The sequence below is a fragment of the Pongo abelii genome, chromosome 2, assembly GCF_028885655.2.
Source record: "Pongo abelii isolate AG06213 chromosome 2, NHGRI_mPonAbe1-v2.0_pri, whole genome shotgun sequence".
NCBI lineage: Eukaryota > Metazoa > Chordata > Mammalia > Primates > Hominidae > Pongo > Pongo abelii.
Genome location: NC_085928.1, coordinates 104,186,215 through 104,248,414, shown reverse-complemented (window position 1 = coordinate 104,248,414; position 62,200 = coordinate 104,186,215). Strand labels below are relative to the sequence as shown.

The following is a 62,200-nucleotide window of genomic DNA, read 5'->3' as shown; positions in this document are numbered from 1 at the left end:
ATCTCAGCCACTTGCCAGTGTATAGTTTGGTGGTGTTAAGTACATTCATAATGTTGTACAACCACCACAACTGTTCATCTCCAGATCTCCTTTCCTCTTGTAAAACTGAAACTCTGTACCCATGAAAAAATAACCCCCCATTCCTGCCTTCCCCCGCCTCCTGGCATCCACCATTCTACTTTCCGTCTCTATGAATGTGACAGCTCTAAGTGCCTCAGATGTGTGGGTCCATGGAGTCTTTGTCTTTTTGCGACTGGCTTATTTCACATAGCATCATGTCTTCAAGGTCTATCCATGTGTAGCATGTGGCAGAATCTCCTTCCTTTTGAAGGTTGAATAATATTCCATTGTATATATTCCACACTTTGTTTATTCATTCATCTATTGATGAATGGTTACATCTGCCTTTTGGCTATTGTGAATAATGCTGCTATGAACATGGGTGTACAAATCTCTCTCCCAGCCTCTGTTTTTTATTATTTTGGGTGTATACCCAGAAATGGAACTGGCAAATCATATGGTGAATCTTTTTTTTTTTTTTTTTTTTTGAGACAGAGTCTGTCTCTGTCGCCAGCCTGGAGTGCAGCGGCACGATCTCAGCTCCCTGCAACCTCCGCCTCCCAGGTTCAAGCAATTATCCTGCCTCAGTCTCCTGAGTAGCTGAGACTACAGGCACACGCCACCACGCCCAACTAATTTTTGTGTTTTTAGTAGAGACAGGGTTTCACCGTGTTGGCCAGGATGGTTTCGATCTCTCTCTTGATCTCAGGTGATCTGCCCTCCTCGGCCTCCCAGAGTGCTGGGATTACAAGCGTGAGCCACTGCAACTGGCCTCATATGGTGAATCTATTTTTATTTTATTTATTTATTTATTTATTCATTCATTTATTCATTTATTTATTTATTTTGAGACGGACTTTGCTCTTGTTGCCCAGGCTGGAGTGGCAATGGCATGATCTCGGCTCACTGCAACCTCCTCCTCCTGGGTTCAAGCGATTCTGCCTCAGCCTCCCAAGTAGCTAGGATTACAGGCATGAGCCACCACACCTGGCTAATTTTGTATTTTTAGTAGAGACAGGGTTTCACCATGTTGGTCAGGCTGGTCTCGAAATCCCAACCTCAGGTGATCTGCCCGCCTCGGTCTCCCAAAGTGCTGGGATTACAGGCATGAACCACTGCACCTGACCCCTTTTTTTTTAAATGAAGTCTCACTCGGTCGCCCAGGCTGGAGTGCAGTGGCATGATCCCAGCTCACTGCAATCTCTGCCTCCCAGGTTCAAGTGATTCTCCTGCCTCAGTCTCCCAAGAAGATGGGAGTATAGGCACCCACCACCATGCCTGGCTAATTTTTGTATTTTTAGTAGAGATGGGGTTTCACCATGTTGGCCAGGCTGGTCTTGGACTCCTGACCTCAGGAGATCTGCCCACCTAGGCCTCCCAAAGTTCTGGGATTACAGGCGTGAGCCACTGCGCTCAGCCTACTTTTAATATTTTGAGGAACAGTTTTCCACAGCAGCTGTACCATTTTACATTCCTACCAACAGTGCACAGGTGGTCCACCTTCCTCTACATATTTGTGAACTCTTGTTATTTTCTGGGTTTTGTTTTGTTTGAGATGGGGTCTCACTCTGTCGCCCAGGCTGGAGTGCAGTAGCACAATCTCGGCTCTGCAACCTCTGCCTCCCGGGTTCAAGCAATTCTCCTGTCTCAGCCTCCCAAATAGCTGGGACTACAGCTGCACGCCAGCACGCCTGGCTAATATATATATATATATTTTTGAGGCGGAGTTTCATTCTTGTTGCCCATGCTGGAGTGCAACGGTGCAATCTCGGCTCACTGCAACCTCCACCTCCTGGGTTCAAGCGATTTCCCTGCCTCAGCCTCCCAAGTAGCTGGGATTACAGGCATGTGCCACCACATCTGGCTAATTTTGTATTTTTGGTAGAGACGGGGTTTCTCCATGTTGGTCAGGCTGGTCTCAAACTCCCAACCTCAAGTGATCCACCCACCTCGGTCTCCCAAAGTGCTGGGATTACAGGCATGAGCCACCGCACCCGGACTATTTTTCTTTTTTAATAGTAGTATCTCTTGGTAGTTTTGATTTGCATTTTCCTACTGCTTGGTGATGTTGAGAATCTTTTCCTGTGCTTATTGGCCATCTGTATATCTTCTTTGGAGAAATGCCTGTTCAAGTCCTCTGACCATTTTTGACTTGAGTTATTTTAATGTTGTTGAGTCTTAGAAGTTCTCTATATATTCTGGAGAATAATTCCTTATCAGAGATAGGATTTGCAAATTTTTTTCCCACTCTGTGGGTTGCCTTTTAAACTCATTTTATGTATTTTTAATGGTTATTTTTTTTCCAGAACATTAAATAGTTGAAAAAACTTGAAAAAGTAGGTATGTTAAAACTCACATTATTTTAAGCTTAAATATTTTATTTATAACTTAAACAGATTTTTTTTTTTTTTTTTTTTTTTTTGAGATGGAGTTTCACTCTTGTTGGCCGGGCTGGAGTGCAATGGCGTGATCTTGGCGCACCGCAACTTCTGCCTCCTGGGTTCAAGCGATTCTCCTGCCTTTGCCTCCCGAGTAGCTGGGACTACAGGCATGCGCCACCACGCCCGGCTAATTTTGTATTTTTAGTAGAGATGGGGTTTTTTCATGTTAGTCAGGCTAGTCTTGAACTCCTGACCTCAGGTGATCTGCCCGCCTCACCTCCCAAAGTGCTGAGATTGCAGGCGTGAGCCGCTGTGCCCAGCCAGAATTTCTTATAATTCTATTTTCCTGCGTTTAATGGAGACAAAAATAACCAATACTATTTTCAAAATCTGCTTCTTGAAAAAATAATTATTAAAAGTTTTCATTAAGGCTGGGTGTGGTGGCTCATGGCTGTAATCCCAGCATTTTGGGAGGCAGAGGGGGAAGAATCACCTGAGGTCTTGCGACCAGCCTGGCCAACACGGTGAAACCCCATCTCTACTGAAAACACAAAAATTAGCTGGGTGTGGTGGCACATGCCTGTAGTCCCAGCTACTAGGGAGGCTGGGGCAGGAGAATTGCTGGAGCCAGGAGGCAGAGGTTGCAGTGAAATTGTGCCACTGCACTCCAGCCTGGGTGACAGAGGGAGACTCTGTCTCAAAAAATAGATATATTTTTGGCCGGGTGCGGCGGCTCACGCCTGTAATCCTAGCACTTTGGGAGGCCGAGGCAGGCGGATCACGAGGTCAGGAGATCGAGACCATCCTGGCTAACACAGTGAAACCCTGTCTCTACTAAAAACACAAAAAATTAGCCGGGCGTGGTGGTGGGCACCTGTGGTCCCAGCTTCTCGGGAGGCTGAGGCAGGAGAATGGCATGAACCCGGGAGGTGGAGCTTGCAGTGAGCCAAGATCGTGCCACTGCACTCCAGCCTGGGCGACAGAGCAAGACCCCATCTCAAAAAAAAAAAAAAAAAAAAAGAAAAAAAAGAAAAGAAAAAAAGAATATATATATATATTTTTTTCATTAAAACATGTATATAGGGGCACATATTTTTTCTGGAACCAGTGTGAGTGTGGAGGAGGAGAGGAGTGTGGCTCGGGTCCCCATGAGGCATAGGTTATGTCTCTGTTATCTGACAAAACCAAGTGCTACAAGGCGAGGGGCTCAGTGACAGGGGTTGGGGTCTGAGCGGTTGACCAAGCACAGGCAACGCCCCCACTAAGCCAGTATTGTGGAGGGATGTTGGATGGGCTGAATTTGCAGGATCTGTAGTGCTTGGGGGAGATGCCCAGGAGGCCGACTGATACTCAGTGCTGGGCAGAAAGCTACGTGTAGGCAGCATCCTCAATGTCCAGGTGGTGGGGGGCTGTGAGCCTGTCGGAGGCTGGAAAGGGGAGCATGAGGGCACCCAGGCCTGAGAACAGGAAGAACACTGGATAGGGTTGGGAGCCCAGTGCACATGTGGGCAGTGCTATTGGTGCTGCTCAGAAGCCTGGGCATGGGGGGGATCTAGCCAGTGGTGCAAGACCCCTGCTGGGTGCTGTTGGCCTGGCTGAGCCAGGGCTGTTCATCTCTACTAAGGACCTGCTTCCCAAACAGTTTGCTAGAGTGAGGTGGGATGCGGGTAGTGACAGAGGGAGGTAGTGGGCATGGGATAGGAGGCCTTGAGGAGCTGGAAGTGTTAGGCTTGAGAGGAAGGAAGCTGTCAGGAGAGGTGACTTAGTGGGGCCTTCCGCATAGCCGTCTTGTCTTGGCAGAAAGGTAAGTGCCCCCCAGCCTTCCTGGGCAAGGGACAGAAGAGCCCCAACAACATGCAGGGGCTGGACCCTGCCCTCCAGGGGGTCCCACCCCACATATGCTTCTGACCCCGGTATCTGGGATTCAGGGTCGGTACTCCTGGATCCTGTGAGTTGGGGACGCTGCCTGGCCTCAAACTGCCTTGTCCATGGCCAGCAAGTGTGGAGGGGCTCTGAGTCTCCCAGCCTGAAACCTGCTTAGCCCTGCTCACCACACCAGTGTAATTACACCCTAAGGAGCAGGATCAATGGGTGCCTGATGCCTGATTCACAGTCCAGGGCAGAGGATCAGAGAGCACTGGCCCAGAGTCAGCACAGTGGCCACACCCCAGTCTTGTAGGTGGGGTGCATTTACTGTGGGCACCTCTAGCCACCACCATCCCTGCCTGACCTACAACCTCAAGGTGCCCCTTCAGCTCTGGCTCTGGCGGGACTAACCTGGCCCGGCCACCGACCAGAGATTAGACAAGCCTGGTGGATGGTTAATACCGCTGATGTCAGGGCCTGGCTGGGTGGCCACTAGGGGTTTGGGCCCTCCCCACAGGCAGTAGCATAGTCCATGTGACCAGGGCTCATTAAGCCGCTTCAGTGGCCAGAGAAGCTGGGGGCCAGATCTCAGGAGAGAGAGGGCAGGCATGTCAGGGCTGTGGGGGCCAGGCCTTAGCCACGAGGTCACCAGCGCTGGGGGCCCAGGCCAGGGAAGGGCTGGATAAGAGGGTTGCATATGGGTCCCCTCCATACTTCTACACTCTGTGTTGTGACACTAAAGCCCTGTTCATGCCCAAAGAGGAGCCTCCCAGGCACCAAACAGCAGGGCATAGTCAGCAGCTAGGGTGTGGCAATAGACCCTGAGGTGTGGGGGTGAGAACCACCTTCTCCTGAGGATTTCAAACCCCTGATCATGAGCCCAGAAGGAGCGTGCTGCCCTGCATGCAGCCCTCCGCCCACCAGGGCTAGCCTGACGTCCAGGCTCCTTTCCCTCTGGCCGAGCTCCTTTCTCCATCCACAGTGCCCTTCCCTCCCCACCCTGGCTTGTGCCTTTCTTCCCCTTGGCAGAGCAAGTCTGTGGGCTGCTTTGCCATCAGGCTCTCCTTGATTTGTGCCCTCCAACCTCGCAGGCACGTTCCCATCTAGACCACCTGGAGACAATGCTTGGAGACACTAGGGCTGGTGCTGTGTGGGTGGGATGACAAGAGCAGCAAGAGCAGTAAGTGTCGGACTAGCTGGCTCTTCACAGTGACTCAGGCAGGATTCTCAGAGGTGATCTATGAGGGTGATGAAGGACAAGTAGGAGTCTGCCAAGGAGGTGGAACAGGGTGGGGAACCTTCAGCCCTGGGAAGCACGAGGGCAGAGGCACAGGAGCATAAAAGCTAGCACGTTCTGCGAACAGCAGGAACGTGTACAGCGTGGCTGGCCAGGCCTGGGGGAGGTGAAGAGGCTTGCTGGGAGCAGGTGAGGGGATATGAGGGAGGCCAGCCAGGTGTGGAAGCAGGAGCTGCAGGGGGTCTGAGGAGTCAGGGGACACAGATACTGGGCTGTGTAAGGGCTGGGTTGGAGGCGAAGATGGGGCATTGCTGTTGGAGATGGTCTTGGGGCACTGTGTGGACAGCATGTTAGCAGAGGTAGTGTCATGGTGAGAAGAGGCGGCCTAGCTAGAGGCTGAGAGTTCATGACTAGAAAGGAAGAAGGACAGCCAAGGGCTAAAGGGGCCCTGGAAGGAGGATCTGAGCGGTCCTGGAGCCCTGAGCTCTGCTGCACGGGTCTGGCAGTCTTTCAGGCCTGGGTTTAAGTTTTCAGAGATGGGGCAGTGGAGGCGGAGGCTGGGCTGAAGCTTGGGATAAAGCTTCCCCCATCCTCCATCCCAAGGGGCCGCCCGCAACCCTGTGGTTGCTTGGATGGACATTCCCTCCAGCCTCTGGAAGAAGGCGACCGGCAGCTCTCAGAGCCACATCCTAGCTGTCCAGCTGTCCGGTCACCACAGGCTGGGCTGGGAGATTCGGCAGGTGGCGGGAAAGGCCTCCGAGCTGTGTTTGCCCTGGCTGGGGCCCAGGCCTAGCAACAACAAACAGTCAGCCCCTCCCCCAGCCTGGCCACAACTGGTCTGACCCAGGGACCCCACATCATACCCTCCTCCGGGCTTCCCACAGCAGCCCAGCCCAGTCAGCCCCTGCTTCCTCCAGTCTAGATTGAGGACCCCAACACCCATATCCCAGGTGACCTTGAGCCAGCCCTGGCCCCTCAGGAACTGCCAGTGGGAGCCACCAGCCCTTTGCAGATAGCTCTTGTGAGCATCCAGGGTGTCTGCAAGTGGGAGGTTGAGAGGTGGGAGGCAGGCCTGAGACCCTCATCAGTGCCTCTTCTATATGGCTGTCCCATGGCAGAACCATGCCCTTTTGGAGGGTGGGAGTCAAAGTGAGCTCTGATCTAAGGATGATATCAGCCCCAGACCAGGAGTGAAAGGCAGCCCTTTCCCATTTTCCAGCCACCAGCAAGGCTGAAGTTCGAGTGGCTTGAGGTTTTCAGGGGTTGCCACCATCCCAATGCCTTTCTCTCTAGCCCTGCCAGCCAGAGCTGAGTCCCCTGCCCCGTCTCACAGCTTCCCCTCCACCCATTCCCCTCAGGAGAAAAGACAGCCACTTCCATGTGACAGAGGGAAACTGAGGTATGCCAGGGCTTGGCTGTGGTGGTTCTGTGAGTCAGCAGGAGAGAATCCTGGAGTCCTGACTCCCAGTTCAGGGCAGGGGAGGGTCGGGTATGTCCTCTGAGGGCATTCCCCCCGCACTGGGAAGCAGGGCAGGCATGACACAGAGAAGACCAGCTTGAATAGGAACAGCAGAGGCCATGAGATTAATCGGATCAGAGCCAGTGGCTGAGAAGCAAGGGGCACAGCTGTTCTGAGAACCCCCCCAGTTCACCCCGAAGGTCAGCATCTCCCCCAGCTTCCTACTGGTGGAACCTGGGACCTTAACACCCACCACCCGCCTCTGAGCACCAAGGCCCTGTGTGGAAAGCAGGCAGGGGTGGGATAAGGAGCCCCCAGCCAAGAACGAGGCCATCCTAAAACCCCTGTCTGTCCCCAGGGCACCAAGTCCCAGCCCCCTTCTTGCGGACAGGCTGACAGCTGTCTCCTACACCTTCTAAATAAGGACAGGGGTCATGGTCGGGGGGCCCCAAGCGAGGCTCAAGCAAGCCAAGCCTTACCCCTTGCCTGACCTCACTGCCCCTGCCCTCTCTGTTCCAGCCTCAGCCTCCTTTGAATATCTGGGGTGGAGACAGAATTGACACAAGAAGCCCTCCCACCCTCGCCTCCACCCCACCCCTGGTTGGGAAGGGGGAGGCAGGTAGAAGAGGTATTTTGTTGCCTGAGTGTCGCCTGAAAGTCCCCCATTCAAGCCTCCCTCACTGAGGCTATGCGTTGCCAGTCCTCTTGGCTGAAGCTCCCCTTCTGGCTTTGGGGGGGTGTGGACAGAGCATTTCAGGGGTTAAGGTGACACCCACAGACCTCAGAGAGAATCTGCTTTGGACTGAAGCATTCCCCCCACAAGACTCAACGGAGCCCCTCCGGCAGCTCTGCTCTCCCACCTAGGGGCTCCCTAACGCTCAGGCCGCCCCTTTGCTCCCGGCCTGCCCCGGCCCCCGCCATTCCCCGGACCAGCCCCTCCTCCCGCGGGCCGCCAGGGATTGGCGGGCGGGGGGCGGGCCGGGGGCGGGGCCGGGCGCCCTTCATCCCCCGTCGCTGTTGTCGCTGTTGCAGCCCTGAGTTCAGCCGGGAGCAGAGCGAACCGCACCGGCCCGAGCGGAGCGCCGCGCGTGCCCAACCGCGAGGCCAGGTACCGCTTTGGGAGTTCATCCACCCGCACAGGGGAATCGGGTGGGCCGAGCCCTACTGTCCACCCTCCTGTCCATAGCCGGGCTCTGGGCAGCTCTCCTCTCCCGTCCTGACCCGGGCAGGCGCCCCAGCCTCCAGCGAGCCAAAGCCCCGCGCGCTCCAGGCGCTGGTCTTGGGGACCTGCCAGTCGGGACTCAGCGCCGAGCTTAAGCAGGGCCCTGGGGGTACCGGGAAGGACACGTCGTTGCCTTGGGGCCTCTCGGCGGGGCTGGGAGGTACAGCAGGAGGTCGGAGGCACCCGGGGCTGGGACCACAGGACGCCTTGTTGGGGGCTCGGGCGGCACACCACAGGCTTCCTGAGGCAGGGCCCATGGGGCAGGCTGGAGAGGGCCCGAGGGGAGGACCCAAGAGGGGCCTGGAGCAGTCCCTGGAGCGCTGCCCCGACGGGCGCCTGACAGGCAGAGCAGCCCGGCTGGCACGATGGGAATCCGGGTATATTTATCTCGGCTGCTCTGGACAAGGGCTTGAGGGCAGATCGGGCCGGGCCGCCTGAGGGGCTGCGGGGTACATGCTGGTCCCAGAGCCGGTGCCATTTGCAGAGGAGCCAGCGGGCACAGCGAGTGCAGGGCTCGAGTGGCTCCCTGACCTGAGGCCGGGGCGCCGTGGGAGCTCCTCCCCACCTGGCGCTGGGTAGGTTGTAAGTCAGAGCCCGCGCAGCGCACGGCTGAGAGAAGGAACCAAGACTTGGTTTGCAAGAGCCCGCCCCCGCCCGGTTGGCCCCTTCGATTGGCCACAGCAAATGCGTGCGTTTGTTTACACCCGGGCAGGGGGAAGCCAGGGGCGGGACCTGCGGGGACCCGCCCTTTTCCCCCCACAGGGACCTGAGTCCTGAGTCAGGTATGGGCTCTCAAACAGGTCTGAGAAAGGCTAAGTCAAAGGCTCTTGAGCCCTGAGGAACACCATGGAGGACATCCCCACTCATGCCCATCCTTCCTTCAGCCTGCCAACCCTGTCCTTTCTTCCATGACCGACTCTGGCCACAGAGCTGCCCCTGGAAAAGGCCCTTGGACCTTTCACCCCTTCCTGTTCTGTAAAAGGTCTGGGATGGGGCTCATTTCCTTCTGGAAAGGAAGCAAATCTCTCGGGGCTCTCAGTCTGGGGGATAGAAAGCTAAAGAGACCCAAGGATGTTTCCATTTTGAATGGGGGAAATTCGGCACAGCCATGGTACCGTTCCTGCAAGAAGCATCACTGACGGGAAGGATCAGGACTGGAGGAGGCCAAGCCTGGCACATCTCTGAGAGAGCTGGAATGACTGAAACCAGAAATGGAAATCTGATTTCTTGACATTAGGAGCAGGGGGCTGAATCTCTGGGGAGGGTAGGAGTCCGTACCTCAGAATTTTGTTCTGCCTGGGCCCATGGGACCCATGTCTTCGCTGGCCTCTCAAGCCACTCCTTGTTGTGTGCTGGTTCTTTTGGCCCATGTCACAAATGGTCCCCATACCAGTCCAGGGCTCCAGGTTGCCAGATCATGACAACTGGTTGCTCCTGTCCTTGTGCCACTGCCCTAGCAAGTAGCCTTGAAGCCCTGGACAGATGGAGAAACTGAGGCACAACAAGACTGGCTGGGTGGTTCATGGTCTCTGGATTGAGTCAGGGAAGGATTTTAAGCTGAACTGGACACACCCTGGAAGTCTGGGCTGGGTGTGAGGACAAGCATCTAGTTTGAGAGGGAAACATATTTGAAGGGGAGTGGTGTGGGGTGGACCACCAGGGAGGTGCAGTTTTGGCGTCTCTGTGAACAGAAAGCTGAGGTGGAATGTGCAGTCTATGCTATAGTAGAATTGGGACCCAGTGGGAGGATGTTCTAGTGTAGACATGGCCAGGGGCCAGGCCTCACTTGGAGCAGGTAAGAGGGCTTGCTGAGGGCCTCAAATGCATTCCATTCATTTTTTTTTTTTTTTTCATTTTTTGAGATGGGGTCTCACTCTGTTGCCCAAGCTGGAGTGCAGTGGCACAATCTCCCCTCACTGCAACCGCCCCTCCCAGGCCCAAGCAATTCTCCCACCTCAGCCTTCTGGGTAGCCAGGACCGCAGGTGTGCAACACCAAGCCTGGATAATTTTTTTTGTATTTTTGGTAGAGACAGGGTTTCATCATGTTGCCCAGACTGGTCTCGGACTCCTGAGCTCAAGCAGTCTGCCTGCCTTGGCCTCCCAAAGTGCTGGAATTACAAGTCTAAGCCACCGCACCTGGCCATTCCATTCATTTAACATTTGCTGAGCACCTACTGTGTGCCCGGTGTACACTCTTGTCTAGTGGGTGAAGGTAGGCCTTTGACTCTGAGTGGTAGGACAGACATAGGAGAACAGGGTGGGGCTCTAGAGGACCAGGCGGGGCTTCTGGGGGCCAAAGGGAAGGACCAGCTGCTGGGCAGGAGGGGCTTTCCGGCCAGTGGCCTGGGGTGGCTTGGTTTTGAATTTCCGCTCTGCGGGCCACGTCCTGTACACAGCCTCTCAGCCAGCACGTCTGCACACGTGCATGGCTGCTGAGAATGGGGGTCACTCCGACTGACCATCATCTCCACATGTATTTTCCATTGCTCAGGTAGACAAGTCCTGGGTGCTGGACCAGGGATCTCTGAGCTTTCCAGTTGGGCCTGGCCTTGTGGCCCTAGTGGGCTCAGCCCCACCCTCTGGGTGTCATAGCACCTGGTTGGTAGGGGCATAACCTGCTCTGTGGGGACCTGGAGGTGCAGCAGCAGCCTTTTTGTGGGGTCCTCCAGGGTTCCGCCTGGCCATCTTGGCAGTGCCCATTGGGCCTACTGCCCCCTCACCTGGGCCCCCTGGCTCCCTCTCCCCTTCTCGCTCTTTCTGGGGCTCTCTTTTTCTTCAGCTTTCTCTTTTTTTTTTTTTTTTTTTTTTGAGATAGGGTCTCGCTCTGTTACCCAGGCTGGAGTGCAGCGGCGTGATCTTGGTTCACTGCAGCCTCTGCCTCCCAGGTTCAAGCAATTCTCCTGCCTCAGCCTCCCGAGTAGCTGGGATTACAGGCACCTGCCACCATGCCAGGATAATTTTTGTATTTTTAGTAGAGATGGGGTTTCACCATGTTGGCCAGGCTGGTCTCGAACTCCTGGGCTCAGGTGATCTGCCTGCCTCGGCCTCCCAAAGTACTGGGATTACAGGTGTGAGTCACCATGCCTGGCCTTACAGCTGTCTCTTGCTGTCTCGTCTGTCTCTTCCTCCATTTGGCTGTCTCTGACTGGGTGCTCACTCTGTTTCTCACCTCTCTGGTTGTTTCTGTCACTCTCTGTCTCCCTGTCTAAATGTCTGTCCGCTATCTGCATGTGATTTTTGTCTGTGTGTTTTTCTGTCTGTGTCCCTCTGTGTGCATCTGCATTTCCCTGTCACCCTGGGCCTCTGCATCTCTGTCTGTCTCTCTGTATGGATCAGTATGCATGGACGCATGGAGCTAATGACTGTGTTTTCTCTCCCTACTCTGTCCCTGTCTATCTCTCTTCCCCCCCTCTGCCTTTTCTTCCTGATGTTGGATGTCGCCCCTCCTCCAGGCCAACCTTGACTTTAGCCCCCCATTGGACTTTCTGATGAGTCCTGAACTGCCCGAGGCCTGTGCTTCAGCTTTCTTTGGGGCCAGAAGTCCGGCTGTCTAAATATTTGGCCGCCTCCAGGGGATTCCGGGTAAGCAGGGAGGAGAATGGGCTGGCTGGCGCAGGGTCTCCCCTGCCCCTGGGGGGCCACAGTCATGTGATGTCCTGTCCTTTGCCTCAGCTGGGCCTCCGGCTGCACGTCCTTCTCAGCAGGCTGGCAATGGGGGAGGTGGGGGCTGCTGTTGCTCTAGCCCACTCATGAACCAAGAGCTTCTGGCTGCAACCTCTATGGGTGGCAGCCTGAGCAAGGAGGGTCCAGAGCTGGGTGGGAAGGGAGGCTGAGGTGCCTAAGGTTAGGCCCAGCTACAAGCATCTGTTAGAAAATGTACCCGGCCATGGCCGGGCGCAGTGGTTCAAGCCTGTAATCCCAGCACTTTGGGAGGCCAAGGTGGGTGGATCACGAGGTCAGGAGATGGAGACCATCCTGGCTAACATGGTGAAACCCCGTCTCTACTAAAAAATACAAAAAATTAGCCGGGCGTGGTGGCAGGCATCTGTAGTCCCAGCTACTTGGGAGGCTGAGGCAGGAGAAAGGTGTGAACCCAGGAGGCGGAGGTTGCAGTGAGCCGAGATCACGCCACTGCACTCCAGCCTGGGTGACAGAGCAAAATTCCGTCTCAAAAAAAAAAAAAGAAAATGTACCCGGCCACAGGAAAGTCTACCTTCCGGCCCCAGCTGGGTCTCTCAGATCCTCCTAGACACCTCCGGATGCCCAGAACACAGAACCACAGACCCTAGATCCCAAGGCCAGGGAGCTGGGGGTTGAGGATTAACGTGGCCAGTAGTTCAGTTCTCTGGGCCATCTGCCTTCCCCTGGATATGCCCCCGCCTGCATGTCACTTCTTCAGTATTAGCCCAGTGTTGGCCACACACTGGCCACTTGCATTGTTGTGTTGTTGATGAGGAGGACGTGGAAACATGGGTCTAGAGGAGGGTAAGAGCTGTCTTTTCCCTGTTCTAACACCCTCCTCCCACCTGCTTTGTCCCTAGACCCCTGACCCCAGCAATCAGGTACCACCAATTCCTGTGGCTGTGCCTTAAGAACATGCAGTCCAAATGTCTCCATTGGATCTAGTTTCCTCCCCTTACTAACACCTTGTCCTGGTAGGCGGCATCTTCCCTCTGAAGCCTGGAGGAGCAGGTGGACAGAGGGGTAGCTGTCCAGATGGGTACCAGACTTAGGAGGGGGGCACCCTGTCTCAGCCAAGGAGGGGAGTGGTAAAAATGAGCTGAGCTGGAACTGAGGGCAGCCCTCACCCCTGAGCCCCCAGGGATAATCACAATGGACCCTCAAGCCAGGAGAGCTGTCTCTCTCCTGAGGTCTTGGCGGAGGTCAGGAAGCCTGGGTCTTAGCAATAATCTCCAGAGGGTCTGTGCCTCCACTGGTGCAAGTGGCCACCAAGGTAAAAAGAGTGTTAAGGCCTCCCTGTCACCAGCTCACTACTGCAGACCCAGACCCACTTATGTTCCTGAGCATGGGGAAGGAAACAAGGCTCAGAGTCCTGGGGACTCCAAGGACCTTGATCCCTGGGCAGAGAGCTGTGCTTCCTGTAGCTGCTTGCATCAGCCGCCCTGAAGTGGCCTGGATTCCTGGGGCTCAAAATCTTTAATTAGCCAAACTCAACACCTGCCGAGGTGTGCCTGATGAATTCTCACCGGGTGATGTTCGCGTGGGCGGGCGTTACCTGCTGCGCCATCCCTGTGGCTCCTGGCTCCTCCTGGCCCTTATCTCCCAGGAAAACAAACAGGTCCCAGGGCAATGGCCTGGGCCATTGATTTACTGCCCGGGTTCACACTACATCCATGACAGATGCCATTCTGATGACCTGCCCAAGGCCACTGTGATCTCCCCACCCTAGCTCCTGGCCACTCTCTGGGCACCCATGGCCTGTCTTGGGGATGAAGGCTTTGGGGAGGCTCCTCACTCATCCCCAGCTTTGACCAAGCCTCACGGGACCCCTAGAGGACAGGGATACACTGAGGTCCTGAGCTGGGGAGTACCCTGTCCCTGGCCACACAGTGAGGCAGGGCCAAGTCCAGCCCTAGAGGGTCTACTCTGGGCTTTCACCACAGGGGATCAGGCTCTGCTGGGAGCCTTTCTTATGCAGGAGCCCTTCCCTGAGTTTACCCCAATTCCCGATTCCCGGATGCAAAGGAGCCTGGGAGGCCACAGGCCTGAGGGGTAGGAGCTGTCAAAAATGGGCTGGCAGCCTCAGGGAATGGCTGGGGGCTCCATGCCAGGCCAGTACTAATCCTCACCCTGGCCCCCAACCCCCAGCCCCCAGCCCTCCTCCCTGCCCTGGACCAAAGTCCAGACTCCTAGACCTGGCCTTTACAGCTCTATCAGGTTTGTCTGTTGCCACAGAACCTTCCTTCAATGCTCACAGCTTGCCTTGTACTGCACCTCAGGACCTCTGCCTATGCTGTGCTCTCTGCCTGGTACACTCTTTCCTGTTTGACACGCTAGGGTGCCTACTGGAATTTTAGGACTGGCTTCGCCACCTCCTCCAGGAAGTCTTCCTTGATGCCCCCATCCTCTTTTTTTTTTTTTTTGAGATGGAGTTTGGCTCTTGTTGCCCAGGCTGGAGTACAATGGCGCAATCTCAGCTCACTGCAACCTCCGCCTCCTGGGTTCAAGCAATTCTCCTGCCTCAGCCTCCCGTGTAGCTGGGATTACAGGCATGCGCCACCATGCCTGGCTAATTTTGTATTTTTAGTAGAGATGGATTTTTTTCATGTTGGTCAGGCTAGTCTCAAACTCCTGACCTCAGGTGATCCTGCTCGCCTCGGCCTCCCAAAGTGCTGGTATTACAGGCGTAAGCCACTGCGCCCAGCACCCCCGTCCTCTTTTTTGAGACCCAGCACTATGTGGCTCACACTTAGTTGCAGCAGGAGCTATAGGGTAGTGATGCGGGTGCTATTTGGGGGGATTTGTCTCTTCTAAGCTGGAGGTCACTTGAGGAGAGATATTCTAAATCCTTTCTGGGATCTCGGGCCAGCCCAAGACCCAGCAATGACTGATCACGATTGAGTAATAGCCACCAGGCCCCAAAGGTCTAGGCCCAGCTACTGCAGAGGGGATGGGGAACCTGGAGCTCAGACCTCAGACACCTCCCACGGCCCGTGCCACAGACTGTGGTCTCCCTGGAGGCAGTGCCTGGCTGCTACGGAAGGATATTAGGGCAGAGAAGGGTGTTTTGTGCAGACTGCCAGCTCAGCACACTCTGAGGGCCTGTCCCAGCCTGCCCAGGGCAGGGGGCCGAGAGAGGGCACCCCCAGCTGAGTGCAGGGAGAACTCTGGAGTAGCTCTGGACGCCAGCACCGGCACCTCCATACCCAGGTGGGACACTTGGAGGGATGCTGATGGCAAGGCTTAGGGCAGGGGCATGAGGACAGGTGGACCTAGGCAACTCTGGGGTCAGGGGAGAGGGCTCAATAAGAGATGCTAACATTGTTATAGTCCCGAGTAGGTGGGGCTGGGAGGAGAGGAGGTAAGATGCTGGCATCAGAAGGAGAGGCGGGTTTGAGGGATGCAAGAGTGCCATGTGTGGGGTCTCCAGGGTCCAGGTGCCAGAATCTGAACTCTGGCCTGGGGCTGCCTGGGGCAGTGCAGGGAGGGAGTCCTCTGATCAGAGAGGCCAGAGGCTGCTGTGACCTCTGCTGCCTCCGGAGCCACCAGGCCTGAGGCCTGAGCCCAGCCTCTCTTGTTCACCTCTAGCCCTGAGTGCTACGTTTGAGTTCCCCAGTGCTCCAGATTGAAGGGCAGACCTGAGACCATCAGGGGCCGGAGTAGGGATGGGGGGTTCAGGGCAGAATTCAGGGTTCTCCATCAGAGAGGGCACCAGGGCTTCAGGACCAGGCTCTGGCTGTCCTGCCTGGCAGGGCTGCCCCCCTCACTGGTCTCCACTCGCCTCAGCTCTCCTGCTGTCCAGGCTGGCCTTCAGGGTGTCCTTACAGAACCTGGGGGCACTATGCCCAGCCACCTCTGGGTATGAGGTAGGCAATTCCTGAACCCAGTGATGGGAGAGGGGCCAGTGAGTTGTCTGGGCAGTGGGTAGGGGTGGTGGAGGAAGGAGAGCTGGTTCCTTTGAGGCCCAGCAGGGCCAAGCCCTGAGAGCAGAGAAGGGAGACTGATATGGTGACCCAGGCTCCTCTACAGCCGGCCAAGGGCCTGAGCTCCTGGCCTGGGGCCCTAGGAAATGGGGGTCTGTTCAGAGGGTCCACTCCTGGACAGCGGGCCCCTGAGGGTTGGGGGTTCCCTGCCTGGCAGTGGAGGAGAGACTTGGAAAAAAACATGGCCCTGAGGCCAGGACTGTGTGGAGGGTGAGGCGTGTGTGGCACAGAGAACCGGCCCTGGAGCACCCGTTTCCTGGAAGGCCCCCTGAGGGCCCTTTGCTGCAGCCAGGCGGGAAGGGCCCAGGTGTCCAGCCACCCAGCACCGCCTCAGGCATCCTGGCTCCGGGGAGGGGGGACAGCCTCTGCGCCTGCCGTTCCCAGCGCCAGCTCTCAGCCCACAGAGGGCTCTTTGTTCTGGCTGCCAGCAGTGCCCGCCGGGCGGCTGGGAACAGGGCCCACAGCCCTCACCCTCTCCCGAGGCCTCCAGCCGTCGGGCAGTGCCATTCTAGGTTGGGCAGGAGGCCCCTGGACACAGGGCCAGTGCAGGAAACCATCTCCCAGTACTGATGTCAAGGAGAAGTCTGTCCTGGGTACATACCCAGAGTGAAGTCTGGGGGCCTGCGACTGAGCATCTGGGGATGCTGGTGCCACTGGGCTCTGAACTGGGGTCATCCAGATGACCCTCACTTCACAGATGGTGAAACCGAGACCCTAAGGACTCGCCTGGACGGGCGTGCATGTAAGAATTGCATTATGTACTGGCTAGGGTGTCCCATCAGAACGTCCTAGGAACTCAGGTGTCTGAGCTGGATTCACCCAACAGCAGATGCCAGGGAGGCAGTAGGCAGAGCTGCATGTGCGGGTATGCCCCGAGTGACCATCTGGGAGGTGTGCTATGGCTGCAGGCCTCAGGTAGGAGGCTGGGCCGTAGGCCCAAGTAACGGGGCTAACCAGAGGGACCGGCTGCTTTGCAGACATCTGACTGTTGGTGTGAGACCAGTGCTCCTGGTGGTGTGCCCTGAGCCATGGAGGCGCCTTTGCAGACAGAAATGGTGGAGCTGGTGCCCAATGGCAAACACTCAGAGGGGCTGCTGCCAGTCATCACCCCCATGGCAGGCAACCAGAGGTGAGTATCAGAGGGACCCAGCGGTGGCTCAAGACAGGGCAGGGCAGGGATACAGAGCAAAGGGCTGGAGCTGAGCCACCCACCCTGACCTGTGCCTACAGGGTGGAGGACCCCACACGCAGCTGTATTGAGGGCAAGAGCTTCCTACAGAAAAGTCCCAGCAAGGAGCCACACTTCACCGATGTGAGCAGGGCAGCAACGGGTTTTGGGGGACACTGTGGGGAGCTTGGATGCAGTAATGAGGTGGTCTCTGGCAGCAGTGGGAGGCTGAGGGACAGTCAGGGGAATGCTGCGATGCCCCTGTCCCTTGCTGACTCCTCCCACCCCTCCCCGTCCCATTCTGGTGCCTGCAGTTCGAGGGGAAGACATCATTCGGGATGTCAGTGTTCAACCTCAGCAATGCCATCATGGGCAGCGGCATCCTGGGACTCGCCTATGCCATGGCCAATACGGGCATTATCCTTTTCCTGTGAGTGCCCTCAGAGAACCTTCTAAAGATAGGGGCCCTAAGCAAGCCACCAATCATGACCTCCCAGGACCCACCAGTTCCCTGTCCCAGCACCCAGGCTGCAGTGGGTGGGCACTTCTTACACTAACAAACCACGGCTGAAAAAAACATCCACAGCCAAACAAATATACCTCACTGCCCAGTAAACCGACTGAGGTCACAACACAGGCTGGTCTTACAGGCCAGAGACTGTCCTTTTGCCACCTTACACGTGATGGCCAAACCCCATGGCCAGGCCTTGTGTGGGCACACGTGTCCTTTGCTTGGGGGCTCTGCCCTGAAGCCAGAATGGAAAACATGTTTGTTTCAAGGACTCAAGAGGAGGATGTGCTCAGAGGGCAGTCACAGGGACACTCTTGACCCAGAGGGCCCCTTCTGGGGTGTGTCGCACCCTGGATCAAACGGGGTGGTGTTCATCACCCCTGGGGCCTGCTGAACTTGCATCCATACCTGTTGGGAGTCCAGACACCCAGGTTACAGACCCTCCACCCCCAGGCCTCCCAGAGCCCCTCACCCTCTGCCAGCCAGGGTAGCCCCCCAGTGGCCTCTTTTTCTTCCATCTTCCCATGTGTCCCCAGGTTCCTGTTGACAGCTGTCGCCTTGCTCTCCAGCTACTCCATCCACCTGCTACTCAAGTCCTCAGGGGTCGTGGGTGAGCCTCACACCAGCCTGGAATGGGCGGGAGCTGGTGGGTAAACTGGGGCAAGCTCCTGACTTCTTGACCCTGCTCCTGCAGGCATCCGTGCCTATGAGCAGCTGGGCTACCGTGCCTTTGGGACCCCAGGAAAGCTGGCAGCAGCCCTGGCCATCACGCTCCAGAACATCGGAGGTGAGAGCAGTGGGCAGGGGCAGGCAGTAGGGAGGTGGACAGCCCCGAAAGCTGGCTGATTGGGCTGACCTCAGCGCCTGCCTGCCCGCCCCTCTCCCCACAGCCATGTCCAGCTACCTGTACATCATCAAGTCTGAGCTGCCACTTGTCATACAGACCTTCTTGAACCTGGAGAAAACCTCGTGAGCCCTGGGGTGGGGAGGGGAGGGGAGGGGATGGGTGCGGTGCAGTGGGGAGGGGTGCGGTGCAGTGAGGAGGGGTGGGGTGGGGTGGGGCTGGGTGGGGGTGGGGGGCCCAGGCTGGGCTGGTGGGAGAGACAAGACAAAGCAGACAAGAAGCTGGTGGAGTGGGGAGAGTTGCCAGCAGAGCCAGCATTCAGTTCACACTCACTTGGGAAGCACCTTGGGGACCCCCCCTCCAGAAGGGGCATGTGGGGCTAGGGGCAGGGTGCAGCTGAGGAAGCTGGGCCTCTCCTCACCCCGGACCCAGCCTGTGAGCAAGGGAGGCTCAGGCTTAGCTCTAAGCGCCTGCTATTCCTGACCATGGGGTTGCCCCCCCAACCAAGAGATTAAGCCCAGGTGTCCCAGTTGCCTATCACTTTAGCCAGCATTGACTGGGCATCAAACATGTTTTGTGGGACAGAGGGGACACAGCCAGGCCCTGCTCTTGACAGCCCAGCCCGAATAAGCAGAGGGGCGGGGAGGCTGAGAGTAGCTCCGGCAAGAGGGAGAGCCAGGATTCTGCCCCTGGGGCCCTGGGCCTTTCCCAAAGAGTTGGCCTCGGGGCTTGCCTTTGAGGACAGTCCTGGCCCTTATCCCCTTGTTTCCCTGTGCCCCATATCCATTCCTGGTGGGTAGAGGAGGGGGCCGGATGAGGCAAGGCCAAGATGCCAGAAGGAACCGCAAGGGGCACAGGTTATTGCAAGTGCCAGAAACCCCCGTGGAAAATACCACCTCCCTCTAGAATCAGGTCCCTCTTCCTCCTCCCACCCACCTCCATCCAAAGGCTGGGCCCAGACCTGTGTGTCCTGAGAAAGGCAACAGCAGTGCCTACAATAGAGAGGGTCCTGAGCATGAGCTGTGTGCCAGGCTGGAACCTTAGTTCTCATGTCACCCTGAAGGACAGTACTGAAGGCACGCCTTTTGGTTTTTTTTGTTTTGTTTTTGGGTTTTTTTGTGTGTGTGTGTGAGATGGAGTCTCGCTCTGTCGCCCAGGCTGGAGTACAGTGGCGCAATCTCGGCTCACTGCAACCTCTGCCTCCCGGGTTCATGCGATTCTCCTGCCTCAGCCTCCTGAGTAGCTGAGATTATAGGCGCTTGCCACCATGCCCAGCTAATTTTTTTTGTATTTTTAGTAGAGACAGGGTTTCACCATGTTGGTCAGGCTGGTCTCGAACTCCTGACCTGATGATCCACCCACCTCAGCCTCCCAAAGTGCTGGGATTACAGGTGTGAGCCACCACGCCAAGCTGGGCACGCCCATTTTGCAGATGGGGAAAGTGAGACTCAGAGCTGTGGACAAACATTCTTCAGATGTCACTCAGTGGCACCACTGGTGACTCCAGCAGAGGGAGGCAGGGGCCCCATCCCAGGCTGAATGGATTCTGACCCTGGCTCCCGACTCCTGTCCCTGCAGGGACTGGTACATGAACGGGAACTACCTGGTAATCCTTGTCTCTGTCACCGTTATTCTGCCCCTGGCACTGATGCGGCAGCTTGGTGAGTGTGGAAGGGTCAGAGCCTTGGAGGGGATGTTGGAGGCATACACCATGGGAGGGGCCCCAGGTCTCAGAGTGCTCCCTCCACTTTGCAGGCTACCTGGGCTACTCCAGCGGCTTCTCTCTTAGCTGCATGGTGTTCTTCCTAATCGCAGTGAGTCACCCTCCATGTTGGCTGAGAAAGCGGGCAGCGGGTCTCCTGGGGGAGTTCCCTGTCATCAGGACGGGGCAGGTGTCTCTGGGAAGCTTGGGCCAGAAGGCACCTACATCAGTCCTGATCTAGATGTGGCTTCATGGTGACTTCCCAGGCAGCCCAGCCTGTCTCTGACACCCTCATCCCTCCCCACTCCAGGTCATCTACAAAAAGTTCCACGTGCCCTGCCCACTGCCCCCCAACTTCAACAACACCACAGGCAACTTCAGCCACATGGAGATCGTGAAGGAGAAGGTGCAGCTGCAGGTTGAGCCTGAGGCTGCAGCCTTCTGCACTCCCAGCTACTTCACGCTTAACTCACAGGTTCTGACAGGTCAGGGCAGGGCGGGGGCCCAGTGACAGTGGCAGAGTGCCTTGACACAGCCCCGTGTTTCCCCAGACAGCATACACCATCCCCATCATGGCCTTCGCCTTCGTCTGCCACCCCGAGGTGCTGCCCATCTATACTGAGCTCAAGGAGTAGGTGTCTGTGCCTGGGAGCGGGGGTGGGGCTGCCCTGAGCTGGTTTGGGGAGAATGGATGTGGTCCTGAATGTGGAGAGGGGAGTGACGGGAGCCAAGTCACTTTATCTAAGATGTCTGTGGCAGCCATGAGAGGTGATTATGAGCAAGAAGGAGACTCCCTCAGATGCTGAATGGTGAAAGTATGGTGCCAGAGAGAGCTTGGGGCACATGGGGGTCTCCCAATGTTACCCAGCTTGTCACCAACACCCGCCCCGCCACTTCCCCACAGCCCCTCCAAGAAGAAGATGCAGCACATCTCCAACCTGTCCATCGCTGTCATGTACATCATGTACTTCCTGGCTGCCCTCTTCGGCTACCTCACCTTCTACAGTACGGTGGCACCGGTGGGCAGAGGCCTAGGCTAGGCTGGGGGGAAGGGGCTGGTTGTGGCCATGGTGCCCTCCATACCGAGGCGTTTGGTGCCTGGCTGTGTCTTGCCGCTGTGGAGGTGAGTCTGCATGCCAATCCCCACAGTGTTGGGGTCCCCCAGGCAGCTCAGATCCCACCTCCTTCCTGGGGCCACCTACTGACCACCCTCCCTGCCTGCCACAGACGGGGTGGAGTCGGAGCTGCTGCACACCTACAGCAAGGTGGACCCGTTTGACGTCCTGATCCTGTGTGTGCGTGTGGCCGTGCTGACAGCAGTCACGCTCACAGTGCCCATCGTTCTGTTCCCGGTGAGCTGGTGGGCAGGTGGCCAGACTAGTGGCGGGAGGGGCTGATGGGGCCAACAGGCTGATGATTCTTCTCACCTGCCCCCAGGTGCGCCGCGCCATCCAGCAGATGCTGTTTCCAAACCAGGAGTTCAGCTGGCTGCGGCATGTGCTTATTGCCGTTGGCCTGCTCACTTGTATCAACCTGCTGGTCATCTTTGCCCCCAACATCCTGGGCATCTTTGGGGTCATCGGTGAGGGTCTGGCCCTGCTGTGGAAGCAGGGTATTGCCCCAGAGGAATTCAACTCTGCAAATCCTGGCAGATTCCTGAGCTTACACCCTACATTAAGTGCAGTGGTCATGTGCACAGTTTGGCCTTCCATCTGAGCTTTTGTCCATAGGCTATTCTAATCCCTTTTCAGGGCTCAGAGCCACTGAGTCAGTCCCACTTGCTGGAGGACACGGGTGGATCCCAGGGATCAGAGGCTGCCTCAAAGGATCTCACTGGGTCTTGTCCACATTTCACATGTCAGGAAACTAAAGTTCAGAGTGATTAAAGGAGCAGCAGGGCCACACAGCTGGTGAACAGGAGCCTTGGGCTTGATTCAGTCCCAGGATCACTGGACTCCAAGTTTGGTGCTCCATCCACTGCCTCATTCCAGATGGGGCTCTCAGCTGGTAGAGCAGACAATTCTGAAATGTCTTTGGGGTGATCCAACTCAGAGGACTAACAAACTCTGCCAGGACTGACAAACAGACCTGGGGGCTGAGTATCATGGATATCACGGACAGCACTCTTCGTTCTCTATGTCCGAAATCCAACTCGAAATGAATTAAGCAGAAAGGAATCCACCAGTTCAAATAACAGAGAAGCCTTCAAGTATAGCTGTAGCCTGGAGCCCAATACCCTTAAGCCCTCATCTCTCTCCATCTCTTGATTTGCCTTTCCTCATTGCTAGCTTCATTGGCTGACATTCTTCTGACACCGACATCACCAGCCTTCTATCCTCATGGATGGAGAACAAGGGGGAGAGGCTGGTGGGCTAGAATCAGGCAGAGCTCTCCAGTGGTCTCAACATGAAACTCCCTCAACAAGGAGTGTTTGATCTCATTGAAGAGTCCACCCCCGAACCTTAGTCAGTAGGAGGATATGAGCCAGCAGTGGCCGTGTCTTGTTCTTTGCAGGTGCCACATCTGCCCCATTCCTCATCTTCATCTTCCCTGCCATCTTCTACTTCCGAATCATGCCCACAGAGAAGGAGCCTGCAAGATCCACCCCCAAAATCCTGGTGCGAGGGGCCTGGAGGCCGGTGGGCTGGTATGGGGCTTAGGGAACTGCCCTGACCTTGGACCTGACCCTGACTTCTGATTCCACAGGCCCTGTGTTTTGCTGTGCTTGGCTTCTTGCTGATGACCATGAGCTTGAGCTTCATCATCATTGACTGGGCCTCAGGGACCAGCCAGCATGGAGGAAACCACTAGGGTGACCCTCATCCTGTTCTGTCTACTCACCCTAGCAGCCCTGCCCAGACTCTTCAGCCCCTGCTCCCATCCAGTGGCCAGTCGGGGGAGGAGAAAGACGCGATTAACACTGTGGCATTCAGCCAGGCCCCATGTCCTCTCTGTGGAAGGTTTTTGTTCAAGAGCCAGGACCAAGGCCCTTGGGCCACTACCCTGCTAGGCTCCGGAGCTGTAGGGGCTTCCTGAACTGGGAGCAGGGTAGGGCAGTCGCCTTAGATCCCGCCCAAGCCCCTCATTCCCTCCTTGCACAGATGCATACACTGGGGCCCAGCAGCTGCCTCCTGAGGTGACACAGCCTGTAGGAACATACACAGCTGGGATCGGCCTGCAGCCATCCCCCGACCCTGCTGCTAGGCCACGGTCTGCGCCCTGGGGCCTCATCTCCCCCAGCCCACTTATTTTCCCCCCTTTTATTCCCTAGGCCCTTTTCAGACACCTGGGCCCTTGGATACTCTTCTCCCATCCCCCTTCACAGGATGACACCCTCCCATACCCCATAGCTGGGGCCAGCAGGTTCTGCTGAGGGTGGGGCTGGTGTAGGGACCCCCAAGAGACCCCTGTCCTGTCCCTTCACCAGTCCTGGGGAGGCTGGGACTCCCTCTGCCACAAGCCTGGGCCACAGCTCACATTCCACTGCTGGGAGAAGAAACAGGCCGAGGCCCAGAGTGGCCTGCCCCCGGGAGCCAAAGACCCCAGTGGCCACACTGGGATAGGATGGGGAGGCTGGCAGCCCTCTTTTATAAATATTATACATAAGACCAGCTGTGTTTTCTATTCTTGGTCTCCATGGTCCCTGGATTCCTGGAAAGTGAGGTAGGGGCCAGAACATGAATGGTGATGGAGGGCCCGCTTCTCCTTGTCTGGGATGAGGGTGGGGACAGGGCAAGTCCCCCACCCACCCCACCCCCTGCCTCCCAAACTAACCAGTGGCACACTCAGACCCAGCTCTGGGCCTGGGCCAGGCTCAGCACAGACCTGCTTTCTCACGGCTTGAGGTGGGGAGGAATTAATGAGGCCCCAGGAAGTGGGACAGAGAGAGGCCTCCGGAAGGAGGCAACGTGAGGTGCATCCCCAGCAGCTTCAGGGAGGGTCTGAGCTGGGGGCAGCTGAGCCCTGAGGGAGCCCCAGGAAGGGCCCCCTGCCCTCCCCTAGCTCCCAGGCTGCCATGTCAACTCTCTGTCAATGCCCTGAGTCTGGGGACAAAAGTCCAGGAATCCTGTGCCCTGTTGGGCTGATCTTTTTATTAACAGTAAAATCCACTATGAATAAAGTGGGTTAGTAGTCCCTGTGTGTGGGGCCCCAAATGGCAAAGAGAGGTGGGAGTCCAAGGTAGGGCAGGGGCTGCAAGGAAGCAGGACGGCCCCAGGTGTCCTGGCCCCGGTGGGACTGGGAAGCTGCCCACTGCCTTGGGCAGGCCTGAACCAGCTGGGACCCAGTGGGATGGAGCTGCCCAGGTCTTGGCACCAAACCCTCATTAGGAGAGACCCTGCACCAGGCTAGGCCGCCGGGGAAAGGGCTGCAGGAAAGATCCAGTTTGAATTTGCAAGGCAGCTGCCAGCTCGGGAAAACCCTGAAGAAAGAACTTCCTCAAGCCGGTGGCTGCTAGGCCCACAGCAGTGCCAGCTCAGCCGAGGGGAGCTTCCTGAGTCCTGTTCCCATCAGGCCCAGGCGCCTGACTCCAGGCTGGGGACTCACCCAGGAGCCCTGTGGCCCCAGGAAAGAGCTGGACACTGGCCTAGAGGTAGATGCAGCGCAGGGTGTTCTGATGAGAGGGGCTGCCCTCTAGAGGTCTTGATGGGGCCATAACCCTGCCTGTAACCCTTGGCTCCTGGGCAGTGGGGGGCAATGAAGGGCAAGTCCATCCTGTAGGCAGACCTGGGGGTCTTTTCTTATATTCCCTCCATCCAAAGAAGGCTGTGGGTCAGAGCAGCAGCAGGACACCAGGTCTGGCTTCAGGCCCCTCAGACCAAGGGGATGTGCTAACGGTAGCACCCCCCACGCACACACATACACACAAATGGGGTGAGGAAGGACCGTGGGCCCTGGCCCCAAGAAGCCAGCTCTGCTTGCCCAGTCAGGCCTCCTCCAGCCTGACCGTGGGCAGCAGGCTCCGGCAGGGAGGAGGCAGGTAATGTGACCACTACACTAGATTCAAGAGCCAAGTGTCCACATGACTGTTTGAAAATGAGTATCCCTTGTCCCTGGCTGTTAAATTCCAGACACTTGGCCTCCATGGTCTGCAGGCCCTCAGGCATCATTAAGCATTTGCGTATGCATTGAAAATTTTCCCAGGTTTTTTCCTTTGTTACCTTTTAAAAAATTGTTCTGGGGCCGGGCATGGTGGCTTACACCTGTAATCCCAGCACTTTGGGAAGCCGAGGTGGGCAGACTACTTGAACTCAAGATTTCAAGACCAACCTGGGCAACATGGTGAAACTTCGTCTCTAAAAAAAGAAAAAAAAAATTGAAAAATTAGCAGGGTGTGGTAGCTCATGCCTGTAGTCCCAGCTATTCGGGAGGCAGAGGCAGGAGGATCACTTGTGCCTGGGTGACCGAGGCTGCAGTGAGTTGTGATTGTGCCACTGCACTCCAGCCTGGGCAACAGAGCAAGACTCTGTCTCAAAAAATAAATAAACAAATAGATAAATAAATAGTTCTAGGCCGGGTGAGGTGGCTCACACCTGTAATCCCAGCACTTTCGGAGGCTGAGGCAGGTGGATCACCTGAGGTCAGGAGTTCGAGACCAGCCTGACCAACATGGAGAAACCCCGTCTCTACTAAAAATACAAAAAATTAGCCAGGCATAGTGGCGCATGCCTGTAATCCCAGCTACTTGGGAGGCTGAGGCAGGAGAATTGCTTGAACCCGGGAGGCGGAGGTTGAGGTGAGCCAAGATCACACCATTGCACTGCAGCCTGGGCAACAAGAGCCAAACTCCATCTCAAAGAATAATAATAATAAATAAATAAATAAATAGTTCTGGAAAAATTGTTCTGTTTGGAATATTGATAAGTTAGAGCAGCCTGAAGGTCCAGCACAAAGGTCTTCTATATTTCTTTTCACTGTTTTTCTTATGACTGCTTATTATAGAAAAATAAGAGCAGGAAAGGGGGCAAAAGCATGGGTCTCAGTCTCCCTGCCCAGCAGCTGCCCTTGCCCACACCCTTCTCACCTGTGTGCACAAGCACACATTTGCCTCTTGACTGATTCATTCATTCATTCAACAAGTATTTATTGACAGTTCCTACATGCCAGGCACTCATCTAGCACCTGCAAATAAAGCAGTGAACAAAGTGAAGACCCTGGCCTTCCTTGAACTTACTGTCCGGGTTGGGGATTAGATCCAAGAAAGCAGCATTAAACCTAACCACTGAATTCTATCATGTGGTTAGAAGATGCTCAGTACTACAGGGAGTAAAAGCAACAAGATCAGAAAAATGGGGGGTGGGGGACAGGGGTCAGAGTGGGCCTGAGAAAGGAACTTTTTTTTTTTTGAGACAGAGTCTAGCTCTGTGGTCCAGGCTGGAGTGCAAATGGCATGATCACAGCTCACTGCCGCCTCGAATTTCTAGACTCAAGGGACCCTCCTGCCTTAGCCTCCTGAGTAGCTGGGGACTATAAGCACATGTCACCACTGCCTACTTATTTGTATTTTATTTTTTGTAGAGACAGGGTCTCACTATGTTTCCCAGGCTGCTTTCAAAGTCCTGGTCTTAAGCAATTATCCCATTTTGGCCTCCCAAAATGCTGGGATTACAGGTGTGAGCCACCGTGCCAGGCATAAGTCTAAGTTTTAAATAGATTATTCCGGCTGTTGCATTAAGACTAGGCTCTGGGTGGGGAATGGGGGTCAAGGATGACACTGACACAAGGGCTCCTGTAGTTACTCCAAATAGTCATGTTGCATGGCTTAGCCCAGGTGATGGTAGAGGCAGGTTGAGGCACTAGGCTTGTTCTAAAGGTAGAGGTGGCAGGCTTCCCGGATGGTTCGAGTAGGGGAGGAGAGGCAGAAGTAAGTCAAGGGTGACTCCAAGGTTGTCTAGTGATAGAGGTGCCACTGCAGGAGGCTGGAGGAGGAGCAGGCTTGGGAGGGAGATAAATTTTGTCCATGAAGAGTTTAAAACATTGACTGGACATCGGCAGGGCATGGTGGCTCACGCCTGTAATCCCAATACTTTGGGAGGCTGAGGCGGGTGAATCACAAAGTCAGAAGTTCGAGACCAGCCTGGCCAACATAGTGAAACCCCATCTCTACTAAAAACTACAAAAATTAGCCGGGTGTGGCACGCGTCTGCAGTCCCAGCTACTTGGGAAGCTGAGGCGGGAGAATCGCTTGAACCCGGGAGGCGGAGGTTGCAGTGAGCCGAGACCACACCATTGCACTCCAGCCTGGGTGACAGAGTGAGACTCTGACTAAAAAAAAAAAAAAAAAAAAAAAAAAAACATTGACTGGACATCAAAGTGCAGGTGCCGAGTCAACTGCTACTGCTGGGTATATGCGTTGATTCAGTAGAGTGGCCAGTGATGGAGCTTTGGATCTGGGAAGCAAAGCAAGTGGTGTTTAAAGCCATGGGATGGGAAGAAGCTAAGTTCAGACAGAGGAGGGCAGCAGTAAGCACTGAGCCCTGGAAGATGAGGCACAACCAGTAGAGGAGCTGGGCGGGAGTAGCCAGGAGATGAGAGGAAAACTGGGAGAGCATGGGCACCTGGAGCCAGGTGAGTGTCAGATGCTGCCAAGGAGTTGAGGGTAGAGGATGGACCACTGAATTCAGACACCTGTGGATCCCTAAGGACCCTGACCAGGGCACTTTTGTGAGGGAGGGACAGGCCTGCCTGGAGTGGGCAGAGGAGAAAGTGAGGTAGAACTGGAAAGAGCCAGTGTAAACAACTTGTGTGAAGTGAGAGGGGCAGAGCCAACAGTGGCTTTTAAGAAAGACTGGAAAGTTGGCCGGGCACGGTGGCTCACACCTGTAATTCCAGCACTTTGGGAGGCCGAGGCGGGTGGATCACGAGGTCAGGAGTTTGAGATCAGCCTGGCCAACATGGTGAAACCCCGTCTCTACTAAAAATACACAAATTAGCCAGGTGTGATGGCACACACCTGTAATCCCAGCTACTCGGGAGGCTGAAGCAGAATTGCTTTAAACCTGGGAGGCAGAGGCTGCAGTGAACCGAGATCACACCACTGCACTCCAGCCTGGGCAACAGAGTGAGACTCCACCTGGGGGCGAGAGGAAGAAAGACTGGAAAGAAGAAGGTATTGAGGGTGAGAGAATGGAAGCAGCTGGTAGGAGGGTAGGTTTGAGTTTGGTGAAAGACTTCCAGGATGGGGGTGCTGGAAACTGAGCTGGAAAACAGTAGACAGAGATTGGATAGTGGGGGTCTGGACATCAGGGAGTATGCAGGGTGGCCACTGACCTGCTTGGTCAAGTGCTGGTGGCTAGGGACACAGCGGGTCCAAGACGCAGGCAAGGATGGCAAGGAGCCATGGAGAGACCCAGGGGACCATTCAGATGTCTGCCTAGGCCAGGTGCGGTGGCTCATGCCTGTACTCCCAGCACTTTGGGATTCACTTAAGGTCAGGAGTTCAAGACCAGCCTGGCAACATGGCAAAACCCTGTCTCTACTAAAAATACAAAAATTAGCCGGTCATGGTGGCACACACCTGTAGTCCCAGGTACTCGGGAGGCTGAGGCGCCTCCAGAGAATCGCTTCAACCCGGGAGGCGGAGGTTGCAGTGAGCCGAGATCGCCATTGCACTCCAGCCTGGGCTACAGAGCAAGACCCTGTCTCCAAAAAAAAGAAAAGAAAAAAGATGTCTGCCTGGACCCTAGTTTAAAGTCACCCAGCAATTGACTTTCCAACAACTCGGAGCAATAATAATTGACTGAGCGTTGCTTAGAAAGAAGAGCAGCCCTGGAAAAATCTGAAAGCATAAAACTACTTTCCAACCATACAAGTCTGCAAACCGCCTGGCTACACACACAGGATTAGCCAGCGACCTAATCCGCCGAGCTATGCAAAAGGAGGCCTCTGCTGACCCCTGGCGGTCACCAGCCGGAGTCTGGCTGCGCGGTGACCCACGACACGTTGCCCAGCCGTGTGGCTGGGATGGTCGGTACCCATGGCCGTGCGGTCCAGCCTTGAGGCTCCAGGACAGTCCTGGAAGGCTTCCTGGCAGATCCGTGGGAGGAAAGCCGACAGAAGGGCGGGAGGCGGGAGGGGAGAGATCCCCCGGGATGGGTAGGGCCTCGACGCTGGGCATCGGCGCAGGTGTGTACTGCAGGGAGCCAGCCAGACGCCCCACGGACTGCCTGACCTTGGGGGAAGCCCGGAGTAGAGGAAGGGGCCGGACCCCCAGACCCGCCCTTGACTATACTATGTGTTCTGAGAGCAAATTAATTTTTTTTTTTTTTTTTTTTTTTGAGACGGAGTCTCGCTCTTTCGCCCAGGCCGGAGTGCAGTGGCGCGATCTCGGCTCACTGCAAGCTCCGCCTCCCGGGTTCACGCCATTCTCCTGCCTCAGCCTCCCGAGTAGCTGGGACTACAGGCGCCCGCTACCGCGCCCGGCTAATTTTTTGTATTTTTAGTAGAGACGGGGTTTCACCGTGTTAACCAGGATGGTCTCGATCTCCTGACCTCGTGATCCGCCCGCCTTGGCCTCCCAGAGTGCTGGGATGACAGGCGTGAGCCTCTGAGAGCAAATTTTACCCAGTTCCTTTCTATCCTCCCGACGACTCTGAGGTCAAACTCAGCAAGGCATCCGAGCCCCCACGGCGCAGCGGCCCTAGGCTGGCATGGGCGATGCGGAGCTACCCCGCCCTCAGGAAGCAGGCGAGATGCCCAGCGGGAGAATCACCCAAATCACCGTCTAATCTCTGCTGTAAAGTGGAAGCGGGAGAAGGAGGGAGCGTCTCATGACGGAGGGTGTGAAGACGCTAGGCTGGAGGAAGCAGAAAGGCGGGTGTCACTGGGGACGTTCTGAGGGTAAGCCGAGGGCGGCTATCGCGGAGGAGACCCTGGCGAGGTGGGGCCCCGCGCGGGGCAAGGGGGATGGGGTGCCACAGAGGGCTAGTTGCAAGAGGACGCGTGACGGCTGCAGCTCTGCGGAGACCGGGCCTCGACGGCCAAGGAGTGGCAGGTCGGCGGAGGCGGGGGCCAGGCCCGGAGGCAGAGCGAGGCAGGAGAGCAGGCAAGGTGGGGGCCACCGTGAGTGGGGGCCGCCAGGCGCGGGCTGGGGCGCGGGGAGGTGCTAGCTAGGTCGGCCTCGGCTCCCGCGCCGCACCCCAGGCCCGCCAGGAGGCGCCGCTGCCCCCGCGAAGCCGTTCCGGCCTCTCCCGGCCACCGAAATCCCGCGCTCCGGCCTAGAGAGGCCCCGGAAGAGGCGGTGCAGCGCACCCCGAGGCCGCTTCCGGCTTCGGCTCGGCAGGAGAGGCCAGAATCGGGGGAGGACGCCGTGGGCGGGGCGTGGGTGAGGGAACCTGGGGGAGGTGAAGAACTAGGAGGTTGCCCTGGGAGTGGACAAGGGGGAAAATAAGAATTAGGGAGGGGCTGCGGTGGGCAGGGCCAAGGGCAGGTAGCACCCTGCAAGGTTGCACCCTGCGCAGCTCTCGGTCCACTGCTGAGCCTCCTGGCTTTTTACCTCGCAAAATGCCGTCCTGGTGAGGTCCCTGGGGAGCCCACCGCTGGCCAAGACCCGGGACAGGGTAAGGAAGACTTCCTAGAGGTAGAGAGGTGCACAAAGGCGGGAAAGCAGATATGGGGACATTGGGAGCCCCTTTAGACCGATCTTTAGGTGTCTGAGCCACGCCCATTTGGAGGGAAGGCTGAATGGGGACCAGCCCGCCCAAACCTGCTGGAGGAAACAAAAACTCACTCCCGTTATAATTGCTCCCCGCCCCCCCACCAGCTCTCTTCTCCCAGGAGACAGGACAGCCCTGTCTCCACAGGCTTCACTCCATTTCCCTCGAATGGTGCCCACCTCCTGTCCTCCCATCTCTCTTATCCTCAGGTTCTACTACTCATAGCAAGCAGAAAGAACTTTAAAAATTAGATCATGTTGGCCGGGCACGGTGCACGGTAGCTCACGCCTGTAATCCTAGCACTCTGGGAGGCCGAGGTGGGCGGATCACCTGAGGCCAGGAGTTTGAGACCAGCCTGGGCAACATGGCAAAACCCCGTCTCTATCAAAAATACAAAAAAATTAGCCGGGCGTGGGGGCGCGCCTTGTAATCCCAGCTACTCAGAGGCTGAGGCAGGAGAATCGCTTGAGCCTGGGAGACAGGCTGCAGTGAGCCAAGATCGCACCACTGCACTCAAGCCTGGGTGACAGAGCAAGACTCCATCTCCAAAAAAAAAAAAAAAAAAAAAATTCAGATGATGTCATTCTGCCTTCAACACCCTCCAGTTGTTTCCTTCATACTTGGAGTGCAATTTAAACTTCCTTGCCCCATGGCCGGGATGATCTGGCCCCTGCTGACCTCTGGCCCCTGGTACTAGCCCACAGCCTGTCCTGTTGGCATGGCATGCCATGCTGGCCCTCACATTAGGGCCTTTGCACTGGCTGATGGCTTTTCAAAAGCTTTTTCTCCAACAGCCTGAAGTCGCTCCTGACAGGGCCCACTTCCCTAACTCTGTCTGCTTGGCCTTGATCGCAGTGTTTGCTCCAAACGGTACAGGCAGAGCGATGCTTGTGTGTCCAGAACTCAGTGACCAGCTTCCCTCCCGCAACAGGTCCCTCCTCCCCTATTACTCCCTTGCTCCTAGTCACAATCTACAGGAAGCCCCTGAGCCCAGCTGGCATGGTGCACCTTGCTTGGCTGTTTGCTGTTGCATCACCTTCATTAGGGCTGTTTTTGCTCCCTCATTAAATTAAATTCCAGGAAGCAGTGCTAATGACAGCCCTAACGAGTCGCGGGAGAGGCTACCAGCCCCAGCCTTTGGAACGCATGGCAAGGAGGACTAGGCAATAACATGAACAAAGCAGTAGCTCCTGGGAATAGAATTGATTATCATTTCCCAGGCCCCCCAAGGACCCTGGGCTTCCCAGGGGAGGTGGCCTTTGGAGACTGCCTATGCAACAGGCACAGTGGCACGTTGTACCATGAACTCTTCAAGGACAAAGAGAAGGAGGGAGGTTAAGTTTAGTCCTTGGCCCCAAAGCCCTGAGAGCTCCTGAGTTCCCTGCAGGGCTTGGGTAGCTCCTCCCCAGTCATACAGGAACACCCTGAATGCCAGAACCAGTTGGGTTTGTAGGGCTAGGCATGGATCACTGGCTTAGAGATGTTGGTGCCCCTACCTCAGCATCCCCTGGAGACTTGGGAACCCCTTGTGTGGCTTGTTCCTCCATGATGCCTCATGGCAGTCCCCTCTCACACCAGTATTCTCTTGCTCTCGCTATTCTGGCCCGGCTGGACTCCTCTCTGGTTCGGGAGCATCCAGCTCCTTCCCAACCCAGGGCCCTTGCACTTTCTGCTGCCTCTGTTGTCACTCTCTTCTGGCTTGTTACAAGACTGGTCCTTCCACATGATTCAAAGATCCCTTCCTCAGACTGTCTTCTGCACATACCTCCCAGTGGCACTAGTGTCACCCTGTTGATTTCCTCTGAAATGGTGAAGTTCATTTCCCTGTTTGTTTGATGTGTGTTCCTCAAGGACAGGGCCCAGCTGCCTCTTTTACCATAGGGTTCTCAGCACATTGGCAGGCAATATGTTCAGGGAATAGTGGTTGAACAGATAACCCCTTCCTCTGGATCCTCCTGCACTGCCCCCCGCCCCCGCCCCTGTGTCAGGTTGGGCCCCCTTGCCTAATCCAGATGCTTATGGGGAAGGGGTGCTGGGGCCTGAATTCTCCAGGTCAAAGCCAATGATGTGTGAAGAGGGTGGATGACCAGAAAGGGGGACTTTGGGATCCAGGACCCCCAGGCTTTCGAGTTTTCCTCCTGGATGAAGAGAGGCCTGGGAAGAGGGGTCTGCCAGGGAGCAGGGAGGGAGGGCAGGATGGCTGACTCCAGTTTTAGAACTTCCACTGGGCTGAGAAACAGGAAGGGGAAAGCGCAGGAGATGTACCAGGAAGTAGAGCCTGCCCCAGGGCAGTAAGGCGGGAGCAAGCTGTGGCCACCGAAGTCTACAAGCAGTAGCTGCAAGGCTGTGATTGAGTTGGTCACAGGTCCTTGGCCAGGGACTCCCTGTCATCTGGGAGCCATGCAGGTAGGGTAGTCAGGATCCTGAACTCTGGGCATCCCTGTGGGGTCCTACCTAGTCCTGGACTCTGGGCAGGGACAGGCACACCCACCCTGAAACTGCCTTTGGGGAAGTGCTAGCAGCTTCCCCTTCCTAGAGCCTGCAGGCAAGCATGTCACAGCCCACTTAGAGGGTCTTCGTTCCTCACCCTGCTCAGGGCTACTGCTCGATAGGAACTCAGGCCAAGCTGGACCTGCTGTGCTGCCTGTGGTGAGCCCCAAGGCTATTCTGGCAGTAGGGGTGAGCCAGCAGCTGCCACTTCTCCATTCCAGCTGAGGGGCCACCCTCAACTCTGCTGATGTCATTCCATTGTCCTTTATGGTCTAGTCCAAGCGGTGCTGGGCCTGGTGGGCATGGGGACAAGTCATGCCTCTTCTGGTGCTCGTGAGGCCCTGGCTAGGCAGCTGCCCTCTGCCCCCAAAATGACCTCTCCTGAAAGGACTCCTGGATTCCTGAGTATGAAGAAACCGAGATGCCCACGATGTACCTCACCGATGACTGTGACTGGCTGCTGGCCCACTCTGGACCTCAGCTGACTCAGCTGCAAAGCAAGGGGTTTGTTTCTCCAGCTCTCAGCCTTGATTTTCTCGCTGGCCCTTCCCCAGACCCTGCCTCTCAGACCTACCGCCCTACCATTGCATGTACTCTTCCATCTTCTTGCAATATTCTTCCTCACTGTTCTTCTCCCTCTAGCACTCCCTGCATCACCTCCTCAAAGAAAGCTTCCTGACCTTCCCAGGCACCATTGGTTTCTCTTTTCTCTGCATATACAACTACATGAATATTTCCAGAGGGGCAGCAGCTCCCAGCTCCAGGATGAAGAGATTGATTGATGGATTGATTGATTGATTTTGAGACAGAGTCTACCTCTGTTGCCAGGCTGGAGGGCAGTGGTGCGATCTCAGCTCACTGCAACCTCCGCCTCCTGGGTTCAAGCGATTCTCCTGCCTCAGCCTCCCAAGTAGCCGGGATTACAGGCATGCACTGCCACGCCCAGCTAATTTTTGTATTTTTAGTAGAGATGGGTTTTCACCATGTTGGCCAGGATAGTCGATCTCCTGACCTCATGATCTGCCCACCTCAGCCTTCCAAAGTACTGGGATTACAGGCGCGAGCCACCACACCCTGCCTTATTCATTTAAGTTGACACATATTTACCGGCCACCCTGCAAGGGGCCTGGAATTAGGGATATGAGTGGGAGAGACCCACGGCCAGAATAGTGGGATCTGGCTGGGGAAGGGGAAGCCCGAGGACAATGGGACTCAGAGAAGCCCAGCTCACAGCCAGGGAATGAAAGGTGGGGAGGAGGGATTAATTTAACAGGGTAGGGGGATGGGAGGAAAGATCAGGGGATGGAGAGAGCAAGGCAAGCCAGATGGTTGGAGTGCCAGTGTGTTGCAAGTGGAGGGACATGAGGTGGACCCTTGAGTGGGGACAATCATAAAGCCTTACAGAAATCGCTACTATTGGGCCAGGCACGGAGGTTCATGCCTGTAATCCCAGCACTTTGGGAGGCCAAGGCGGGACGATTGCCTGAGCCCAGGAGTTTGAGACCAGCCTGGATAACATGGTGAGACCCCATCTCTATTTAAAAAAAAAAAAAAAGGGCCATGCACAGTGGCTCATGCCTGCAATCCCAGCACTTTGGGAGGCCGAGGCAGGCAGATCATCTGAGGTCAGGAGTTTGAGACCAGCCTGGCCAACATGGCAAAACCCCATCTCTACTAAAAATACAAAAATTAGTCGGGTGTGGTGGCAGGCACCTGTAATCCCAGCTACTTGGGGAGCTGAGGCACGGGAATCACTTGAACCCAGGAGGCGGAGGTTGCTATGAGCCAGGATCATGCCACTGCACTCCAGCTTGGGTGATAGAGCGAGACTCAGTCTCAAAAAAAAAAAAAAGAAATCACTACTATAACACCTCACCCTTATTGAGGGCTTCCTGTGTGCCATGCACATTCTGCATGTTTTACATGTTTCCTCCTGGAGTCCTGACCTCTGCCTGTGCTTTGGGTATGTATAACCATTAGGCCCATTTTACTGATAAGAAAACCGAGGCACAGGGAGTTTCTGGTACTTGTCCAAAGTAACAAGTAGCTGGCAAGTTTGCAAACTGCTCCTCAGAGTCTTTGCTTCCAACTGCCAGCCTACAGCCTCCACCTGCTGCAGAGTCCAAACCAGTGTGTGTGGGGGCTTCATCTATTCTCAGGGCATTGGGGAACCATAGAAAGTTTCCGAGCAAGGGGGTGATGTGATTTCTTTCAGTAGGATGCCCTTGGCTGTCATGTGGAGGATAAATTGTAGGCAAACAGGAGAGCCAAGGAAGAGGCTAGAGTCCTAGGCTGGGAGATAGTGGGGACAGAGAACAAATACAGATTGGAGGGGAAATTGAGGTAGGGAAGAGACTGACAGCATATAGGGGTAGGGGAGGGGGGTCATTGCTATGGCTGGTGGGGGGATCATGAAGTGGTGGAGAGCCTAGGAACAGGGGCCAGTAGGATGGGATGCACCCAGTTCTGGACAGTGTGGATTTGAGGTGCCTAGGTGTCTTGGGGAGGCTTCAGAGCAGTGGTGGACATGGGGCTGGCAATCAAAGAAGTCAGGCTAGAGAGGACCTTGTGGGGTTCTGAGCCCCCAGAGTGGGAGGTGTATGAGTGGAGTGGCAAGCAGAGGCCTGGCCATAGCCCTGGGGACCCCATGGAGATGGAGAAGGAGCAGCTAGCAGGGTGGAAGCAAGGGTTGCTGGACTCCCTGGGAAGAGCATAGGACTGGAAAGGAGCAGCTAACTGGCGGGAAGGGTGCCATAACCACAGGACCTGGTCTGGGGCTAGGGAAGGCCATGCCTTCCGGTAGCCCCATCCTGCCATGCCTCCATAGATTGGGGTCTGTGTTGTGCCCGTCTACTGAGAGCTGGGCCTCCAAGGGGCTGACAGGTTCTCCCTGTTGCCTGGCAACTGTGAGAGCTGTTGGCTGTTGCTAGGAGCAGGCTAGAGAGGCCAGAGGAGCGAGGATAGGCTCTCAAGCCTGGGGCAGGGTGATGGGTAGAGGGAATGGGAGGGGCCCACCTTGGAAGCCAGTTTGTAGTCTGTGCATGGACAGACTGTATTCTTGGCCATGTGTACCCATTTTTGTAGAGTGTGTTCTGTGGATCTGAGGCATGTTGGAGGCTGACCTATGTGTGGGTGTCTACAGCATATTTGTGGCCCTGGTGGGCATTATGTGTCCTCAACATGTTGCATGCCCATGGCAGGGCCTGCTTGAGCTTCAGAGCAGTGGTGGACATGGGACATCATATCCTATGTCTCAGGACAGGAGGGGGGCCTGAGGGAGTCATTGGAGGACTTCCAGGCCAATGACTCCTCAACAAGAGAGACATTCAGGTAGGGATATGCAGGCACTGCAGGGAGAACAGCCAGCCTGGGGATTGGGAGCTGGAACAAAATGTGTAACAAGATTCTTTTTTTTTTTTTTTTTTTTTTTTGAGACGGAGTCCTGCTCTGTTGCCCAGGCTGGAGTGCAGTGGTGTCAGCTCACTGCAATCTCCAGTTCCCAGGTTCAAGCGATTCTCCTGTTTCAGCCTCCTGAGTAATCAGGATTACAGGCACGTGACACCACGCCCAGCTAATTTTTTTTTTTTTGAGACGGAGTCTTGCTCTATCACCCAGGGTGGAGTGCAGTGGCAGGATCTCAGCTTACTACAAGCTCCGCCTCCTGGGTTCATGCCATTCTCCTGCCTCAGCCTCCCAAGTAGCTGGGACTACAGGCGTCCGCCACCACGCTGGCTAATTTTTTGTATTTTTAGTAGAGACAGGGTTTTACCGTGTTAGCCAGGATGGTCTCGATCTCCTGACCTCGTGATCCGCCACCTCGGCCTCCCAGTGCTGGGATTACAGGCATGAGCCACCGCGCCCGGCCTTTTTTTTTTTTTTTTTTTTTTTTTTGAAATGGAGTTTCGCTCTTATTGCCCAGGCTAGAGTGCAATGGCATGATCTCAGCTCACTGCAACCTCCGCCTCCTGGGTTCAAGTGATTCTCCTGCCTCAGTCTCCCAAGTAGCTGGGATTACAGGTGCCCACCACCACACCCGGCTAATTTTTTGTATTTTAGTAGAGACAGGGTTTCTCCATGTTGGTCAGGCTGGTCTCAAACTCCTGACCTCAGGTGATCCGCCCACCTCAGCCTCCCAAAGTGCTGGGATTACAGGTGTGAGCCACCGCACCCGGCCTAATTTTTGTAATTTTAGTAAAGACAAGGTTTCATCATGTTGGCCAGGCTGGTCTTGAACTCCTGACCTCAAGAGATCTGCCTGCTTCAGCCTCCCAGAGTTGCTGGGATTATAGGCGTGAGCCACCATGCCCAGCCAAAACGTGTACCAAGGTTCTAAGTAAGGGGTTTATGCTAAACACCGGGCTGTTGGTGGCAAGCACCCTGTCTTGCTTCAGAGGCCTTCCCTGTCTTTGGGCTGGGGCCTCCTGGCCTCATGGCACTGGGGTCACACAAAATGCCTTCGTGGTTAATCTTTGGTAGACCCTTCAAATGTCCAATCGAGGCTGGGGCTCTGGGCTCCTCCTGGAGCACAGGATCAGAAAGACTTGAAATGTTCAGCTAGAAACACTGCTGCCTCCGCCCCACCTTTGCCTGGCCATAGGGTTGCAGCCATTGCCCAGTGGGGACAGGCCACAGGAGGGTGGGATGTGGGATCATGGCCACCTCCAGACGTGGACAGGCCATGGAAGAGACAGGTCATAAGATCATGGCCACTTTTGTTTCTAGAAGTCCAGTGGCAACTTCTTCCTCTTTCTTCCCTCCCAACCCCCTCACCCTGCCTGCCCGCCCTCCTCTCTTCCTCCCTCTCCACCCTCTCACCCTCTCTCCCTTTCTCCCTTGGGTCCTGATTGCCTGGTCCCAGATTGGAGTCCAGGATGGCTGCCTGCCGAAGAATGCCTCCCGGTAGACTGGGGAAGGATGGATATGAGAAGCCACCCAGCTAAAGGAGACAGCCTAGGCAAAGGTGTAAAGATGGAAATCAATTTTTTTTTTTTTTTTTTGAGACGGAGTCTTGCTCTGTCGCCCAAGCTGGAGTGCAATGAATGGCGCGATCTCGGCTCACTGCAACCTTCGCCACCCGGGTTGAAGCAGTTCTCCCGCCTCAGCCTTCTGAGTAGGTGGGATTACAGGCGCCCACCACCACGCCCGGCTAATTTTTGTATTTTTAGTAGAGACGGGGTTTCGCCATGTTGGCCAGGCTGGTCTAGAACTCCTGACCTCAAGTGATCTGCCCGCCTCGGCCTCCCAAAGTGCTGGGATTACTGGCGTGGGCCACTGCGCCCGGCCTTTTTTTTTTTCCTTTTTCAACTTGCTGCAACCCAGAGGGAGAAGGCGGTAAACCCGCCTTAAGACTGAGAAAACCGCAGTCCAGAAAGGCTCCCGAGTTCTGTCGATCCCAAAACAAGTTTATTGGACTCATTAACTTTAACAAATGACGAAGACACGCCTCCTTCACCTAACTCGCCCAACTCGCAGAAGCTCAGAGGGCTGGTTCCTGCTCTGCCCTCGAGGGCACCGGATCCCCACCCTCGGGCTAACAGATCCGCCCTCCCGGCTGTCCAGCAACGGAGCTCCCGGCGCTCCGCACCCAATCACAGCCCGGTCCCGCCTGCAGCCCGCCCAGTGCCGGGTCCCTGGGTTTGGAACCACCCCTATTGCCTTTTCTCGGCGTGGCCCCGCCTGCAGCCCAGGCCCGAGCCTGGGCTGCGCCTAACTTCCCCCTTCGCTCCGCCCTCGAGCCAATCACCAGCCTCGAATCTCCTCTGGCCCCGCCTGCAGGCCCGCCCCGGCCCAGTCCCAGGCTTGGTTCGCCCAGGCCCCACCCTCGGCCCTCCCCGCCGTCGGTGCGCGGCGGTAGGGAAGGCGCCTCCCGCAGTCGCTCGGAACTGCCGACCCGAGAGCTACCCGCAGAGGGCTGGTGGTGGGAGCGGAGTGGGTCGGGCGGGGCCGAGCCGGGCCGTGGGCCGTGTGGGGGCCGGGCGGCGGCCGGGCCGGCGGACGGCGGGATGGGCTGCACCGTGAGCGCCGAGGACAAGGCGGCGGCCGAGCGCTCTAAGATGATCGACAAGAACCTGCGGGAGGACGGAGAGAAGGCGGCGCGGGAGGTGAAGTTGCTGCTGTTGGGTGAGGCCGCGTCCCGCACTGGGATCCTTGATTCCCAGCTCGAATCCCCAGACAAGGACTTTGACCTCCCAGACTAGGGCTTCAAACTCCCAGACCCCGGGCTGTCTGGGACCCCAAACCTGGGCCAGGACCAGGGTTGAAAACTCTAGGTTGGACTAGACCTTTGATCCTGCCCAGACTCTAGACCAGACCCCTATCTCATCCCAGACCCCAGACCTCCAAATCCAGTCAACAGTGCCCCAACACCCGCGGTCCAGTGCCCTGCTTGGCCATCCCCCCTTGCTAACTAGCTTCACAGAACTTCAGAGCCCCCGCCATCCTTCCCTACACTTTACCCAAACCCCCAGGATGCCCGCCACTTGTTCCCCAACCCTCAGGCTCCGCTTGTTTTCCTCACCTGCGCCTTTTATTCCTATTGGGCATGAGCATCCCGCGGGGCCCCTGCCAGGCACCCCACCCACTCCCTCCTTTTCCTTCTGTGCCCCATCCCTAGTCTGGAATCTGTATCCTCCACCTGTGCACTCTGACCCAAGGAACCTCTCGAGTGGGAAACTGCTCTTGAGCTCCATCTCCAGCTGGAACCCCTTCAGCGAGCCCTGCTCCCTGCTTCCTGCCCTCCAGATCCTTCTCTGCAGGCATCACTCCCGAAAACCTCTGCTGATCCTCCCCTAAGTCCTCTTACACTCTGGCCTTCCCCAGATCCCTCCACCCCTCCTGCACCAAGTGGGCTGGGCTAGGAGGAGGGATCCCTGGGTTGGAGAGGGCCTAGGCTGCCTTACGCAGAACCCCCACGGGGCTGGATTGAGGCTCCACTGGTCACGCTGGGGGAGGGGGCCAGGCCTCAGGCTTCCCAAGGAGGCTCTATGTTTTCCAGTTTCGAAGGCCAGTCTGGGAAGTAGGAGAGAGAGTGGAGGAGTTAGGGTTGTGGCCGCCTCCAAGGCCAGGAAAGATGGTGGCTGCTAGAGGGGTGGGGGGAAGTGGAAGTGGTGAGACAGCCGACATATTGCTGCCCCTGCGGGTGAGCCCAGGAGATCTGCTAGTAGGTGCTGGGCTGCCCACACCCCTTCTGGGCTGCAAGGCCTGGGATGTAGCCTCTGAGAGTTGGGGGGCTTGTTGGATCTTGGGACCCTGTGAAGGGGGATGGTGGACTAGCTGAATGAGGAGTTGAGGGGCCAGCTGGGGGTGGGCCAGGGTGCCTCTGAGCATCCTAGCTGGCCTTTTGCAAAGACGGTGGGCCTACTGGCTGTCCCCATCCATCTTCCCACTGGAAGTAGGTGTGGTGCCCAGTGGCAGTCTAATTTTGATTTGGGGGTTTTAGAGTTGGGGGGAGGGAGGCCGGCCCTTGCAACAGCGCAGCACCGTTGTAGGCTGAGAAGTGCATGGGGGGGTGTGGCCCCTCGGCTTCAGAACTGTCATGGGGCTCCCAGGCTGTGAAAAGCAGGGCTTTTCGTGCTGGACCTGTGGCCGAGGAACAGCATGTATGTCCATTATGGGCCATCTGTTGACTGTCCCGGCGGACCCGGCCTCCGGGGCACAGCCTCGGAGGTTTCAAAATGGCATCCGCTTCGCTGCTGCCTCAGGGAGGAAGAGAAGGGGCGGGAAGGGGCGGCGGCCCAGCCTCCTGGGCTGCTTTGCGTTGGGCGCTTGCCTCTTCCTGTCTCTGCTGTGAGTGCGGCAGCGGCAGTGAGTGGGTGTCGACGCGGCGGAATGCCCGTCGCTGCTGCTGCTGCTGCTGCCCGACGGGCCTGGGGAGGGCACTTCCGGTACCGCTGCCTCCCAGTGCCCAGCCAGGATTCTCTAGACAGCCTCTCCCCAGGCTGATTGCAGTTACTGTGGTGGCCGAGGAAATGCAAGACTGGACCATAGAGCTGGGAGAACGCAGGGCTTCTGGCTAGTTTTGTTTCCGGGCACCAGAAGGGTCCCCCATCCCACCAGGCCTGCTCCTTGGAGCCCAGCTCAGCTTTTGGGCTAAGGCAAGTGAGACCTGGCAACTCCTCCCACACTGGGCTGGCAGCAGCCAGGGGTGCAGGGTCTGGCTTAGCACTTTCTAGCCTGGGGAGTTCACCCTGGGGTCCTGGCCTTCTGGCCTTTGCTTACTCTGTGAAATGGGCTTCCTGGGTTTTGGCCAAAGGAGTGCCCCAGCTCAGGATGGGGAGAACAAGAGCCTCCTGGTGGTTCTTGTTGGGGATGTAGGTTGGGAGTAAAGACCCTGCAGTGTGTTGCAAAGGGCTCTGAACAAGCTCTGCTTGATATTGACGACCCAATCTGCCATGGCTGCCTGGGGAGGGATCCTGGCTTGAGCCATGCCTTTCCCATCCAGGTGCAAGGTGGTGATGGGAGCCCAGCTGTGGTAAGTTCAGAGTTCTGGGCGCCTGTCCCATGTAGCGGGAGACTTTGTCCAGGCAACGGGACTCAGGTTGGGCAACTGCCAGCCTTCCCTCCCAGCCAGAACCACGCCTGCTGCCCCGCCCGCACACCACCTCCCTCCCATCTTGGGTAGCCCTGCCAGCAGGCGGGCACAGTCCTTGTCACCAGGGCAGAGGCTGATGTGGTACACACAGGCAAGAGAGTATTTCCTGGCAGCTTGGTAGGGGGAGCAGAAACCAGTCCTACTCTAGGGATGCTCCCCACTCCTACCCAGCTCAATGTGACTGATCAGCTAGGCCCAGGTGGAATCTGGGACCCTGGTCTGGGCTCTTAAGGGAAAGGAAGCCAGAGTGGATGTGAGGGGGGTGAGTCTCTGATTTGGGATGGGCCTGTGTGGACAGCTTCACAGAAAAAGGAGACAGTGTCCACCATTGGCTCCATAAAGGCTTCAGAATGTAAATAGAGCAGTTCTCTCTTGTCCCTGGAACTTTGCGTCTGTTGTTCCCTACTTGATTGTTCTTTAAAACTTTACTCTGGGATCACCTCCCAGGATCCTTCCTGGACATCTTCCCTCGACCAAGGCTGGTGAAACGTCTGGCTCCCAGTGCTGTTGCTTCCCCCCTCAGATGCCTGGAGACTGCAGGGCAAGGCTAAGTCCTCTTCATTTATGTGCCCAGCATGGAGCCTGGCATCTACTGGGTGCTTCTCATCTGTTTGTTGAATGAAGGAAGTATCCTCTGAACCTGATTTTGGGTAGATGGTGGAGTAAACTGAGTAGCAGTTTGCATACTGTGGGCAGGTGGCAAGGGCCCACAGGCCCACCACAGGGTTGGTGACCAGCATTGAGGGGCCACCGAGAAAAGTTCTTCAGGCTGTTTCTTCCCAGCCCCGCCACAGGCTATGCTGGCACCTGAGAGAATTATTACCCCACCCTGTGCAGAACTCCTGCTGAGCAGAGTGGCTTTGTATTCTTCCGTCCAACTCAGGCTGTTGGTGCACTGCTAGAGAGCTGCTGTCTCTGACACTCCAGTAGCCACAGTCGAGCTTGAGCTGGCTGGTCCAGCAGGGGCTGCTCCGCAGCCCTGGGGCTCAGACCAGAGCAATGCTGTGAGAGTCCTGGTACTGGCCAGTGCGGAGACTGCACATAGCAAGGGCTCAATGAAGTTTACCAAAAGAAAAGAAAGGGAGTTTTGTGGCCTCTGTCCTGTCTGTGTCTCTTGCAAAGGGCTGGCATACTATAGATGCCTAATGAGTGTATATGGACAGAATGAAGTGATTGAACATGTCCATGAACAGGGCAGAGCTCCTGGGAGAGGAGTAAGTATAATCCTGGGGCAGCCACTGGAGCCTGATAGGAAGGGCTAGCTTGGGATTCTGGCTGGCTGGGTAGTGGGTTAGACTCTAGTGGTGCTTGTGAAGGGGGGCTTCCTGGAGGAGGGGGTCTGCTGGGCGGCTGTGAAGGATGAACACCATTTGCCAGGGCCAGGCACTGGGGGTCAGAGGGACCAACTCAACAAGAACACTGCAGCAGGAAGACTTGGCCTGTATTCCCAAGAGCTTGGGTGGGTGTTTCCTGGCCTGGTGGGGAAAGGGCCACCCTCCCTGGACCAGCCCATGGGGTCATCCAGACCTGAGTTCGAATCCCAGTTCCACCTATGGCACTGGCTGAGAAACTCAGCATCAGGTGAAGCCCTGGCAGGAGTCCTGCTCTCCACTCATAACCTGGGGGCAGAGTGCCTCCCTGCAGCCACAGGTGTTATGGGGACAGTCCACCAAAGCCTGGAGTTATGAAAAATGGGTGAGCGAGGCCAGGCGCGGTGGCTCACACCTATAATCTCAGCACTTTGGGAGGTTGAGGCAGGCAGATCACCTGAGGTCAGGAGTTCAAGACCAGCCTGGCCAACGTGGTGAAACCCCGTTTCTACTAAAAATACAAAAAAATTAGCCAGGTATGGTGGTATGTGGTATGCGCCTGTAATCCCAGCTATTCGGGAGGCTGAGGCACGAGAATCGCTTGAACCTGGGAAGTGAAGGTTACCATGGGCCGAGATGGTGCCACTGCACTCCAGCCTGGGGGACAGAGCAAGACTGTCTCAAAAAAAAAAAAAAAAAAAAAAATAGAAAATGGATGAGGGACCCACTGCTGAGAGTTTGGTGGGAAGGAAGTCTCCCATCCTAGAGGCTGCTTGGCCCCAGTTCGGGGCCCTGGGGAACCCCCTCCCCTGCCCTCAGGCAGCTGTTCACAGCAAGTGGGGAGCCCAGGGCATGCAGATAGTTGGTGCCAGCAGGAATGACAGACTGCCCTGGGGACCTTAGGCCCAACCTCTGGGGGTCTAGGTTTGGAGATGTGGTAGGGCCCTGGGTGCCAGGTGGGCCAGTACCCACCCAGGCTGGCCTCCAGCCCCTACACGCTCCCCCAGCCCTCTCCTTCACTGCTGGAGCTCATTAGCACTTGAATGGGGGGCGGGGCGGCTTGGGCCTCTGAGTCTCTTCTTCCCACCCCTCCCCCAGGCTTGTCGGGGCTTTGTCTGCAGGAGCAGGCAGGGATAGAGCTCCCACACTAAGGAGTGAACAGGGGTTTAAGCTATAGCTGACCCCCTCTGCCTGCATCCTGCCCAGTTCTGCTAGGCTCAGCCCCTGCCTCTCACGCCAGTGTCAGAGCAGCCGACATGAGGTCATACCTCTAGGGCAGGAGTGAGAATAGGTCCTTTAAGAGATACCTCTGAGCTGAGAGACTAGGTGAATCAGGGCAGCTGGAGCTCAGCTGGGGGCATCCCAGGCGGGTGGGGGAGGGGAACCCCAGACAGAGGGCTGAGCAGGTGTGAGGACAGAGAGAAAGAGCCGCGCTGCTGTGGCTGGAGGTGGAAGTCAAGCCAGTTGCGGGACACGGGCTTCCATGTTAGAAGCCCTGAGGCAGCATCACACCACCCACTATGTGTCAGAGCCTAGGCTGCTGGATGGGGCCTGGGGATGGTCCGGGACCCCTTTGGCCCTGGGCAGCTTGTCAGGGGTTGGCCCTGGGTGGCCTGAGAGGTAGGGTCACTGAGTGCCATCACTGATGTCCCAGGCCCTTGAACATCTGTTTGCCTAGCAAGTGGCAGCAGGTAGTGCTGAGGGTGGGGTGTGGTCAGGTCCCAGCAGGGTCCCTAGGCCTCCAGCACTGCAGGGGGTGGGGCAGTAGGTGCACTTGGGGCTACTTGGGCCACAGGCAGACACACAGATCCTGTATACTCTGCCGTTGATCTCAGTTCTTGGTCCCTGGCTGTGTCTCTCTCAGTCGGTCTCTAAAAGCCACCCATTTACTTGGCGGGAACAGGATGGAGGAAGCTTTGTCCACCCAAGCTCTTAGCCACTGAGGAACCAGGGACTCCCCCCACCCCACCCACAGCAGAGGAGGAGACTGTCACCCCAGAGCCTGAGTGCTGCCTCCCCTACATCCCGTTGTGCTGTGGGGGGAGGCAGGACCGGGCAGATGGGGGAAAGGTACAGGCCAGGGAGTAGTCTCATCTTCTTAGCATCTCAGGCCAGGAATCCCAGCCTAGGAGTTCAGCGAGGAGGGGAAGGGGTCAGCAGGTTCTGGCCAGGCCACTGCTGATGCACCCTGCCTAAGAGTGCTCTGCAAGGTGCTTTGGGGAAGGCAAAGGATTGGGCCCTTTGATGGTGTCCCTGGTACCTGATGCTCTCAGGCAGCCCTTCCCTCAGCTACAGGTGCAGGGTGGAACCCCGTCTGCCCAGCCCCACCCAGCCCTTCTAGCCTGAAGCTCTCGTTCTTACTAAACCTCAACCCCACCCTCACCCTGATGTTACTTCTTGGGGCTGTGGCTGCTCTTGGTGGCTAGGGAGGAAGAATCTTTCTGGAATAACCAAACATTTGCTGGGCTGGTTCTTCTGTGCCGGCCTCTGTGCACATTTACAAGGCTTGAAAGGCAGCACCACACCAGTCTGAGCAAAGGCCTAAAGGTGGGGTCATCTCAGCCTTGTTGGGGAGAAGATATCCTTATGGCTTGGAGGAATCTGGGGGCTCCAAAGCTGCTGACAGCCTCAGGATATGAAAAGGAGGTGTTGGCAGCACCTACTGTGTGTGCCCCAGGCGGGGAGGAGGAGGTAGTGAAGTCTGCACGACATGGCAGGGCAGGGCTGGGCCTCTCGGGGAAGTGGTGTCCACACCGGAGGAAAAGGAGGAAGCAGCTGGGGGAGGAGGAGCCCAAAAGAGGAAGAGGCCGGAGGGGCTGCCTGGTGCTAGGGTGGGGGTGAGAGCCCAAGGGCCCCCCAGGGCTTTGCCAACTGGAAGGGTCTAGGAGGTGAACACCTGCCCAGGCTTATCTGTGCACTCCTGGGGGCCATTCTAGTGGCGGTCACTGAGTTGGAGCCAGTCCAGGTAGCTCTGTCCCTTGTCCCACCCCAGCAACCCTCGGGCCCAGGCTCCCAGAGAAGATGGTGCCTTCGAGAAGGATTCCAGGCCCCTTCTTTGGCCACAGGAAGTTGTGGCTGGGAGAAGGACGCTGGCGGGACGGCTAGCAGGAAGGCAGAGGGCTGCTCTTAGATTCCCGAGCGGCCATTGCTCTCCAAAGCCGGAAGGCCAGCCACAGGCTGAGATGAATGCCTGGAAATGCAGCAACAGCCCCGAGATGAGCTCACTCTGGGTTTCCCCTGCTGGGGGGCGGACAAAGGAGCCCTGGCCTCAGCCTAAGGATTCTCCCCTGCGAGCACCCACTCACTGGGTCTAGGGCTGCATTCACTGGGCTTGTTTCCCCTCAGGTGATAACCACAGCTATCTCTGATTGAGCCTTGACTGTTGTGTGGAGCTGAATTCTTCATTATCTTGTCATATTTAATCCTGTTAGGCTGGGACTGATATTACACCCATTTCACTGATGGGCAAACTGAAGCTCAGGGACTTTATGCACTTAAACAAGAAACAGATGCCAGGACATGACCCATGTAGTGACCAAGCGCCTGCCTCCAACTGCCATGGCCCCTTGGGAGTCTGTGCTGGCTGGAAGTAACCGATCAGGCAGGACAGCAGGCAGACGGTGTGGGGGTGTGTGTGTGTTCTGCATGTGCCTATGGGCCCTGGCTTGCGGGCCTCAATTCTTCTTTTAGGAGATGGAAAGGGAGCTGTCTGACCTGGAAGGTGGGACCCAAGACTCTGTGTATGAAGCTTTCTACAGCCATGTGGTCATGGGCGACACCCCCCCCTTTTTTTTCTTTGAGATGGAGTCTCACTCTGTCACCCAGGCTGGAGTGCAGTGGCATGATCTCAGCTCATTGCAACCTCCGCCTCCTGGGTTCAAGCGATTCTCCTGCCTCAGCCTTCTGAGTAGCTGGGACTACAGGTACGCGCCACCACGCCCGACTAATTTTTGTATTTTTAGTAGAGACGGGGTTTCACCGTGTTGGTCAGGCTGGTCTCGAATTACTGACCTCAAGTGATTTGCCTGCCTTGGCCTCCCAGAGTGCTGGGATTACAGGTGTGAGCCACCGCGCCCGGCCGCAGCTGCACCTTTTGACTTCCCACTTTTTCTCCTAGCCCATATCCCCTCACAGTGATGCTCAAGTTATAGCTGGCAACAGGGCTTCATTCTTTCCCTAATATTATGCTTGTTCTCCCACAAGCCCCAGTCTTAGACTGAGACCAAGCCTGGGGAAGGCTCAGAAGCTATTGAAGTCCATGGTGAGGGCCTCAGAGACTGGGAATTGTCCAGAGGAGTGAAAGGAAAGCATGTTCCTTAGGGCTCCACTGTGAGCACAGGATCAGTGCTGGGTGCACGTGTGGTGCTGTGTAGCGGCGGAATGTGGCCATGGTGTCGGCTGATGACTGCATGATAGTTGTTGAGGCTGGTTCCTCTTGCTCCTTGGCCTCCAAATCTCAGTATTGTGGCCTAGTGGGGGCTTGCCCTCTCTTATAGGGGTTCCTAGGGGTTCTGCTGTGTTGCCAGGCCAGGCCGTAAGGGGCTGATGGGGCTGAGGAAGGCTTAGGAGAGCCAGAGCAGAAGCGTCCAAGCCTCTCTGGGCCATGAGGCCATGCACAGAGCAGAGACCCTTGCATCCTCATGGCCACCCAAGACTGTGGGTCCCAGAGGGTCCAGTTCCTCACCGTGAGACCTCAGACTGTCCTCTTCCCTCTCTGTATCCAGTACTAGAACCTGTGATGCTGTGATTTTTTTTTGAGACTGAGTTTCGCTCTTGTTGCCCAGGCTAAAGTGCAGTGATGCGATCTCGGCTCACCACAACCTCCGCCTCCCAGGTTTAAGTGATTCTCCTGCCTCAACCTCCAGAGTAGCTGGGATTACAGGCATGTGCCACCACGCCCGGCTAATTTTGTATTTTTAGTAGAGACAGGGTTTCTCCATGTTGGTCAGGCTGGTCTCGAACTCCTGACCTCAGGTGATCCGCCCACCTTGGCCTCCCAAAGTGCTGGGATTACAGGAGTGAGCCACCGCGCCCCGCCAGTGCCCTGATTCTTAGCATGGTCTCCTGGCCTGTGGACACAAGGACAGCTGCTGGCTTGGGTTGGGCCCTGAGGCAGTTTGGGGTGACTTTGAAGAGGCTACTCAGGGCAGGCCTTGGGTTTGGCACCCTCCCTCAAGGGGTACATTTCATAGATGAGGCCTAGGCTCCCATTATCTTTCCCAGAGTCCACCGCCATGAATCAGAAGGGAAAAGAGGTCATTCAGGTGCCTTGGGAACAGCGGAGGGATGCCTGAAATGAAGAGGCCTCCAGGGAGACGGTGCCAAATGGCCCAGCTCCGCGTGATCCGGGTCTTGTCCAGCACCTCCTGGCTCCTGCACAGGGCGGTACCTGGGGCCTGAGGCGCCAACTTTGAACAGGTCTGGGGCCTCCTTTACATCAGGCCAGCCTTCCTCACCCGGTGCCTGAGTTTCCCTCTGTGCAGTGGAAAGGGCCCCACTGAGGGAGACACACCTTGGCCCAGACTTTCCCATATGTGGGCAGGACCTGAGGCCTCAGTTTCCCTAACACAGAGATCTTTGACTTGGCAGTAGCAAGCCAGGTCCTGCTTGGTAGTGCTCCCCTTTGGGCACTGTGAACCCCTGGAAGCCGCTGGAGGCAGCCGAGTGCCAGAGACTGGCGGGAGGGAGGTGTGGAGTCTGTTGGTCTGTTCAGGCATCCGTTATAGGGCCATGCCACACACACGGGTGGGAGTGTTGCCGGTCCCTTTCAAGACCTCGAGTCCCTGCCTCCCAGTGCCGGACCCGTGCTGAGCCTCTTCGGAGGGAATGAGGGAGGAGGGAATGAGGGAGGCCGGGGAGCAGCACCTGGAGGAAGGAAGAGACGCCAGGGGCGGGGCTCAGAGGGCCTTTGTCTGGCCGGGCCTCTGCCCCTCCCTCCCGTTGCCATGGTTTCTGTGTGTGCCGAGTCTCTGCAGGCTGGGGGGCTTCCCAGGGACGGGCTGGTGGGTGGGACACCTTCCCCAGTAGTCCCTGGCTGAGGCTGCTTTTCTGAAACAAAACGCTGCCCAGTGCTGCCCAGCCCCCACTTCCTTCCACAGCGTCTCTGGCTGCCGGGCGCCCCCTGGTGGTGGCGGGGCCTGGGTCCCTAGGACTGCAGGGGATGTGGGGGTGCATGGGATCTGAGAACCACAGGCTGAGCTGGAGATGTGGCACCTTCCTGGGATAAGAGTAGGAGGTGGTGTCCGGGCTGCCTTTGTGGTGGGCTCAGGGCTACCCCCACCTGCCCCACCATGTCCCACTGGGATAGGCTGGGGAGTTGTGGCAGTGTGGGCGGGCCTGCTGTTGTGGGTTTGAGCTGGGCCGCTGCCCAAGTCTACCCTGTGGTCCCAGCCACTGCTGCTTCTGAGAATCTCTGCCCTCGGGCCTGCCACGTCAGTCAGCTGGCTGCTCTCCCTGGCCCCACGTGTTCCCACGGAGCCCACCAGTATGGGGGTTCTCTCCAGGGAGGTCTGCCTGGCTTTCTGGGCGTGTGGAGCCAGTGAGCAATGTCAGCAGTGAAGCTCCTGGGCAGGAAGGAGGCCCCAGCTGTGTAGGAGTGCCGGGTTATACTAAAGGGAAGTGACTATACTAAAGGGAAGTGACGACACAGCGGAAAGCCAGCAGAGGAGCCAGTAGCTCTGACTCCTGTCCCAGGTTATGCTGAGTCCCAGCAGGGAACCACCACAGCTCTGAATCAGCCTGTTAGCCACTGTCCATTGCTCTTCACCTGCTCTTTATCTGAAAACCTTCAGAAGCTCTCTTCCAAATGAGATGACCACAGCAGTCTTCTCTGCAGGTTGCAGGAAATGAGAGGTTTGGGGAAATCTGTACTCTTTCAAAGGGTAGAAAAATAGTGATAACTTTTACCTGAATGCTCACCATGTGCCCCACACTGTGAGAAGAGCTTTGCATTTAATCCTTACCCATCTCTCAGAAGGAGACAGTGTTGTCCCATTTCACAGATGAGGTGCCAGAGAAAGGGCAGAAAAGGAGCTGAAGCTCTTGAGGATCTCAGGAAGGATCAGAGTGGACATCAGGGCTGTGGCATGTCTGGACCTCCTTCTGGGAGAGGATCTGAAAATGGGAGGTAGGCTGGCTGGCTGCTTGAGGCTTGACAGCTCTGCCCAGGGGAAACTGAAGCCAGAAAGGATAGCAGCAAGTCCCAGCCTCCCAGCACATCAAAGCCTGTTAAGGAGTTAGAGGGTCCAAGATGAACAGATGCTGTGACTTGAATGCTGGGGCCTGGAATAAGCATCAAGTGACAAGAGCTGTGGGCATGTCTCTCCTGCTGCTGGGGCCCTGCTGGTCTTGTTCGTGCAGGTGGAGTGGTACTGTCTCCCTTCTCTCATCAGTTCCCCCCTCTGGGGCTCAGCACTCCCAAAGTGGAAGCAGGTGTTTTAATGCAGAGCAGCTGCCACCACCCAGCACATCACTGCGATTACTGCCCACCTGCTGTGGGCCCCAGCTGCGCCACAGGGCAAAGGCTGCAGAGGTTTCTTCCTTGGTGGGAAGAGGTGTGACTCAGTGGGAATGCCAAGGCCACCCCAGGGAACCTCTGCAGGCCTCTCTGGTCTTACCCAGCTGGGGATAGAGCACTTGGTGGGGCCCTCTGCGGGCAGGAGGGGCTGATTCATGCCACCTTCTATTGCCTTAGTTCCCCTACCCAGCATCTTTGCAGAAATCTGGACTCAGGCTGGACGTGGTGGCTCATGCCTGTAATCCCAGCACTTTGGGAGGCCAAAGCAGATGGATCACTTGAGGCCAGGAGTTTGAGACCAGCCTGGCCAACATGGTGAAACCCTGTCTCTACTAAAAATACAAAAATTAGCCAGGCGTGGTGGCACGTGCCTGTAGTTCCAGCTACTGGGGAGGCTGAGGCAGGAGAATTGCTTGAACCGGGAGGCAGAGGTTGAACCAGGAGGCAAAGGTTGCAGTGAGCCGAGATCATGCTATTGCACTCCAGCCTGGGCGACAGAGCGAGACTCTGTTTCAAAAAAAAAAAAAATCTGGACTCAGCAACCCCTCTGAGAGGCAGGTGCGAGGGGAGCTGGGTGCGCGCAAAACTCGCAGATAAGCCTCATGCCAGCTTATCTGGTAGGGGACATCCATCAGGTCCTGATGGAAAGGGGACCCAGCCAGAGATGTGGAGAGTGAGGCTACTGCCCCACAGCTGCCAGGGCACTTAGCCTGTGGGCTGCCTGAGAGCTCTTCACCCCACCCATTCCATCCAGATGCCATACTGGGGCTCCACCCACCTCTGCTCCTGGCCCCCTTCTCTGCTGGAGCTGCTCCTGGGCTGTGCCCCTGCCTCTGTCCCGTTGTTCCCCCTGCTTCCTGCCTGGCTGCCAGCACCACGCCCTTGTCCTGCCACTCACTACTTCCCGCCTGAGTCACAGCTGCTGGAAAGACAAAGAGACCAGCCTGAGTCTAGGGATAGAGGCTCCATGACCTTGCTTTGCTTACCTGTCAAGTGGACCTCTTTTTTCAGTGACCCCCTGCTTGGGGTAGAGAATGTTCTCTTAACATTTAAGAGGCCTTAGGAGGGGAAAATGAAACTTGAAGGGGACAGGGAAGTGGGCCCTCCCTGGCTGGGGCAGGGAGCAGATATCCTGGCTCCTAGCGTGACTGGCTCTGTGCTGCCTACCTCATGTCTACCAGGTCTAGCGGCTGCTAGGAAAATCAGATGCAAAGCAAGTTTGCACCCTTGTCCCTGGGCAGGGTCACGAAGCGGCCCACATCACCTACTAAGAGTGGGCAAAGGGCCAGACCCCCTCGTCACTCTCAGTGGCCAGATAGGGAAACTGATGCCTCAAGTGGGCAGGAGTCCCGAAGTCACACAAGAGGGGGAAGCTTTCACCCTAGACCTCAGGTCCCCCATGCCCTGGGTAGCTTCCCTGCTGAGTCTCAGCTCGCCTGGCTCGGGACTGCATGGGGACCCATGACTTCGCATCCTTGGCCTCTGCTCCTCCAGTTCCCCGATCCTGGCTGTGACTGGCTCCTGGTTCTTCCTCCTGCTCTGGAGGAGCCAGTGGGGAAGACAGTCAGGTGGCCACTGCTGCCCTCCCTGCCCCAGTGGGTGCTTTGGGCCCAAGGGGGATGGGCCTTAGCGTTCAAGCATCACTGTGAGGCTTTCCTGGGACCTTTCCCCATGTCCCCATCGGCAGGTGGAGGAGTGTTGGTATGGAGATCCTGGCTGCCCCTCTGCCATGCACAGCCCTATGGGGAGGGAGTAGTGCTGGTATATATCCCGGTACACACCCCAGTGAAGATACTGGGCCTGGCCCCTGTAGTGCCCAGGGGCTAAAGCAATAGAGGGGATTGCTGCCCCAGCCACAGCGCCCCAGCCTTCCCAGGGCCTGCACATTTGTATGTCCACAAGATTGTGCAACTATCACTGCTATCTAATTCCAGAACATAATCACCACCCTCAAAAAGAAACCTCATACCCAACTAGCTGTCACTCCCCATCTCCCCAAATCCCCTCCCCTCATCCTGCAAAGCAGGCCTGGGACAGTCAGAAGCTCAGTGATTGCAGGCGCCTGATGGCATTTGTGAGGAGGGCTCAGGCCCTTCCCCTCAGGGTGGTCTCTGGCGTAGGGGGCTGAAGGTGGGCAGGGGCCTTGACAAGGCCTGCCACCATGTCCCAATACCTGCTGCCGCTTGTTGAGCACTGCAGACATGGCCTAGAGTCTGCCTAGGGAGATAGGGAGTGAACCCAGTGCCAGGTGGACTGTGTGGCTCCGCTGCAGTACCAGGTACTCAGGACAGCTCTAGGAGGGACTGCACGGTGGGCAAGTGCGCTCCCTGCAGAGGGGACTCTAACCCTGTGACCTCAGCCTCCCTGGACCTCAGTTCCTTCATTGGTTAGATTGGGATGAGAATGGAACCTACCTCCCAGGATTGCTGTGGAGATGGCAGTTGGTGGGTGTCATTGATGTAGAGCAGCATCTGGCACATGGTGGGCGCTGTTTTCATATAGCTTTGCTGTCGATATTGCCGATGTTATTGTTACTGCTTGTGTTCGTTTGTGTGTTAGCACCTTCATCCTCTGAGGTTGTTTTGACCAGCCCCAAGGGATGCTGTTGAGGTTGGCCAGAGTACCCAAGTTTGACTTCTGCACAGACCCCACTGCCTACCCAGCTAAGCTGCACAGAGGAACAGACGTGCCACAGTGATCAGAATTGGGACACCGTGAATGGGGCATGGGGCACGTATTCCCAGCAACAAAGAGAACAGCATGAGCAGGGCCCTGGAGATAGCTAGAGGTAGTGCCTGGCAGCTGCAGGTGTGACTGGCAGTGATGGGGCAGGAGCACAGGGTCTGGGAAGGACAGCAGGGCCCAGCTGGGGGCCATTCGACCTGGAGCTCAAGACAGCCAGCAGCAAGGGAGCAAGGTCAAGGTGAGGCCCTGCCTCCACTCCCTCTGGCCCCCAGCCAGGGAGTTGGATGGCCCCCCTGGTCCTTTTTTACACAGACTCCCTGGGTAATACAGGCTCCTGGGCTGCACTCCTCAAGATCTGGCTCTGTTGTCTGGGATGGGACCTGGGAATCTGCCTTTTTTTTTAGACCAAGTTTCGCTCTTGTTGCCCAGGCTGGAGCGCAATGGCACGATCTCGGCTCACTGCAACTTCCACTTCCCAGGTTCAAGTGATTCTTCTGCCTCAGCCTCCTGAGCCGCTGGGATTACAGGCACCTGCCACCACGCCCGGCTAGTTTTTGTTATTTTTAGTAGAGATGGGGTTTCAACATGTTAGCCAGGCTGGTCTCGAACTCCTGACCTCAGGTGATCCACCTGCCTCAGCCTCCCAAAGTGCTGGGATTACAGGCGTGAGCCACCACTCCCGGCGGAATCTGCTTTTTTAAACACCTCCCCAGGGCATTGTCCCACAGGGTCTCAGCCACATTTTGAGAATGGCAGGGTGGACCAGGCATCATGGCTTCCCTCCACCCTCTTGCCCTTCTGAGTCCTGGCTACATGATCTTAGATCAATAATTTATTTTTCTGAGCCTCAATGTCCTCATCTGTAGAATGGGAATAGAAACAGTATCTGCTGTGACTAATACAGGAGAGAATGCAGCAAATCTCAGTACCAGCTAAGGAGAAATATGGGCCAGGGCTGTACCGGGCCAGGGAAAAGCTTGAGTCAGTATGGGCGTGTGTGGGTGTGGGTGTGTGAGATACGCCGCAGGTCTCCCAGATTCATGAGTCAGTACGCGTGTGTGTTATACTGTAGGTCTCCTAGATTCTAGCCTTCTAGCCTCCATCTGCTCAGGGTAGACCTGGGCGCAGTGAGCAGAGGGCGGGGCATTGGGCCATGTCCAGAAAGCTGAAGTGTGACGCTGTGCTCCTGCTTAGGCCCCTGGTTGCTAAGGCTCAGAGTATGGGGAGAAGAAGGGCTGCTACCCTGTTGGATGGAGTATGCAGGGCATCTTCCTGCCAGCTCTGCCCAGGGTACCATATTGGCATGCACCAGCTGCACAGGTTGGCGAGCCTATGTATGTGAGAACAAGGTGGCTCCTTCAGGGCTGGCCAAGTCTCTAGCCAAGACCCCTGAACTCAGCCAGGACAGTGGGGAGCCATGGTGGGCAGCAGAGCTTGTGGGAGGCAAAGGCCTGCGGAGAGTCGGCCATGGGGCACAGGCACTCTAGGTTACCTTGACCACTGTGGCCCTGCCAGCTGCATTCCTGGTAGCTCAACTGCCCACCAGGCCCAGCTGCCTCCATCTCACGGTGCAGCTGGTGGGAAGGTTAGTTCTGCCTCCTGGGCTACAGGTGTCTGGGCATTTGTTCTGTGCCTGTGGAACCCCTCTGGGCCTGCCCCCTGACCACCTGTGCCCTCTGTTCCAGGTGCTGGAGAGTCAGGGAAGAGCACCATCGTCAAGCAGATGAAGTAAGTGCTGTATCCCAGAGGCAGTGCTCAAACTCCAGCTTCCCCTCTTCATCTTCTGGGCCTGCACTGCCTCTGACTACAGGCCCAGCCAGTCTTAGCCAGGCCCAGAATCTTCTCAGAGGCAGTCACTTATCCTCAGGTCCCAGTGGGTCAGGGGCAGTTTTCCCTTCTCTGAAGCAGGTCCCAGCAGCCCCAGGCAGCCGTGGGAACTCCCAGTGCCCTGGGGACACTAACCTTCCTGGTCCCTGGCTATCAGGATCATCCACGAGGATGGCTACTCTGAGGAGGAATGCCGGCAGTACCGGGCGGTTGTCTACAGCAACACCATCCAGTCCATCATGGCCATTGTCAAAGCCATGGGCAACCTGCAGATCGACTTTGCTGACCCCTCCAGAGCGGTATGTGCCCTCCGCCCCACCCTCTTCCACCTCCCAAAAGGTTTTGGGGTGGCTGGGTGTGGTGGCTCACACCTATAATCCAAGCATTTTGGGACGCCGAGGCGGGTGGATCACCTGAGAGGTCAGGACCAGCCTGGCCAACATGGTGAAACCCTGACTCTACTAAAAATACAAAAATTAGCCGAGCATGGTGGCACGTGCCTGTAATCCCAGCTACTTGGGAGGCTGAAGCAGGAGAATTGCTTGAACCCGGGAGGCAGAGGATGCAGTGAGCCAAGATCGCCCCATTGCACTCTAGCCTTGGTGACAGAGCTAGACTCTGTCACAGAAAAAAGTAAACAACAACAACAAAAAAAGGTTTTAGGGCAAGTCTCATCCTAGGGAATCCAAGAATACCCTAGCCTGGGCCCCATTCCAGAGGTCTCCCTGCCTCTGGCAGAGTGGGGGTACCTTCCTTCAACTGCCTGACCACCCACCACTGTGCCCAGGACGACGCCAGGCAGCTATTTGCACTGTCCTGCACCGCCGAGGAGCAAGGCGTGCTCCCTGATGACCTGTCCGGCGTCATCCGGAGGCTCTGGGCTGACCATGGTGTGCAGGCCTGCTTTGGCCGCTCAAGGGAATACCAGCTCAACGACTCAGCTGCCTAGTGAGTGCTCTGAGGGGCTGGGCAGGGCAGGACAGGGCAGGGCGGGGGCTGGGGGAGGACTAAAGGCTGGACCGGAGGGCCTGAGAACCCCCAGAAGGACACTGCTGGTCTTTGCTTATGAAACTGATGACTGTTAACCAAGGCCTTCGTGTTTTTTGGTTTGGAGGGTGGGTGGGTGTCACGTTACTGAAAGGCCAGGAGGAATGACAGGCAGGTGGCTTATACAGTACATCTCTTCCAGGCCAGTTGAGTCTGATCTGTCTTGACATACAGTCTTCTAAAGAACATTTGCGGCCGGGCGTGGTGGCTCACGCCTGTAATCCCAGCACTTTGGGAGGCTGAAGGCAGGTGGATCATGAGGTCAGGAGATCGAGACCATCCTGGCTAACACGGTGAAACCCCGTCTCTACTAAAAATACAAAAAATTAGCCAGGCGTGGTGGCGGGCACCTGTAGTCCCAGCTACTCAGGAGGCTAAGGCAGGAGAATGGCGTGAACCTGGGAGGCGGAGCTTGCAGTGAGCGGAGATTGCGCCACTGTGCTCTAGCCTGGGTGACAGAGCGAGACTCAGAACATTTGCTGCCACCTGTTATGTGCCAGGCCCTCTGCAAGGCTTCAAGGACACAGTGATGAGTGGAGCAAAGTCCCCATGCAGTGACAATTTAGGGTGTTAGTGAAAAGGTAGAGGTGGGGTTGGCCCAGAGACAGGATTGCTGAGCTCTGAAGGAGAGTCAGCCAGGGGAGGAGTGGATGAGACGATTCCAGGCAGGGGCACAGCATGTGCAGCATCCTCGGGGTGATGGGGAGCTGGCTGTGCTTGAACATAGGCTGTGGAGGCTGGCTGGAGGGGGCCACAGGGGAGGAAGTTATCTGGGAGGTGACAGGTATGTGTGTAGGTCAGAGCCCCTGGACCTCAGCTCTGACCCTCGCTGGCCCTAGGCTGAGCCCAGGACTCAGCTGAGGAATTACAAGGGGTCCCAGGAATCCCAGACGCATGACAAGCCTACACCCTTTCCACAGCTCTGAACTCCTTCCCTGTGGTATCTATCATGTACTTGGACTGGTGCAGGGTGCTGAGGACCCCATGGGGAACAGGACAGACAGGCTAATAGCCATTGAGGATGGCTGCAGGGGACATCCGCAGGCTTTGGATGGTGTCACCAGATAGGCCGCTCTCCCTGTACTCTAGCCTTCCCCTATCTCTGCTTAAGCCAATCCCCTCTGACTGGAAAACGCTTTTGCTCCTATTGCTCATCCAGTCCTGAGCCTACCCATAGGGTGGATTTCAGCAAGGGTGGGAGGAGGAGGGTCTTGGCTGGCTGTGATTCCTGAGCCCTGTCCCAGCCACATGAACAGCCTCCTCCCACCCTTACACGGCCTGAATGCTCTTGTGAATGTGCGCCCCCTACAGGAGCTGTGGAGTCACAGCCAAATGCTGTGGGGCCCCCAGGCCTCACCACTGCCCCTCCCTGAGATCTCTGGCCCAGCCACCAGCGAGCTTGGGGTCAGAGCAGCAGGGACTTTGGTGCCCATGATACTCAAAGGGAGCAGGGATAGAGCCACCTCCAGGCCACTTCCTGCTTCTCCATCATCCTCTTTCTCCATTCTCCAGACATTAGGCACCCACTGTGTGCCCAGCACAGTTTTGGGAGTGAACACAGGCCCTGTTCTCCCAGTCAGGTTTATGCCTTGATAGCTCCCCCTGGGGATGGGTTGCGGATTGGAACACCACAGGAAGCAGGGCTCCTCCAGCCCCTCTTTGCAGCAACCCTCCAAGCCTACAGCTTACAGGGGGTCCCTGGGGCGAACCCACCTGTTGGGGAAAAGGGAGAGGCTGGTGTGGAACGCACCATGGTGCTTCCACATTGAGGACTCTGGCAGTAGGGGGCGGGGCGTGCTATGCGGGTCACAGCACATGCGTCATGGTTCCCCATGGCCCTTCCTGTTTTTCTGTTTTGTCCCTGCTACTCTGAGATCATTTCCCTCTGGCCTGGTTTGGCCTGGTTGCTGGTAGGAGCCAAGGGCCGGCCCCAGCAGCCTTGCCCCAGGAATGAAAAGTCGGCTCTGGGCAGCAGCCTGGAGGCCTGGGACCAGCCTCCAGGGCATGGCAGGGATATTGAGGCAGGCAGCAGAGGCAGGCCCTGCAGGGGTAGCCTTGATACTAATTAAGGGAACTGGTAATGAGCCCCTGGGACCCCCGCCAAGCAGGTGTCTGTGCCCTCCCCCTGAGGAGCCCAGATTTCATTGGGCACTGGGCAAAGAGCCCACTGGGCCTGGCAAGCCCCAATCTGTCCAGCACCACATCGAGGGACCACACCAGGCTGCTCTGCGGCTAGTGCCATAATTGCGCCCATTAGCATCCTGAATCCTTCACTGAAGGACTAATTTGCCTCCTCCCACCCTCTTTGCCTATAGCCCCAACATCCTGGATCCTGTCCGAGGCAGGTCTGGCTCAGACCCTGGGTGCTGGAGCTTGGCTGGCTAGCTGTCCACAGAGCTGCACCTCCTCCCATTCCCATTCTACAGGTGGGAGGCCGGGGGCTCTGAGTTCAGGTTTCTTCATTTGAGCAATGAGGTAATGCAGGCAGGGGTTAAAGAAACAAGGGCTGTGCCTAGGCCGGGCGCAGTGGCTCATGCCTGTAATCCCAGCACTTTGGGAGGCCGAGGTGGGCGGATCACCTGAGGTCGAGAGATCGAGACCATCTGGCCAACATGGTGAAACTCCGTCTCTACTAACAATACAAAAATTAGCTGGGCGGCGGGCGCCTGTAGTCCCAGCTACTCAGGAGGCTGAGGCAGGAGAATTGCTTGAACCTGGCAGGCAGAGGTTGCAGTGAGCCAAGATCACGCCACTGCACTCCAGCCTGGCAACAGAGTAACACTCTGTCTCAAAAAAAAAAAAAAAAGCAAGGGCTGTGCTTAAGAAATGGCATGGGAGGGAAGGGGCCTCTTGCAGCTGGCCCAGGGTCCAGGTAAGGAAGCCCCATGCTGGCCCCCATTGACCCTCCCACCCCCCCACCCCCAGCTACCTGAACGACCTGGAGCGCATTGCACAGAGTGACTACATCCCCACACAGCAAGATGTGCTACGGACCCGCGTAAAGACCACGGGGATCGTGGAGACACACTTCACCTTCAAGGACCTACACTTCAAGTGAGCGAGCATGTAGACAGGTGGGAGGGGCAGGACCTGCCAGCCTCTGAGGTAGCAGAGGCAGGAGCTGGTCCAGGATCCCCCAGCCCCACTGAGGTTTTGCAAGGCTCATGTGTTCTGGGCAAGCACATCCTCACCACCTAATGAACCAGCAGTCAGGATCCACACCACCTCTGCCAGCTGCTCACAGCCTCTGCTGCTCCTGCCTGATGTGGCAGCAGCCTGCCTGCTGTCCAAGCCCCTGGCCCAGAACCAGGGGTGAGGTGGGCAAGTGTGGATGATTCCAGAAGGTAGCTGCCCTACTCTGGAGAGGCCTCTGTCCTCAGTCAGCCAACCTGGGAAATGGGGCAGAAAGCCTCCCCCCAGGGCTCCCTTCCTGAAGCTAAGGTGATCTATGTCTGCAGGATGTTTGATGTGGGTGGTCAGCGGTCTGAGCGGAAGAAGTGGATCCACTGCTTTGAGGGCGTCACAGCCATCATCTTCTGTGTAGCCTTGAGCGCCTATGACTTGGTGCTAGCTGAGGACGAGGAGATGGTGAGAGGCTGAGAGAATGCTGCGGGTGGGGGCAGCGGGCTTGGGGAGTGGTGGCTCGCGTTGACCTCGCTATTCTACCCCTAGAACCGCATGCATGAGAGCATGAAGCTATTTGACAGCATCTGCAACAACAAGTGGTTCACAGACACGTCCATCATCCTCTTCCTCAACAAGAAGGACCTGTTCGAGGAGAAGATCACACACAGTCCCCTGACCATCTGCTTCCCTGAGTACACAGGTGTGGGGACTGTGGGGATAGGGCCTCCGGAGGGTTGCTTCTTGGCCGGAGTAGCCTATGGTGACCAGGTGGCCCTCAGCCGCCCCCCACTGGACAGAAGTGTAACCTTGGAACACTTGCAGGGGCTGGTGCCTCATTTAGGCTTGTATAGTTGTGTGTGCACACATGGAGCCCTTAACACACTCAAGCATGTACCCCTGAACATGTGTACATGGGCATCCTCCTTCACACAGTGGGGTACCCCTTTGCACATCTGGCATGTATGGGCAGCCACAGACATTGTCATATTATGCACACGCATGCACAGGTTGTATGCCTGGCTGTCCACACGCACAGACCCTTGCTGCACACGTAGGATGCGGCCTGCCTGCCACACATGCAGCACAAGTCTTCATTTTCTCTCCCCCAGGGGCCAACAAGTATGATGAGGCAGCCAGCTACATCCAGAGTAAGTTTGAGGACCTGAATAAGCGCAAAGACACCAAGGAGATCTACACGCACTTCACGTGTGCCACCGACACCAAGAACGTGCAGTTCGTGTTTGACGCCGTCACCGACGTCATCATCAAGAACAACCTGAAGGACTGCGGCCTCTTCTGAGGGGCAGCGGGGCCTGGCGGGATGGTGAGCCAGAGGGGCTGTGGCAGGGCGCTGGGGAAGAACTAAGCGGGCCTGGAGCCCCAGCAGGGGGTTCGGGGGGTGGGTAGGGGGGTGAACCTGGAGGGGAGAGGCAATAGGTGACCAGGGGACAAGGGAGGAGAAGGCCCAGGGTGTGAATCAGGAGGTCAAGTGAGTGAGGTGCAGGGCATGGAGGAGGTCATACAAGCAGGCCTGGCCCAGTGGTGCAGACAGAAGGGCTTGGCCTTGCCCTGGGACAGAACCAGAGGCCATCCTGATGTTCCCTGGAGAAATCTCACCTCCTCACCCACCAGGCCATTGGCCCAGCCTGCCGGAAGCTGGATGCCAGCGGAGCCCAGCCCTGCTGCCCACTACCACCAGCTCCATGTGCACCTCCAGCTCTTGCCCTCTGACTTGTCTGAGCGTCCTGGGCTTAGGCTGGCCCCACTGGCCCTGGTGGAGGTGGGGATGACTCTCCAAGTGCCACAGACTCCCCTCCCCCACGTAACCCAGCAACAGAAACTGGCTCCTTGGGCGGCAACTGTGTCCCTGGTAACAAATGGGTAGGAAAAATAGAGAAGGGTTATTGTCTAGGGAGGCGGGAGAGAGGCGCGCCCTGGCTGCTTCCCGATCCATGCTCTGCTTTCCCCCCACCTCCAGGGCCACCGCCGACTTTGTACCCCCCAACCCCTGAGGAAGATGGGGGCAAGAAGACCACGTTCCCCGCCTATTCCCCCGGCCGCTTTTCTCCTCTTTCCTCTCTTTGTTCTCAGCTCCCCCCGTCCCCTCAGCTCCAGACGTAGGGGAGGGGTTGCCACAGGCCTCCCTGTTTGAAGCCTGCCCTTGTCTGAGGTGCTGGTAATGGCCATGGTACCCCCTTCTGGGCATCTGTTCTGGTTTTTAACCATTGTCTTGTTCTGTGATGAGGGGAGGGGGGCACATGCTGAGTCTCCCAAGGCTGCGTCTGGAGGGGCCCCTGCTTCTCCAGCCTGGACCCCCAGCTTTGCCCAACACCAGCCCCTGCCCAGCCCAAGTCCAAATGTTTACAGGGAGCCTCCTGCCCAGTCCCCCACCCCCAGCCGCTCGGAGGCCCCAAAGGAAAAAGCACAAGAAGCGTGAGACGCCACCATTCCTGGAAACCACAGTCCACCTGCTCATTCTCGTAGCTTTTTAAAAAAATGAAAGTAAAGGAAAAAAAAAAAAAAAAAAGAAAACTGCAAATCTAGAAAACTTTTTAGAGAAAAACTATTTAAAAACTGTCAGATCCTGACCAGCAACCCCCCTCCCCCCAAGCCCCCCTTCCAAGTGACTCCGTGCCTTGAGTGTGTCTGCGTGTTTACACCCGTCCCTCTGCTGGCCGCCCCCGTGCGAGCGGCACCCCTGCCCTGCCCTCCACAGAATTGGGTTCCAAGGGCTGTTCCGGACAACTGCCAACGTCACTGAGGGCCATGCCCCAGCGGCCCTGGGCCCAGGCTCCATTAACCTAAAATGTAGCTCCCTAGCGCTAACCTAGGAACCGCCGCT

At 56.7% G+C, this 62,200-nt stretch overlaps 2 protein-coding genes across 4 annotated transcripts; both read left to right on the top strand.

Annotated features, from left to right (window-relative positions):
* Positions 1 to 8,022: 8,022 nt before the first annotated feature.
* Positions 8,023 to 24,811, top strand: SLC38A3 (solute carrier family 38 member 3). The gene is made up of 16 exons (XM_002813729.5): positions 8,023 to 8,111; positions 16,868 to 17,019; positions 17,121 to 17,202; positions 17,373 to 17,488; positions 18,106 to 18,179; positions 18,264 to 18,356; positions 18,460 to 18,538; positions 19,992 to 20,074; positions 20,169 to 20,227; positions 20,426 to 20,590; positions 20,667 to 20,746; positions 21,020 to 21,120; positions 21,343 to 21,467; positions 21,553 to 21,697; positions 22,630 to 22,733; positions 22,822 to 24,811. Exons 2-16 carry the CDS (start codon positions 16,919 to 16,921, stop codon positions 22,924 to 22,926), a joined length of 1,512 nt encoding a protein of 503 aa, XP_002813775.2. The 5' UTR covers positions 8,023 to 8,111; positions 16,868 to 16,918; the 3' UTR covers positions 22,927 to 24,811.
* A 4,586-nt stretch (positions 24,812 to 29,397) lies between these two features.
* On the top strand, positions 29,398 to 61,890 carry GNAI2 (G protein subunit alpha i2). 3 transcript variants are annotated; one of them, XM_024244746.3, is made up of 9 exons: positions 29,398 to 29,952; positions 55,044 to 55,086; positions 55,343 to 55,484; positions 55,973 to 56,133; positions 59,158 to 59,286; positions 59,691 to 59,820; positions 59,905 to 60,058; positions 60,468 to 60,682; positions 61,337 to 61,890. In XM_024244746.3, the coding sequence occupies exons 1-8, from the start codon at positions 29,883 to 29,885 to the stop codon at positions 60,656 to 60,658; spliced, it is 1,020 nt and encodes a 339-aa protein (XP_024100514.1). In that variant the 5' UTR covers positions 29,398 to 29,882; the 3' UTR covers positions 60,659 to 60,682; positions 61,337 to 61,890. The 3 variants fall into 3 exon arrangements, with proteins under 3 accessions (XP_024100514.1, XP_024100513.1, XP_063578168.1); XM_024244745.3 differs by lacking the exon at positions 29,398 to 29,952 and adding an exon at positions 39,122 to 39,377; XM_063722098.1 differs by lacking the exon at positions 29,398 to 29,952 and adding an exon at positions 41,329 to 41,350.
* Positions 61,891 to 62,200: the final 310 nt, after the last annotated feature.

What these genes read in the sequence shown, in the direction of transcription:
- SLC38A3 (XM_002813729.5), top strand. Translation starts at nt 16,919, where the DNA reads ATGGAGGCGCCTTTGCAGACAGAAATGGTGGAGCTGGTGCCCAATGGC. An exon ending in ACTTCACGCTTAACTCACAG is followed by an intron (nt 20,591 to 20,666) that starts GTTCTGACAGGT and finishes GTGTTTCCCCAG; the next exon opens with ACAGCATACACCATCCCCAT. An exon ending in CGGCTACCTCACCTTCTACA is followed by an intron (nt 21,121 to 21,342) that starts GTACGGTGGCAC and finishes TGCCTGCCACAG; the next exon opens with ACGGGGTGGAGTCGGAGCTG.
- GNAI2 (XM_024244745.3), top strand. Translation starts at nt 39,260, where the DNA reads ATGGGCTGCACCGTGAGCGCCGAGGACAAGGCGGCGGCCGAGCGCTCT. An exon ending in TTCAAGGACCTACACTTCAA is followed by an intron (nt 59,287 to 59,690) that starts GTGAGCGAGCAT and finishes CTATGTCTGCAG; the next exon opens with GATGTTTGATGTGGGTGGTC. An exon ending in CTGCTTCCCTGAGTACACAG is followed by an intron (nt 60,059 to 60,467) that starts GTGTGGGGACTG and finishes TCTCTCCCCCAG; the next exon opens with GGGCCAACAAGTATGATGAG.